The sequence below is a fragment of the Dufourea novaeangliae genome, unplaced genomic scaffold (assembly GCF_001272555.1).
Source record: "Dufourea novaeangliae isolate 0120121106 unplaced genomic scaffold, ASM127255v1 scaffold172, whole genome shotgun sequence".
In the NCBI taxonomy this organism is placed as follows: Eukaryota; Metazoa; Arthropoda; class Insecta; order Hymenoptera; family Halictidae; genus Dufourea; species Dufourea novaeangliae.
Window position 1 is genome coordinate 1,898,308 of NW_015374058.1, and position 72,089 is coordinate 1,970,396.

The following is a 72,089-nucleotide window of genomic DNA, read 5'->3' on the forward strand; positions in this document are numbered from 1 at the left end:
GGTTATAGAATATCCACGAAGACGGGGCACAGAAGGAAGAGAGCAAAAAGGAACGAACGTATCGCCTAAATATCATACGTTTGCTTTCCCCTCTGTATTGCACTATACAAACGGTAACATCACAAAAGCAAATTTTTTAACGCACAGATACGGGCAACTCATGGCGCGAACACTTTTTACGCTCAAAAAAAAAAAAAAAAGGAAGATAAAAATGTCCGTGGAACGCGCTGGCCAATGGTCAATGTTTCTTACGAGCGTAAATTTAGCGAGGTATCCTTTTCTGGATCATTTTTCTTGCACGGGTGCGACCTTATCGAACGTCACAATTGAACACAGAGACGAGTGTACGATGATGTCCGGGGAATACAGGAACCGTTACCCCCCCATATCCCTAGGCTAGTAGGCCCAAGGTCTGCGAATAGTTCGTGTTGATTTTTCGTGTGTGCGCCGGTGACGACGAGTTCGACGGTACCGATTCCAACGGGGAAAGGCAACGGTTTCTCGGTCGCGACGAAAAAGTCCCTGTGGTGAAAAAACGTTCGCCGAACACTTTGAGCAGAAATTCGATTTCTTTTTTTTTTGTAATATTGTTGACTCGATCCGGAATCGTGAACGATGATGTTCGAAATCGAAGGAAACGAACAAGATAAATGCAACGACCGAAGACATTCAGCAAATGATAAGGATATCCTTAGGATGAAAATGGGTTTGGAGGTGAAAGTGGGACAAAAGAATCGTTGCCGTCGTACTCGTGGTCGCTCGCGTACCGGTGATTTAGCGCATAGTTTACGATAACTTCTATGGAGGCAAGATGAAACAATCACGTTGCGATAGAACGTGTGCCGATTAACCATTACATGCGTATACAAGGAGCATTATTCTTTTTATTCCAAGGACACGAACGACGTTTTTTCGACTGGCGTCAGCCACCGGTTTTGCTTGTTTCTTGCGTTTCACTTTGTTTTCTTTCGTTTTTCTTTTTGTTCCTAGAATGCGTTTCGCTATCTTAAATAATTGAGCCAATCCGGAGAACCTGGTATTTCCGGGTCGCGAAGAAACCAAATATCACACGTGTCGATGACACACATACATATACACATATGTATATCTACATTTGCTAAATGTGGGAATCGTTAGTCGAACATTTTGTTTTTTGTTTCCTTGCATATATGTATATACATATAGTATATACGCTTCCCCGCAAGAGAGAAATACCAAGTCTCTTGCATAGTTCGTGTTTCAATCGTAATTCATTATTATACGTTTTATCTTTCGTTTCTTTTTCCCATTATTATAATACTATGAAATTATCGCAGTCGTTTCAGCGAGGAATCATAAAAAAACAATCTTTCGCCGTGGATTAATGATGAACACCCGGTGTTTTTTTTTTTTTTATTCTTTGAGAACGAGAAACGAAGTGACCGCGCGCTCGTTCGGTACGATCCAACCCTCGTCTCAATTCTTTTTACAAATTATCTCTAGAAATTCATTAGAACTATATAAAAGGCTCCGGAAGGATTTCAAAACACTCGCAAAGTCGACAAACTTAGCGTTTAAAAGTCGATTAAAAAATTTTGTAAAACATTTACACGGTCAACAAGTAAAATTTATCAAAAGTCATCGAACTTCCTTAATCTGTAAAGCAGTGCTGTCTGATAGAAAAGCTATCGGATCTTATTCCGCTACGCGCAAATTAGTTCTCCCCCATCCCCTAAACGTTTCCGCGAGTTTTCTAACTTCACCCAGAGTAGTTTTCTTCTCCACTACACCTTCGTCAGTCGGCACATCGAGGGAGGAGATCGAACATGTATTATATCCCCCAACAGTAGACAGCACTGTAAGCTCTATAAACGCGTGCCATGATCTGAGATGAGGATCGGACCGTTCGAGGGACATAAAAAGAGTGGTTACGAACAAGGACATATGTCTTCGACCGGTGAATGATGCACGTTACAGGTAGAGGTTTACGTCGATGGTGATAAAATGTAAATTAACAAAACGGTGAATATATACATATATATGTATATATGTATATATAATATAGTCTTCTGTGTTGCGCGCTTGGACCATGATTCGGAGTGTGGATCGATGACGTGAACGACAATAACAACGAGGACGACAATAAATTCCATCCGAAATCTCTTCGACAGCTTCAGTTCTTTGTTTCTTTTTTGTAAACCATGGACACCGTTAACTTTCTGCACGTACTATATATGCATAGTTCCATTTTCGTTTTCTTTTTCATAACAACGATCACGCGAACGTCATCCATTTTGCCGAGGATACAATTAGAGTTTCTGTTGACGACATTCTACATTGATATTCGAACGTTCGAATGGCTAGTAGGTAATGTTCTGTATTTTCTCTTCTGTCGATTGGTAACTGAAATATCACACTTATGCTTGCAGTACGTGATAACGACGATCGCTGTTTCAGGAGAGGGGAATAGAATCACATGGGTACATAGATGAGATGGGTTGCGAGTATGCAGGCGTTCATAGTTCTGTCTGTTTAAGGGGGATTCGTACTCTAACGTATGCATATGTATGCATTTCTATTTGTGTTAAAGATGATACTTATCGTACATAAAATCACGTGCGTACGTGTCGGTCGATGTTTCGTCGAGCGATCGTTTTCTCTGCCATTGTTCGTAACCTGTCATCGGTCATCATTATCATCATTATCACCATCATCATCATCATTATTATTATGATCACCATCATCATCATCGGTCGACTGATCTTTCGGTCGTTTTGGTAGCCTGCTATTTTAGTCGATAGTGGTGGAGAGTAATAGTATAGTAGCAGTAGTAGTAGTAGTAGCAGTAGTAGTAGTAGTAATAGTAGTAGTAGTAGGTGGTAGTAGATGGCCTACAGTGAGCGTACGTAACGAGAGTCTTATTATCGATCGGATTATGCAACGTGAACACACAATGACGTAGTTGCGCGGTACTGCGTACAGAAATATATTATTATAGTCTTTTAGTTTCGATAAAAAAGTTCAGTTCCCTCCTCGATTGATTTATTTCATCTCGAGGTGGCGCGCTTTCTCTCTCTATTATCACTCGCCCTCTCTTTCTCTCCCGCTCACGTTCAAGCTCTTTCTCTCCCTCCCTTTCGAAACTTTTATATTTTCTTTTATTATTTAATTTCTCATATTTCTTATTTTTAAAGCATTCTCTCCCCTTCCGATATTTTCTTCTCGTTCTCCCATTCCTTATTCCTCGTTTCTCCTTGTCTCCTTGTCTGTTTTATCACGCTTCTCACGGGTTCTCCGTTCCCTCCTTTCAACCCACTTTTTGTTTGTACAACGCAACGAACACACAGATTTATATTATTTATATGTATATATATATATATATATACTTTTATATAATTATCATACATACGCAAACAAAGCTTTTCCCTTTTTTCGTTATCCTCAACGAGCCCGTCTGTTTTGTATACATATTCTGTTTGCTCTTGTTCGTTCGGTTCTATTACGTTTTCTTCTGCTTCGTATTATTTATATATGTATATATTTATATGTTCTGTATGTATAGTATGTATATAGGTATTCAGCTTCGTTTATCGTCAGTTGGGCTTTTTTTTTATTTACTATCTTTGAATTGCTGAGTTCAATAGGAAAGGAACGTAGAACATTTTACTCTCGAGTAGAAGAGCCGCCGCCGATTGTACCTGGAATTCAGCAAGAAAACAGGATCGACTTAAGCCGGACGGTTCTTGATAGTTTCTTTTTTTTTTATTCGATATTTCAAAAATGATTTTAAGACGAAACGTTACTTTCTGGATCGTTCTATTCCCGATACAAATTTATAGAAGTTATCGTGTCTCGTGTATTTTTTTTTATCCATGCGGAATCATTGGTTAACTAATTCTATCGATGATCCTAATATTTTTCCAATTTTCATCGATTATTATAATTTTCTGAAAATTTCGAAACATTTTGCACGCGACAAGAACGTACGACCATCGGATATTTCTGTATTTCTCGAACTTACTTCCGGCAACCTGACGAGAAGATCGTGAAACCGACTCGGCTGTTGGGGCGCGCTGTGCTCGACGAAACTTCGCAGACAGCTCATGTACCGTTCTTGTATTTGTTCTAATTCCATTGTACCTCCACGTGCTAAGAGAAGACAGATACAAGAGAAAAAATTGTGAATCGGTCGACATTTTTACTGATTTCTGGCCTTACTTCTTTCATTTGGTAATTGGTTATTTGTTTCGTATTTGGTTTAGCAACAAGTTTGTTCAGATTTAACGACAATGATTTATTTTGTATTTAAAACATTTCATGAAGTTAATTAAAAAAACCTTAGAATCAGCCAATTATTATTCGAGTTTGCAGCAAACAATTTAAGTTGTAAATGAAATTATTTTTATTATTCTATAATAGAATCATTAAAAAGGCACTAATTACTCAACCCAACATCGAGACAAATGGTTGCATGAAATAATGGAATATGCTTAATTAATAACTACGTTGGATAGAAGAAATTTATGTTTACAACTGCTCACAGTTGTGCAAACTCAAGAATAAAACCAGCAATAATAATAATAATAAACTTTATACAAAGTTTACTTTAAGTTTATTAATCAGGAACAATTACTTCGTTTTGAAGTTCAATTATAAACTTTCAATGAAATCCCTTATTCATTTATATAGCAGAAGTAATTATCTTTTTGTTTCAGTGACAAACTTTGATCATACCGACGTTATGTTTTACTGTCTCTAATAGAATAGCAAAAATAAACAAATGTATTTCATATTAAAAATATCATCTGAACTTTCGAACAATTGCGAGCAGTATTGTTAAAATCAAACTTACATTTTGCATCTCCAATTGCAGCATTATCAGGAAGTAAAAATTTCTTTATATTTTCTATTTCTCGGCAATATAATAAGAGAACGTAGATAGATCGAGGAATTTTGTTTGTCAAACGATCGGTAATTAAAAATACTTACCTTGTGAGAGCATGGTGATTACTTTCAGACAGACGTACTCCTCCATCCGTAGCCTCACCCTCCTGAACATTAACGTAACGTATGTGATCTTTTCTACCATGAGCCCTACGTCTTGCCGTAATTGGTCCATGGTTATCGGCCGGCCCATCATGCTGGTTAGGCACGTTTGTAGCGTATACATGTTATTCGAAACCTGCACGCGAACAAATCCATTAAATCGAACCCTTAATAAAATTGTATATGTATTAAATACACATTTATCTCCTGGTCTGATAAGTGGCCATTTTATGTCTCTATTCGCGACCGATTTTAAAGCAGGGGTTGAAACGGCCTAGCAAATAACTGTTAATGACTGTTACATAAAAGTTCTGTCTAAAACGATTATGAAGAATCGAAATAATACTGTAGCTGTTATGGGTAAAAAAGGTTCTGGTCTGTATCGATTCCGGTTACGGTTCCACAGTCTATTATATCGGTTCTATATCGGTCCAAAACTGTTTTTAGAACGGTTCTATCGTTCTTCTGGTTCGTTTCTTTCTACACGAATTGTAAGAAAGAGTACTCAGCTTCACGTGCCAGTTTGGATTACCGGAGATAGAAACAATCGAAAGGCTTAGCGACAGAGAGTCTCTAGGATTTTTTGTTCCTTTAAAAATTAATATGTTCCTTTATCGTTAGAGTAAACTAAACTGGCACACGACGGTGAGTATCGTTTCTTGCACTTCGTGTAGAAAGTACCGATCTATGAACCGTTTTAAATCGATACAGAATCGACATAGAACCGATACTATATAGAACCGATTTAGAATCTAAATAGAACCGATATAGAACCGATACTATATAGAACCGATTTAGAATCTAAATAGAACCGATATAGAACCGATTTAGAATCTATATAGAACCGATATAGAACCGATTTAGAATCGATATAGAACCGATGTAGAACCGATTTAGAATCGATATAGAATCGATATAGAACCGATTTAGTACTGATATAGAACCGATATAGAACCGATATAGAATCAATATAGAATCGATATAACGTGGTCAGAACCTTCTTCACCCTTAACAGTTTACTATTGCTTTCTTCGTAACTGTTTCGAGAAACGGAATTAATACCATAACCATAACCGTTTTCAATTCCTGTTTTAAAGTGAAAGTTCCGAATCTCTGAATCGGCGATGTCGCGGTGACTTCAACGCGGTAATCGAAAGAGTCGGTAATTACTTCTTGCATAAAGTCCGCTCCCGTCCCGTCGGTACCGGCGTTGGTGAACTTGTGCTGACCATGCATCGCTTGATAGGCGGATGTGGTCAGCACCAGTAGCTCGTGCCACTTGTGGGTGAGCAACCTTGTGTGAACTTCGACCGGTAGCTCAAGGTAAAACGGTAACCTTTTGGTCCACTGCACCAACTTGTACACTATGCTGTCTCCTATCTGACACAGCTTCTCACTTAAGTCTGATTTATGGTCCAGTAGCTCGTCCAAGTTCTGGAATATGAGCGAGAGACGATCGTGAATGGGATGGATGGATGGGTAGTCTTGTGTTCTATAGGTTGTATTCGAAACCAAGACAAGATCTCCTTTTACACACGATACAATAAATTCGACATATTAAGTGTACCAATAAGTAGTTCATACGTTTGTTTGTGAAATTTTTGTTTTTATTATTCTTCAACTTTTGGACTAGCCAGAAGGTTCGGAAAATTATTATAAATTTAAACTGCATTGCCAGTGTATTAAAATCATTGTGGATTGCTTATTGGTGCACCCCATACATGGTTTGTTCATCGAATAGTATATGAAATTGAAGATTAAGTTCGAATCGCGTTTATGAACGCTGTTTATTCACTATTTTGCATTAAGCACTGCTTGAAAATGCGAAGCTTGTGAACGTACCCTCAATGTAGCGATATCTTGGAACTCGTCGCAGTCTATAAGGGTTTGGATCATGGCGAGGGTCGCGTCCAAAGGAAAAGCTCGATCCCTCGAACTGCTCACAGCGTTGTCTAGCCTCTGCCTTAAATGTACCACCTTGAACATAAAAGATTTCCTTTCTGAGTGATACCCTCATTGTTTATCAAAACTATATTAAATCAAGTATAATTAGCTGGATTATATCAAATACAAACTTAAACAATTCGTACAGTTTACAGGCTATTTGTGTCGTACCATTCACGCCAATAGCAGAGGAATATACATGTAATCATCGTGTATTAAATTTCTACCATAGTTCGTGCTTTTCAGTGACGATACGCCAGTTCAAGGGTATTTATATAAGACAACGTATTGGAAAAAGTATTTGCATATCAAATCTTTCACAATAAACATATTGAACATACAAAACGAAGAAAATACGATGGTATATTAAGCCCGTAGAAAGTAATAGAAAGGAAGCCTATAAAATTATTTTTACAAAACGGTTATGCGCAAATACGTTTTTTTACCTAACCCAATTAGATACCACTGTACTTTCATTGCTACCATTCATTTCATACTCTCACTTTGACGACTTTGCACACGGTCCCCTTGATTCTCGGTCTTGAAAGTACTCGAAATAGAAGTAATTTTTGAACGAAACGAGCAACGATTAATCTCGTGGCACAGTCGATCGATCTCACCTCCTAGTTCGCCTACAAAGTCGTTCGGAATCTTTCGAAACTTCCGCGACCTCATCGTGGTCGTGTCAGAGACCGTCTCGTCGCGGTTCAATAATTTCGATCCGTCGATCGGGAACGGTAGAAGGTAGGGGATATTCGCGCTTCCTACGTAAATCCGATCCGGCCTTTCACTGACCTTTCAGACCTCGAGGTACTTCCTCGAGGTCGGTATTTGTGGAGTACGTGGGGCGAGAGGGAGAGCTGAGCGTCGAATGGGCCGATACCTTCGGCGAAAGCTGCCGATCCTCGCCGTCACCGACGGCTACATACATACATACACTTGTGAAGTTTCGTCCACACGTGTGTATCTACGTCGGGAACCGTGGGACACGTTCGTAACACGTTGAAGGCGATCGCCGATACAGCAGAGAGGTGGAGGGATCGAAGGTGTTGGTAGGAGGAAGAGAAGGTGGTAGGGTGAGGTCAGTGTCCCTTGTGCAGACTTTCACGAGTTACGAAACAACCGGAGAACTGCCCGTCCTTGGCACCGGCTGTCGCTGATTTTCTATTGTCCCGTACCTCACCGTGTCCTCGTCATCGTCGTGCTGTGTATTTCACTCGTGGACGACGCCTCGACGCGACCGTCGACAACGGCTAACGATTTCGACGTTCTAACGATTCCGTATCGGGACCCCGTGAATTTTTCATCTTTTTCCGTTCACTTCCCGTGATGATCGTGTAGACAATTTATCGAATTCAGACCTTCCAGTAATTTCTTGATGGTAACTACGGTTGGTATTGTTCTATTGGGATGTTGGTTTTGTTGGCTACTGCGATTGTTGAGGCGGGGATTGTATAATCTTCTTTTTATGTGCAATAGCATTTGTTAGGTCGTTATTTCATCCATAAGAGGAGAAATGTTGCACTGTGTATATTATTTATTAATACCTTGTTTTATAATAACAGGTTGTATTCATGATGGTGGATGTTAGACTGCGAATGATTATATTAGGCTGTTGCACGATAAATGAATACACCAGTAAATGAACATTGTATATAAATACAAATCAATTAAATTATAAAAATAAATAAATAACTAAATATCGATTTCTTTCAATTACTCGTTTCATATTCAAACAATTTTCGCGCCATTGGTTAGAAATATTCATTTATATAACATCTTTAATTTAATTAATCACATTTTTCCAATTTGTCAAACTCAAATCTATACGTTATAAAAAGGTATAGATATTAAAAAATATACTTTTCATATGCCAAGTATTTAGTAACATCGTTATCATTTAAAATTCAAATTTAATAGTTACAAAATCTCTTAAGTGTTCATTCATCGATGTGTTAAAAAAATAGTTAAAAATATATTATTTTCATGAAACATCACGTTTTCTTTATACAGACCCAGGTGTTCTAACACTATTGGAACAGCAGTGTAACTTCTAAAAATTCTGGATCGTCCGGGTGTTGCATCGAACGCGCAACGACTCGGCCCGGAGATGGAAAGTGACCTCCTTAATGCCGGTACACGGGCAATATTTATCCGGTGTTCGAGTCATCGATTTCACTTTTGGCAATGGCCTCTACCGGGCCGAATGTTCCCGGTGTAATTCTTGTCGTTGTTTGCATACCTCTGTACGTCCGCCGTTCGTAAACTACGTTCGAATATTCCCGATAAACCTGTCGAAGTTCGCCCGTCCACGCGGATCAATCCTTTTACACCGTGTTCCCATACTCTCAACCATCATCGGCGAATTAGAACAATCTGATTATCGTCTTTCGTTTCTGTGTTACATGAACGAACGCTCTCCCATCGCGAGCGATCGTTAAACCGTTGCATCAGCCCAATGGCGGTAGCGATTTGCATATGTGTTCATAAATACCGATCGATTCACGTTCGAAGATTTGTTTCGCGAAGTTCGATCAGCACTTAGAACGACGAGTAACGTTGTTTCATCTGTTTGCGAAGTGTAAATGTCAGTTAGCTGTTCTCGAAATTTGTAACGAGGAGATACACAAGGTTCAGAACTGTAATTAGGCGAAAATTATGGCACAAGCGGACATAAGGTGAATCTTTATGCAAAAACATGTTAAAAGTGCAGAATAGAATTTTTTCATGCGAGGCTTTGTTTCTGAGATAATCGATTTTTAAAATATGCTGGACACGAGTGCAGCTACTGGACGCGTCTGTTCATTGCATTCCGTTTCTACTTACTGCCAGCACGAGTTTTAGATGATGTTTCAAAATCGATTTTCTCGAAAATAAAGTGTCGGATGAACAAATTTTATTTTGTACTTTTGATTTATTTTTGCAGAAGGAATCACCACTTGCCCGCTTAGCCATCCTTTCGGTCGCGTTCTGTATAGTTACTACAAAATTATATTCGTAGTTCTAGTATTTACTAGGTGAGCGCAAATTTGTTGATCGAGTTGGCTCGAAAACAATACACTAGTTATAATTTGAACTATAATTTAATGAAATACATAATACTTCCTTTATAACATATGTATTTTCAATAGAAATGTTTATTATGATAAACAAATTTTCACAATCTTATTATTGAATTCATATAATTAAATCATATTAGTAAGTTTATAGTTTACCGCAGAGTGGGATTGATACAACAGTTTCCCTAAACAAGTCACAAATTTTATTTACAATGTTCGTAATGTTTATCCCTTTTATCTCCAATTTATCTCCTAAAAGCTCAATTCCAATTTTATTTTAAACAATAATACACATTTCGAATCGTATAAATTTCTGTTCCAATCATCAATTTACCCTGTTACATTGACATCGACACGTAATATCTTAAAATTCGCTATTATTTTCACAAAAATGCGACGATTGTATCATCTGCAGAAAATCCATCAAAAGTTTTGCAATGAATTATACTTGGTCTCACCAATCTACTATTACAGTTGCATCATGCAGAGAAAATTCAATTATCAGCGACGAGGAATATTCTGTTGCGACGGCTCGACTCACGGGAGGGATTAATTTTCGTCGTCGAACGACTTATCGCGGCTCGAGCCAGTGGGGTTTCACCACCTAATAGGAAACACTTTCACGATGTAAAAGATAATGCTGCGTTTAGACGAGTACGAAAAGGCATGCGAGACGACGAGGACCGACCAACCGACGACCGACGACCAGCTCTCGAGCCGGCTTGCCCGTTGTATCTATCGGCTTTCGTAATGTGGGAAACCTTGAGGCTTGCGCAAGCAAAGTCGTAAGAAAGTGAAATTGCAACGGAGAGTTCATTCATTTCAGGATCAGGCCGTGTTGAAGACCGATCGAAATCCTATGAATTCGATGCTCTTCTCAACCGCCTCGATCTATTGTTTCTTTTTCGATTTTTGTCGTGAAAATTGAGTCTTGGTGTCGTCTTTGTCGGTTAATTAACCTCTTTCGGAGACGAATTTATTAACACTAGAACTAGCAAAGCAATCAAGATGACTGATTAGTAAAATTATTACTGATATTATTGTAAAAGTAGCCAAAGCTCTTAAATTCGGTAACTCGCAGCAGAAATGATTTAAGTCTTATTTATTGAACTTATAATGTAGTTAATGTCCAAAAACTGCGAAAGTACATGTCTTTTTTTGAGCTCCCTGGTAGGCATAACCCCTTAATACACAGTACTACCTAGTTCTACCCTAAACACTCCGCCAGGCCAGAACTTTTGTAACATCACCGTAACGACAAAACAAACGAAAAAAAAAAAAAAAAAAAAAGAAAAGGAAAATCCTCTCCGTCCGAATACATTTGTCCGGTTACAGTATCGATCAATTTCTTTTCGAATCATTCCGATACCAGTTCGACGAGAACTACCAAACACCGTCCATTAATCAACTCGACGCGCGTTCAACAAACGTTGCAACGATCTCCTTTCCTTCGCGACCGCAGATCCAAGAATATCCATGATGTAATTCTGACCAACGTGACATCGGTACCACACGATTTCGCGAATCGTTGGATCGACGATAGGTGAACGTTCGAAAATTTCTCTCCCCTGGTTCTGTCGTTGATCACATACAAGGCGAGATTTAGCCGTTCATATTCACGCATCTCTTTCCCGTCGCACGTTTATCGCACGATCTTTCGAGTTCTGCAACTGGGTAAGATAAAAAAAAAAAGGAAAAAATAAGAAAACCGTCCACCTTAAGCAGGAAAGATTTCGAGTCGAGTGCATGTGACTCCGATCGCGTGCAGCTGCCTCGAAAGTGAAAGTGAGGATGATGCCTTCGGGACGTTCTCATCAGCCGCCGTGGATTCTCTCTCGCGGGGGATCAACTTTTGTCGACCTGCATTCGATTTCTAACGAGCCACGTCGGAATAAATCACTCTCGAATCGCTCTGAACGCGGCAGACGCGGACGTTGATCTATATCAGAGGCTACCAACGGCGCCCCGAGAACGTATCAACAAAAGGCTAATTAATGTTTCGCACGTATAGAATCGAGATTGGGTTAGATAATCGACCCGAATGCCGTTGATAGAGAAATCCCCGAGGAATCGGTTACAACGCGCCCCCGCGCTGTTCAATCAGCCATCACGCAGATGAGAAGATCGCGTGAAAACGAACGTCGTTGCGCCACACGAGACTATGGTCTCGTGTAGAAATTGCCTCGAGGTGTATACACACACAAAAAAAAAAAAAGAACCAGTGAAAATTACCATACTCGATGGACTCTCGAGTGGTCGTCGTTTTTGTTGTCTACATTGGTGATTCCTTTTGTTCGTCGAGTGAAAACTTTTGTTCCGTTCACTTTTGACAGGTGCGATCAACCCCACTGTTCCTATAACTGTCACTTCAGAAATTCAAGTAATTCTTATATACTTTCAATTATTTCGGCTCTTACTATCTAAACACATTAAGAGCTGCTAAACAGTGCCGAAATGGAGAATTAGGGAATCGCTATTATCGTCTTATCTCCTGGCACGTTCGGATAAAAGGAATTCTACTGTATTACATATATTGCATTATAACGTAATATTGTATTACAGTGTATTATAATAATTATTCTTATAAGGAGATATAAATATTGGGTACTTACTTCGGAGGGGTTGGTGAGCGCCGTCTTCAGTATCGTCCCGTTGACGAGGTGACCCGAATGCGCGGGGTGACTCGGATGACTGGGGGTAGGTTGTGAGTTGAGCGGATCGCCCGACGAAATTTTGTGATGATGTAGGTAACCAACAGCCAGCTGAGCGTGTTGCTGTTGGCTATGGTGTGCGGCCGCAGCCATGTGCCTGTCCAACATCGTCGAGCCCATGGTGGTTTTGGTACCACCGAGGGATCCCGATCCGTTCACACCGCCAACGTTACCGCCGCCACCCATGCCACCCATATTTCCGCCCACTGCGCTCGCTTTATTACTTTTCTTGTGCTTTTTGTACTTCACCTGAGATTGATAATTGACCTGATTGAAATTTAACACGCCGTCTACTCCTATTGTTGATGACGAATGATTTTAAATCGTTTAATTTCATGATAAGCTTCACTATGTTTCAATAGCTTCGAATTTCGTTTAGAAGTTTCGCAACTGTGAGAGTTGCAGATTTTATGCAACTGAAGTGCTAATGTTTTAGTTTATATACTGTTATCTATTCGATTTTCGTTTGAATACATTTTATTTTAGTGTCTTCATCGGTGTTATATTTATTGTTCAGATATATACCAGCGTTTGAAAATTTGGAAGCAGTTAAGTAAAATCTTAAACAGTCAAGTTACAGATTTTTTGTTAAAATCGCAGGCTTATATGCTATAACGTCTTTGCGTTAACAATACCGAATAAACGTATCTTCATCAAAATATGTGCCTCATCAAAATGATCACCTTTATTTTTAACAACTTCCAAACATATTTTGGGCCTTCTGTTTATTAATTTCTAAAAATATTTTTTTTTTAAATATTTTTTATCGGGGACAATGTAATTTAAATCGGGGGATAAATGTACATATTTACAATTCGAGATGACAAATGATATCTATACAAACCTTGTAAAGGTTATACACAGCACCAGAATTTCTGCCACCAGGCATCCGATCTTCTCGAACAGCCTGAAGGACCATACCCTGTTCAATGCACTTTTTGAAGCGACAGTATTGACACCTGTTTCTTTGGGCTTTCGTTATTTCGCAGCCGCCTACTGCCACGCACGTGTACACCCGCCTATTTTGTACGGTTCTCTTGAAGAACCCTTTACATCTGCACAGAAACAAATTATATTATTTTCACCTTTGGCACGAACTTTATTATTCAAACATTTAATATCGTGTGATCAATAATTCGTGGATTCTACATGTTTTCTGATAACTGTACTAAAATCAGCCCAAAATCAGAATCTCATTCTTTATTTTGCAACGTGCAAATTAGGTTAATCTTTTCAGGACACGAGAATGTCACAGCTACACGAAAAACATTTTTGCGAATTGGAGTTACTTTAAGTGGCTCAATATTAATGATTTTTACAAAATGTACTTTCTGAAATCTGTTAATCATGTTTTTACTCTTGGATTTTATGCGTTTACGCAAGACACAGGATGGTGAAAAATTGTTGATAGATTAGAAAAGTTATTGCATTATTTTTATCATCATTAAACTATTGATAGAGGAAGAGAATGTTTATTTACTTCTTTTCTTGCTAAATTATTCTACACAGATATGAAGATGCATGAATATTCGCAGTTCAAATATTACCGAATTTTCGTACAAAATATTAACTTTTTGATATATATGTACTTCTCATCCGTTGAAAGTGTTTTTACTGCTTTAACCTAGGAACAGATTAAAAATTCATGCCCACTGAATTACGGTTATACCGGGATGCATAGGGAGACACGTGGAGGACTTTTACCAACTAATTTTGTCGTGTTCGTCCGACAGGACAATAGACATAGGATAAACAAGAATGAGAACGTGTAACGATACCCTGTAGTAACTTTAGGGACTAATTAGCTCCGTTGCTGGATATAGTAGTATGGAAAGTACCTTGAAGTACAGTTTTCATTTTACCTTGAAAACGTTGGATGATCCTATTCTCCATTGTCTTTGAAAGAAAAGTTATGAACCGCCTGACAAAATAAAATGTAAAAAAAATGGTCACCTCAAATCAGGAACAAAGAAATTAACTTTGAAGATTCAATGTTGTGTCTCTCTTCTCTTTATCTATATTATCTCGATTTGTTTGTGTAAATTCCACTTTGAAGGAAGAAAATGCAGAGTTCATTGACGATGTTTCAGTTAAACATCAAATATCGTGAAGTAGATGCTTTAATGATATCATTAATCGCTAATAATTGCATCTAATAGAAAATCCAAATCGTCATTTGTACTTCATACATTTAAAATTTCGTCAATTAAATAATTTCTCCGAAGAAAAAATTTCTAAATCCTCGAAAGAAACGACAGCACATTCAACAAACTTTCTATCTGGCTCAAAAAGTTGAGAATTTATAGATCGAACGTCGCAATTAGGTTCGACGTAACATGTAAAGGTCAATCGAAAAACGAAATTGGAAAACGGAGAACGGTGTCACGTAAAGGTATAGGATGAAAAACACGATGGCATAGACTATGGATTTCCGCTATATAGAAGGATCTTCGCCGCTATGTATGTTCCCACTTGGACAGTGACGTAGTGTCTTCGAAGACACTAGCAATCGAGTGTATTTCCGAGAGTTGCTAGGACGCACGTGTAGGCTTGGGACCTCTAAAGGTCAGAGTGCGTCGTGGGACACCCTTAGGACCATGAGTAGCGCAAGTCCTAGCTTTCCGTGCATAGTTCTCTGTAATTATCTCTAATTAAGCAGATCGTCGAAACCACCTAGCGTGTACAATGTCGCCGAAAGGCATCCGAACTGAAGCGTTTCGAGATATGCAGGTGTATTACAATTTCATTAGACATTTCATTTGATTATTGCAATTCAGTTCCGAGACGCTTTAAGATCTTCCTAATAATCTTGACAGAATTTGTTAAATATATCTGTAAATTGAATTCCTAAACACGTGTATACTTTTATTTGGGAAGCATTGTAATGGTTCCAAGTTGCATTTAAGAGAGTTAAAAAATAGTAGAGGTAAGGATTTTACTGACAATTCGAATCGTGTCTGTTTACTCCTTTTTACATGTATTAGATCGATGCACATGAAATGGGGGATTTAGTGATGTGTATATTTGACGTTACTTTTATGATAAGCGAGTCATTTAAATCGATCCCAGTGAATATTTTCGAAACTATCGATGATACCGAAAAATATCACAGATAAAAGTCGAATGGTTTTGAGAGGGAAATTTTAAGTGTACAAATTAATTCGTGGCCTTCTTTTCATAGATTTAAAAACTTCCAAAGAACTTAAGCGCAATAAAATATGGTATTAAATGTATTTTAAAAGATCAAGAACTGTGTAATGTACACAGTAGTTACTTCGTGGTATATAGTCGCCTGTAGTATCGAAAGGGTTAAATGACTCACCCTATATAGATTGATCTCAAACGTCTATACCTCATTCAACGAGTCAAGTCAGTAACTATAAACAAGGTAAGACGCTGACCATTTAGGTGAGACAGGGTTCTCAGCCAATAGCTTGGTTTAGCACACGAGTGTTTCGTTTATTTTTACTGACTCGTCGGATAAGGTATAGCTGACGTGCTCACAAGACAGACGACTGTCACTCACCCTTCGCATGTGATGATCCCGTAGTGAAGACCGGTCGCCTTGTCCTCGCAGATCATACATATCATACGCGTCTCGTCCTCCTCGTGTTCCTGGGGCGGCATCGGTGGCGCAGGAGGCGCCACAGACATCGATTGCGACGCGGACTCGCATTTCACGACCCCACCGTTTCTTACCCAGGTCTGACCGGAACTGGAGGCCGTCAGGTTCAGTGCCTGCATCTGTTGCGCGGCCGGTAATTGCGTCAGATCACCGGCCCATAACCTCTCCATGTTAAGCGGTGGACCGGACGCATAGGAAACGCAGGGTGGTTTGCCCCTGGACTCCTGACCCAGGTTCAGGAGTAACTGGGCGGCCGATTCTTCCGAGGAAGAACAGGATGCCGCAGCGGCGGTGGTCGTCCACGACGCCGCTGGCGGTGGTACGGGATCCAATGGGGGCGCGGACCATATCATCGTCCTGACGCCCCCCATCTCACCCATGATGACCGTGGGCGGCGGTCTTGGGGGTGCCGGCGCCGGTCTTTGCGCCGGTGGTTTCATTTCACCTGGAACAGATCAGAAGTCGTGTTTATAAGATGTTCTGCGGTATGATTTTTTAGAAGATACAGTAAATCTTTAACGAGTGTTCGAAGGATCCGCTGCACTGAACATTAAATATTTCAGAAAAAGTCACATGTGACTGAAACAAATGTCATTGGTTTCAGAATTCCAAAGCTGTGCTAAACTTCGTTAAAAAGTCAGGCTTTCACCCGGGGATATGACGTTGTCTGTGTTGAGGAGACATGAAACACTCATCGAGGATTTACTGTATGGTGTTCTGTCTCTATAAACGCGTTTTGGAAATATTTTTAATACCGGTGTCTCTGTTTCCTTCAAATCGTGACTTTCTTTAGCCTTGACAATAATGGGGGAGAGATGTCGGGGGTAGTAATGATAGGTGGACAGTAGATAAAAAGTAAATAAAAAAGTCTTGAGGTTATTCATTCGGTATACAGCTAAAACTATTACCGTTCGCGAATATACTACTCCCAAAGTTCACTTACACGTGGATGTGGTGGTAGTCGCGCCCGTGTTCATGGAGGTGACCCCATTACCGCCGTTCCCCGTGCTGCTCAGGTTCGTGTTGTTACTGCTGGTGGACACGACCGCGACATTTTGCCCGTAGTTGACGGCGCTGCTGATAACTCCGTTCAGTAGCCTTTGCGTGGCGAATCCCTGTACGCCGGAGTTTTGCGACCAAAATTGGTGATGAGCGAGAAGATGGGGCGGCACCGATGGGGCTCGGGGTCTGGGTGGCGTGGGCGGAGTCTGCGGCTGTTGTTGATGTTGTTGTTGAACACTGTGCTGGGTGCTTGCGCTGGGACTCATGCTCTGGTTGGAATTGTATTGCGAGGATGGGCTGCTCCGATGGCTCGGCTGACTGGAGGTCTCGGAGCGTCCTCCGCTACCGCCACCGCCACCGCTACCGGTGCTACCACCACCCCCTCCGTCGAACACCGAGTTATCGAACTCCTCTTTAGTTTGGACGGAGGACAGGTCACTTTTGTCGGGGCTGTCGCTCCTTGAGGTTGCTTCTTGGGGCATGGGAGTCGTGGAAACCGCCTGTATAGGCGAGTAAGGCGACGATCTGGTCGGTAACGGTGTACCAGAACGTTGCTGTTGGTGCTGCTGTTGTTGTTGGTGCTGCTGCTGCTGCTGCTGTTGCTGCTGCTGCTGTTGCTGCTGCTGCTGCTGCTGTTGCTGCTGCTGCTGCTGCTGCTGCTGCTGCTGCTGCTGTTGTTGTTGTTGTTGCTGCTGCTGCTGCTGCTGCTGTTGTTGATGGTGCTGTTGGTGATGGTGCTGCTGTTGCTCCTCAACGACTCGGAAGCCCACCATCGTAGTGGCGTCCGGGAAGACTGAGTCGGGCGACGCACGGTCCGAGCAACTTGTGTCGCGAGCGTCCAGGCCACCAGCCCCGCCACCGCCCCGTAGTGGATCTCGCGGTGTCCCAGGACTCGGGATGCCTAGCAGATACTCGCTTTTCACTTTGACCACAGGGCAGCCCGGCGAGCCCGGCATGTTAGCCTCCGGCGACAGGGTCGAGGTGTCGGCCATGCTCTCCCCTGGAGCAGGAAAGTTTATGGGTGAAGGAGCATCCGCCGGCTGGATCCCGAGCGGCGAGCCTGCTGATCCGAGGGATACCGGGGAGTCTGAGAAATAAGGCGTTGATCTCACGTTTATACTCGATCGAACATAAGGACAGGTGTTTACCTCGGGATGGCTGCACGATAATGGGCGTGGGATGAGCCGCGGTTTGATTCTTGATTATCGGAACTGACCCTTTTGTGTTTTTCGTGAGAATGATGGTGGTGATGGCGGGCTCTGCTCGGTTTTTATATGATGGAATTTCTACGATCTTACGACGGATGGGCGAGATACGGTGGCAATGACGATGAGAGTCGAATGAATTCGTGATAAACGTTGAATGACGCGAAAGGCGTACCTCGCGAATGTTTCGTGATATTGGTGTAGAACGTTTTATTCCCGGGTAATTCGAGAAGCTTTGCGTGTTTGGTAGATGGACAGAGAATTGGAAAATGTCCCTTCCTCTTTGGTATTTATGCAAATGTTCGATTAATTGGGATAATTTTTTTATCATTGTGATCCATTGTGCTTGCAACAACTGTTTAAACCGAAGCGACATTAGAAGTTTCTACTTAAAAACTGTTTGAAGTACAACGAAGTTTTTAAAGAAATTTTACATGGTCTTTAGCAAAGGAAACTATTCGTATGTGTCATTAAGATGCTAATGAAGAAACGAAAGACGCATTAGTCGTCTTCATTTTCTGTTTTCGTAGAGATAACTCCAAAGCTATATCTTCCTCAATTCGCAAGTAGTCATTAGTAGACTGTGGATTCTATGCACTTATAGTCTATAACGCTTAGTGAAATACAATAAAAATCAAAACTTTCATTAGATGCAACGAGTTTTCTATTTTATTCTGAACCCAATAAGATACTTAGGAGAAGAAAGAAATTCTTATATTTGCTCTTGTACTTACTATATGTTTTACTGACTTGTCTTTATAAATTACTTTAGAAAATGTCATTTTGCATAAAAATCCACAGTCTAGTCGTAAGTGTCTCTGACGCTTTAACTGCATACGTACTCAGACTGATAAAAATACTAATCACAGTCTCATAAAATAAAAGTATCATCAAACTTAATCCATTCCTTTAATTCTTCAATACACACAAATCTGTAGCTTATATATTAACCGATAATCCTCCACAAGTTATCGGATGTCCACATAAATAACCAAATAATAGTAAAAAAATATTTTTCAATTCTCTATCCACATAACAATTTTTATTGAAAACAATGCATAACGCTTCCTTCTCAACCGTAACATTCTAAGATATAGATCCTACCTTTTTGCTAACTAACCGACTCTTCCATAGTGGAAGCAACAAGGTATAAATCACTGAACCGTGGATTCGTTTCAACAAATAATCCCTACCGATCCGAGGCCTGGCCTGATGAACACGTTATCTGCATTCCACTCCGACGTTTTGCAGCATAGCATGTAACCTATTGTCCGTCTAGATTCCCGTTGCGCAACCGCGTTTTACCGCGCATCAATAACAATTAACTCTCCCGGCGCAAGATTATGAAAGTTTACGCGAGACGAAATTGTTCGTTCGCCGTTTAAAACGGTCCGGTTCAACGATCGCGTAACCATCTTCAACGGCGATGTTCACCGTTTCGTTCTACGGTGGTTTTCAGGCGTTTTGCAAATGTTATTAATCACCGTGCGCATAAGTACACGCCGTGCTGGTCTATCACAATGATTAATGACGTTTATCGCGAACCCGCTGCCAATCCGACGTTTTATAACGTTGACAGCCGTATTTCGAAAGGAGCACCAGATATTTCGCTGTTCGTTGATCGAATAGGGCTCAACGCATCGATAAACTTTAATTTTTATGCATTGGTCTCTCTCTGAGTGGGGCATATTACGATAGTTTCATTTGTTTAGTTTGGCGTTTCGGCTGAGCCATTACTGGTCTTCGGTTGTTTATTGCAAATTTAGATCTATTAAAGGTGTGGAGAAATTGTAAGTTTATTAAGCAGTCAGTAATAGGTTTTTTGCAATAAATTTTGTATGTTTCCATTTATCTACAAATGCATAAGGATCCGCGGATTCAGATGTTTTTTGACTATTTCTTCTTGCTTACTTTTTTTCTTATTAATAGTTTATTTGGATAATGCCACAGCCTGCAAGCAGTGTTGGGCAACATTTTATTTATCTATTAAATAATAAACGGTAAATAAAAATAAAATTTCATTTGTAAATAAGACTTAATTTATTGATTCAAACTAAAGCCATTTAAACGTTGCTAGGAATAAATTATTTATTATTTCTTATTTGAAAATAAAATTTGATTTTTGATTTAGATATCATTAAGAATTAAAATACTTATCATTTTGTCTTTTCTATTTAATTTTATGCAATGAAGAAATTGTAAAGTTCCTATTTTTATTCACTTATCAAACAAGTTATCCGAAAGTGTATTTGATTTTACCGTATCCATTATAATTGCCAAAGAAAAAGTTCGCTCTACTGTCTTCCGACGACGGTGAAGGTGATTTCATTACTTTAAATCATGTATTTAAATTTGTTCAAACAACAAACAATTTATTTCCGTTTGTTATTTGAACTGTCAAATAACAAATAAACTTCTACTTAAATAAACATTTATTCAATAATGCCCAAAATTTCCTGCAAGAGCTGTACACACTATCACTGTATACTGGCCCCTTATTGCCCGTTAACGGAGACGATCCGTGGGTCTTTAAAGTTCCTATAGTTTTCTGCGAAACTTAGCGGGAAACGGTAACTGCGCGTCTTGTGGTGTTACTTCAAGACTGCTCAGACGTGGATTCTCCCGCGTTTTCGCCCGTTCGTATTGTCCCCCCGAGGGTGTACGGCCGAAACGTTTCTGGATTGCACGTGTACCCCGTTAGAATATCTCCCTCGTAGCCGAGCACCTGAGAGCAATTTACGCGACCGACACGAAAGTGTAATACTCGCTCGGTAAGGTTGGATCGTGCAAAAGGATGTGAGACCCACGGTCTGTTCGTGTAGGTCAAGGAAGGAATGCAGTTGACAAGGCCGCGTTGTGATTGTAGGTACACTAGGTTCCAGTTTCCATGCTATTAATAGCCACGATCACCGTGAATATCGGTTCCCGCGGATTATTCGTTCAACGTCTCTCCTAGCCTTCTTCGTCGGATCTATTAGACGGATGGGATCGATCCCTGTTGTTGCTTCTAATAATCTACTTTTCATTGCAATCGCGATCGAGGGATATCGAACGCTGTTCATTCGTCGATCGATGATTGACTAATAAGTGACAGTGTCATCGTCGAATGTGTTCAACGAGATAATGGTGATGACGATTAGTAAGCCGATTATGAGGATGATCTGTGTCATTGTACCGACTGTCATATTTCCTTGATGTAGTGATGATTTATTGTTTTCAATGTAAGATGTACCTATTATTGTTGTTTGGTTTCTAGATGATTTTTTAATCTTCTAAAATGTTGCAGGGAAATGTGTGTAGTTTTAGTTACATTAAGATAAAATGAAAATATACTTGGTGTATATTTGTATCAATACGTTTAAAGTCGAAGTGAACGTATTTCCTTATTTTTGCATTTTCATCTTTTTATTTACGTCATTAGTTGAATTTTTGTTTGACTGTATTATTCTTACAGTTTCAGATATTAATATTTACAAAGTAAATTGGAACAGTATTCTGAATTCTCTGCTAGAGGTTTTACTACGTTAATGGCAACACACAATAATAGTAATCTTTATTAAAACCTTTATTTTATTGCATTTTCCAAGATAAAACATGCTATAAATGTATAAACTTCCACAGTCTAGTTACTATTTGTACGATTCCAAATTTTCTTTTATTTCCCACTTCGTAATGATTTGAATTACTATTGTAGACGTGTTCTGCTGCGTATAAAAACTACAACACCAACAAAACCTAAAGCAATTAAGGTGAAACTGAAAATAAAATAATAAACGGTGGACGTACTCGATGTTTAATATTCATTCAACATCAGGAATTTTTCCTTTGTAATCATTGTTACAGGTTTTCATCTACTACATAAACGATAAAACGTTATTCAATCCAGTTTGGTTTTCCTTGACAATGCAATTTCTGCCTGTAGTTGATACAATTTACGACACTTTTACGATCTATAATATATAGACACAAATATGCTTTTGACGAAAACATAAATAAGATGCTTCACATTTTTGTCCCGCGCTAAATATATCCGCAATAAGTAAATAAATAGAAGGCACTGACAAATAAATGCAAAAGTTATGTCGACAAAATTATTCTGACGCAAGGGAATCAGAAGATAATTTCTGCCAGAAGATGTTGCATCGATTACTTTTTATTGCCTGAATTTTTCTGACAACGCAAGTGTAGTAGGAATAAAACCTCGTAGACCCCATCTCTCGTGGCTTTATCGTCGATAAAAGAAAAGCTGAGCATTATCGAACATGATCTTGCTATAAGCTAAGTACAGCGAGGTCGGACTGTATTAGGTAAAATTGTTTACCGAATAAAGACGTGCCCATGTTCTTCTGATGATAGCAGCAGTACTGATGACCGAATGATCCGTTCGGGTTGATCATCAGTCGTGATCTGATGTAATGATGGAAATCGAGATAGTTCTGATACGGTGACACTGAGAAACAGTTGTACGGATGATACAGGAACGAAAAGTTCTCGAAATTAGTCGATGGTTCCAACATCCTTAAATCCATGTTTCTCAAGCGCCAGTTCTCCATCCAATGGAAGTTGTTCGCGGTGAACACACTGTTTTTCAGTGGAAAATTCATTGTTTCTGCCTTAGTATCATCAATATTCTTTACATCGATCTATTTCTTCTACATTTGTTGCTAGTGTATCACAAGTTCTTCGTTAAGCTCGTTATTAGTCCTCATCGATTGTCTCAGGTATCGTTGTACTTATTCCGTCCTCAGTCTCTTCTACTCCATTAATTGGTTACAGAAATCACCAAAAAATATTTTCTCTGTTGCGCTGACACGCGAACGTAAAGATATAAAAAATCCTTCCTCTTTACACTAACTTTACAAATATACGATTTACTGTGATGTCTCAAAAAATTTCGTCCCGTTTGAGCTTCATTTTCAACAAAATCGTATAGTTTCAGTAAACAAAATATCATTTATTTACGTTAGTTCTACCATAACTAAATTCTTCTTATACGAACAGTTTCAACTTTTTAAACAAGTTCATTAAGTACCGTTGAATCATTTACTATAGCGCAGATACTGCTAAGTAGTATAACCCGTCACTAGTCAGACGCGCCGAAAATACAGCATTCCTCTTTAAGTACGCACCATAAAACAACAACATTTCACATTTTCGATAACGTCAAGCATCAGTGGAAATCCCTATCGACAATTCGCCAACGATATCATGCACCGATCTTTTCCATCGTTAATCACGACGCAAACCAAACGAAACCGTCCGACGTCAATAAAACCCGAACAGAAACCACCGAGCACGACCAACGCTTACACCGTGTTGCAGCAACAAGTCGCGATACGACCGGATACTCCCGAGCATAATGGGGAACCGATCAATTAAGGGCTCCCGTCGAGGCGTTAAACGGAATCTAATTGGGCCTTTGTTGTCCCCCGCGTGCGAACCAAATATCACTTATCCGTGGCTGGAACCTCAACCCTGGAACGATCCCGTCTCTACCCGCACGATCCTTCCATATTGTCGCATTTATGTGGATCGCCGCACGGTACTCCGACCGGGCGGCACTGTTGTCATCGAACAAATTGCGTCGTGCACACGCTTCTCAAACTGTGACGTTGCTCGTATACCGGCCCCAAAAGGGGGGGAGAAAGATCAATGATTCTCGGTGCTGCTGCTCCTCGATCCCGGAACACGCGTTCCTCGACAATAATTGAAAGAACAAAAACTGAATTCATTCATGTTCGCGGAGAGTTTCGCGCGTGTGTCTTCCGCCAACGATACGAAGACGGTTCCACGAACATCGTCGAGGGAAACTGCTGACAATCTCCTGTCGTCGTGATGGTGTCGTAGATTATAGAAATTGCGCGCGTGCTCCTTCCCCAGTTCTCGCCAGGTAGACGTCGCCTTCGACACAACAACAATTCAGGTTCACCGTCGTTGCCATCGATTCGGCTTCCCGCCAACGCCAGTCTCTGACCTTTAATCGCGAGTAGGTCGAGGGTCATTGGTATCGGCTGCGTTCTCGTATGCAACCACCTCGAAAAATCAATGCAGCTCTCAACATCCGGTTACTGTCTCTTTCATGATGATTAATACCACTGTATCGAGTGTCGTGTTATCCAAAAGAGATCTCTCTTGGGTCGCTGATGCAATTGAACGATCCTGAGTGAAATGACGGGATAACGCGTCCAGCGTGCTCACGCGAATTCAGACGAAACCGAACTAGCAAGGGTTTACGTCCGGGAGACCGCGTGGGTTGATATTCTACCCTGCACCGTTGCCACCAACCACCAACCACCCCCTACTCTTCCACTTACCTACCCCTGTTCGAGCTACAACGTCGTCTCTCAACCACCCCCGCGGTAACCAATCCTTCCGAACCGATCCAGCCTCGGAACAACGGCTCAAGACACAATAAACGTGTGTGTGTGTGGGGGGAGGGGGGAGGGGCGCAGAATGCTACCAGTGAAGTGGCTCCTAGGTCGCTTCAGGCGATGTGGGTTGTGTGAAACACACCCGATCCTTGGATCAGGATCTTCACGATGGGGTAAAGCTTAAGGTACACAGTTTTATCGGTGGACGACGGCTGCTTAAGGTGTTACGATCAGAGAGTTTTAGAGAGAACCCAGGAGGTTCGAGGATGCCTCGAGTGCTTAGGGGTGAAGATGGGCTTTAAGTAGAACGGGCACGCGATAATGGAGACGTGTGACGTTGCTGTATCATTGTTTTCGTGGAATTGACTATTGTACGCCGTAGTTGCTTGTTTTTAATTCAGGATTGTTTTTATTATTAACTCTCCATAACCGGACTTCTCAGATTTTAAATACAGTGAGAGTTAAAATTAAGTATACACATTACAAAGGTGAGGTTCGTGTAACACTTTTGTAGCATGCTAATATTGTAAGATCATGGCAGTAATACAGGTGGACACGATTTTTTTAACATTTTCGGGATCAATAGGCAGGCAAAAAATTTGGGAAAGGAAATTCGAAACTATAACCACAATATTTTTGAAATATCGTTGTACACAGTAAATGTACTATTATGGTTTGGGGTAGCATAGCAACCTCTGGTGGGAGTATACTCACTTTTCACTCTCACTGTATTGTGTTATTGCAAGAGGGTGCTTTTGTAATTCATTCTATTTAATGATGAGTATATAAGGGGTAATAGACTTATAGTGATATAAATTCTAAATATTATTTTACATACTATACTTTGAAAATCTTACGGAAACTTTCTATTTAAAAAAAAAAATGAATTTAACTAAGGTTCTACTGAAACTAGAATTATCATAGTTCTGGAACTGGAATTATCATATTTCTAGTTTCAGACACACCGTTTTCAATTAATAAAGCTCTGTTACTATTTTTATTTCCAAATGGATTTAAATTACGTAATAGTGCTGCTTATTATCAACCATGCTACTCTAAGAAATCGGCACAAGTACCCAGAATTCCGTTTTGGCTATGTCTCCATACTTTTTGTCAGTGTACAGGAGCTGACAGACGTTCCAATTGGCCATATGCGTTCGATTTAACGTGTCTTATTGATCTTCTATCGATCAATAGCATGACAGCAATGCGATCTGAACGACGGGAATATTTCACGCGGTAGAATTAGATGTCTTGTAGACCGCGCTAAAAACTACTTTGTTGACACCGTTATCTAAATAAACTCCCATCAATTTCGTTGCAAAAGTCGGCGAACTAAGTACCATTGGAGACGATTCAAGAATCTCGGCCCGCTGTAGACGCGTAGAACGCGCGGGAAGACGCGGGGCAATAAATTCGCATCCACGTAACCGGTCGCTTCTAAAAGTCGCGGCTCCCTCTAATGGTACGGTCCAATCGTTTCGTGGTTTTCAAAGCGGAACGGATGAACGGATATGATTGATGCAGCAATGCGTTTCACGTCGGTTCTACCTAGGTCTAATACACGGGGCTTATGAAAATCCGGGGCAATAAGGGTATCAAATACAGCATTATGGGCGGTAACTATTCATTACGGTTGCGCTGACCACATTCATGACTCGTTCTGGGTATTCCGAGCAAGAAAAGATTTGCCTATATGCTATGCTGCAGCCAGACAATGATATATGATATACGATCCCTCTCGAAGACATGATTACGCCTGCCGGTGAACCTCTATACGTATTGTTTTCTCTCCTTTAGCGTTAATGATTAGGCTGTGGATGTTTGTGCATCGTTTTAGACGCTAATCCATTAAAATGAAAATCGTTGGACATTACGATTATTTCATACGTGAAGGATTTTGTTAAAATCAATAATTTAAGGAGGATAGGATTTTCTAGAAATGCATAAACATCCGTAGATTGTTAACCCTTAGGGACACAGGAGGTGTATATACCGTACGGAGAAGTTTTCTATTTATCTACATTTTTTACTCGAAAAATGTTTCTTTAAGCCTAATTATTTACCATTTAAAATAGAAAATTATTAAATTAAATGATAAACGAATATTCTGCTGCTGTCTTCTAAAATTAGGAAAAAAAGGAATGGTGTATTCACGGTCCGTGTGTTTAAGGGTTAATGATGATGTAGATATATACTTGTGAGAAAATGCTGCAAACTTGGAGATCGAGGATCTTTAAAGTGATTCTTAATAACGAATGGAAGGTATGAACCTAAGTGCGTATTTTTATGGGTGGTGTAATATATGAAAACGATTTTTTTTGGGAAGCACATTTTTGAGGACATGAATCGTAAATCATAAGTGATGAACGTGGAACGCACGAAATATGTTTACCAAAAGGATTCGTAAGTGAAAAATTATAGATTCTTACCGTCACTACCACATCGGGAGTCGACCTTTCTCCTTTTCAACTTGAGGTCTTGAAACAAGCTCATGTTGTCTAGCTCACACGGGCTGCTCGTAAGGGTCATAATTCCTGCAAACAAGATTATATAAAAGTTAGTTTCTTTGAATTGACAATACATTAAAAACATCGTGAATAATGACGCGAAAATTATTTGTACATAAATTTTTGTTCATGGATAGTAAAACAATTATCGAATGTGAGGTAAATTTGAAAAAAAGGTTACGAATTCATTGGAGGTCTGGGTTAGGTATTCTTGTCCCGTTTAGGTATTTAATTGTTATAAATATTACATTTTAAAAGCAGATGAATAATATTAAATTTAATGCAGTATGGATAATAGTAAATTCACTGAAAATGGAGTTATGTGCATCGATCAGTAGGAAATTGGCCCAAAGTGACGTTACTGACACGTGTTACAATAGTTCTTCGAAACAATAAAGCACACTTCTATTAACTAGTCTTCAATCCAGTTGCATAAACTCGAATAAAGCTCCATTTCATTTAGACGAGTGTCACTTCGAAAATGTGTTATTTACGTGAAAATTAGCAGTGCGAACAAAGTTCTGAAGGAAAGTCGATATATACACGGTTTCTATGAGAACTTTAAATACTTTCAATGTAATTAATTTTTATCGTCTCTCTACCTTCGCAAGAAGAAATGGTCACTGATTAGTAGACTGTGGATGTTTATGCAAATTCACAGATTCAGACTTAATATTTAAAAATCAATGTTGAATGGAATTTTGTCTCCTGTATTGAGGATTTTAATATGTTAACAATAACATAAAAATGGCGTTGAACTTCCTTAACTTTCCTGTTCTCCTCACATATTCCTCACGTTTGTATCCCTTCGAATAAAATTATTTCAAACTTTGAAATGATTTGTTTTCCAGAAATGGGAAATAAACAAAAAAGTAGATATAAAATTTAAATAATATAAACCCGAAGAGGGCAGCAGGTTTAAAATGTTTATTTCACTACATTTCACAAGTCAGGAAACGCTGTAAAAGGAAAAACATCCGCAATCCATTGATTAGTAATCCATCATTGCCATTAGGAAAATAGAAAACTCCAGACTGTTTTCACGAAATCTATCGCTACTCTTGTCGGAAATATTTCCAAAAATCTCCAAACAAGTTCCTGCAATAACAAGTGGCTTCGCGGATAATGGTGGAAGTCATCTCGCTAGGCCGAGGATATCGGCTATCGCAAAAGAGAACGGACTGAATGTGAAAGTACGTGTGTCGGACGCACGCGTTCGCGATTACGGCGAACGCATAGTTCGCCATTAACCCCTCTTTAGCCAATAGCATACAATTGGATCGTTGCGTGGCCGTATCTTTCAGCGTTGGACCGCGCGAAACCATCCGATTCGATGGGGCACGAGCTCGTCTTGGGATCACGATCTGGTATGAGAGCTTCACGGAATCTTCCTGTATTGCGTTATAATAGGATAATTAGAGGCGTCGTCCACGCGGAGCCGTTCCTTCACGAGCGAAATCGTCTTTAGACGTCTTGCACCAGCGGCTCGAGGACAGAGGAGGCCTCCAGGTCCCGGACGATTGGCGGACCAGGTCAGTTTAATAACCGGCCAGACCACTCATCCGGGTGTTCTGATAATGACAAATCGCGTCTTATCGTTGGACACCCGACCGTCTGTAATTAACAACGAAAGAAGACGACGTAAGAGCAGAAACCGCTGGTTTAACGATCGTCCCCGGCGAAACGATCTATGACACACCATGGGTCGTTTTAATAAACCGCGATGTCGTGGATAATACAGGCCAATCGCGCACGATCGCTGGGACGCGACTATATTTGCATGTCGCGCGTGTTTGGCTTGTGCTCGTTTCGAGACCTGTGATCGATAGATCGCGATATCCACTTTGTTGCTGCGCGTTCTCTTCTGCTGCACGCGAAATCTACGGAAGAAATGCTTTGTAGACTAAGAATGTAATTTAAAGTCGTCCTTTCGTCTGTCAATCGAGGAAGACGAGATTAGTTCTTGGTTGTTTCATCGTTTTGATACTTCTGAGCGGTATACCATTTTGTTGGTTAATTTTTCCTTCCAGAGGAGGCTAGAACTATAGAATAAATGTTTCAAAAACCAACAGTTTAATTTAGATTCGACATTTCGTCTTAGATTACCGTGTGTGTTACGTTCTTCGTTAATTTTTTCTTCTTGCGTACATAAGAATCAGAACGAGAGAAATGTTTTAAAAATTGAGAATATACATTAGATTGAGCCTTTACTTTATTAATCATGGTAGACGAGTTAATCCCTGTATTGTTCGTTTCATCATTTGGATACTGATGGGCGGTAGGATTATCCATGACGTTTAAGCATCATTCCAAAAATATGTTTATGGGACGACTAGGAACTTTGATCGAGCACAAAGACAGGATGATTTCGTTCATCCTAAACATTGTAGATGTTTCAATTCAAAGGCTACCACTTGGTGCCAATTAATTCTGGATATTGGCATGTCACCAGCTTTTGAGTCTTCCCGCGCTTAAATTGATGAAAATATTCACGAATCAGAAAATCGTGGCAAAACTTTCTCAGTTACGTCGAGTGCTTTTAATTCACAGATTTCTCTTTAACGCGGCTAGCAACATTAAACGACTTTCTTCGCGTTCTGCACTCGCCTCATCTATTATCTAATCGAGTAGTTTCCTTCTAACGTTACATAAAGTCATCTCAAGCTTTTACCTAGGTTTCTATTCTTTTTATGAAAACATTTTGTATTGTATTTGCTTACGTGTTCTATACTGGGTGGGTTCGTTATTGATGACACATTTGAGAAAAGGCAAGATTCTTCATGAAAAATAATAAATGTCCTTTAAACGTTTCTGTGATAGGCGCGCATTTGTCCTTAGAGGCAGTAGATACGGCAAGTAATGAACAGACGTGTCGGCCAAGTCTTATTCGATAACTCACGAACCCGACAAATTTTCGAAGTTCATTTCGATTGTTTTCGTATATGTTTGTCGAAAATATGTTACATAATGATTACAATTAACACTTATAATTCATCAATTATATATGCTATTAATCAAATTACAACATTATAAGTTTCAGTTTGTAACTTATAACATTATAGATTGCATTTTTCTGAACTATACAAATCAACGGTAGTTGCATCCATTTATTCTACCCAACTCATAGAATGAAGTGCTTCCCTGTGACCATACATGGATACCATCAGAAAATCCTCTATAGAGTCCAGTTGCGTACTCATTTTGGTACACACGCGCAATAGGTAAAGTGTTAAAAATCCTCGAAACACTAACGGACGAACACCACTGCGTCCCATCGACACTCTCGTTCTCAGTCAAGTGCATATTGCCGCGCGCGTCTCCACGCGTGAAAGCGGCTTAACCCCGTCGGGGCTCTCTCAGTGGCCCACGTGGGCCGAGTGTGCGCATTGGTGATCGCTATCACCGCCAGATGGCGGTTACATGGGTCACACAGTCGCGCGCGGCGCATCAGACGGCATGGAGAGGAGTGGGGGGAAGGGGGCGGGGACGCGCGTGCGCATGACCGTGTGCACACTCGCGCACACAGCTCTCGTTGGCGCATGGCGGTGGCGGCACGGGGAGCCGAGTACATATATATATACATATATATACGTGGTGTGTGCACCGGGGTCCTTGCTCCCTGGCGTATGTGGGTCACCAGTCTCACACACACCACCGTTCTTGCGTAACCAACGCATGCACACGGCCGAGCGGTGCCGGCGGCGTGCACATGCACACACCGAGACGGAAAGTGCAGCCAATGCACTAACCTACGGTCTCTTCTTGAGAGGCCGCCGGCGATCCCCGTATTTACGTACCAGTGTGAATACACGAACACGCGCGCGTGCACACACAGCGTGTGCAGCTCAAAGCGGACTTTCCGCTATCTTCGCCTAGGCTTTTTCGAGGCTCCGCGCGCGCGCGCGCGCGCGCGATTCACTCCCTATACCCCGTGTTATTTGCTTCATTAAAGAGGCGCTTCCGCACGAGGCGTTTCACGGCAATTTTCCGGCGATCCGGGCTGCCTGAATATTTCAAGTGCAGCTGAACTGTAGATCGTTGGAAGGTTTTCGAGGAATTATGATGGAACTTAGTTTGGATTTGAATTTATCGGCTGACGCGTGTTTGTTTGCGGGGATAAATGAAGTTTTCGATAATGGAATATACTCATTTTTCTTATATTGAGCTGGTGTATGTTTGTAAGGGGCTGGATATAAGGGATTGTTGTAGCGGTAAAAATTAATATTTTATTTAACAAGTCGCGCAGAAATGCACTCTCGTCTAGCTGGCAATGCAATGCCATCTGCGCGAACGACGCTACGTCGCTTCATGGCGGCATCGTCGATGGTATTTGTTTCCTTACCGCGCGCTCTCTCGAAGGTTTCAATATATCTTAATGATCCACATATGCCCTCATGGAATAATTATGTGTAATTCATAATTATGCAGGAACTATGTGGTTATTATACTGCAGATGTTGTGTATTCATATCATACGCAGGTGTACAGCCACGATAAAATAGAAAAATTAATTGTACTTAATAATATTTTTATTTTAATTTCCACCTAATCAAATTTTGCATAATCAGTAGCTGTTCACTGTCTATATGAATTTCTATCTAATGTTATTTCCTGTAAATTAGTATATTCAAATGTGAATTTATATAAACATTCGCTTTGCATTCACATTAATTAATCAAACATAAATATGTATTAATGTAGTAAACGCTAAAGTAAACCAAAATATATACCTAATTTCATCTTCTGTACAACTACTCTACATAAATGTGAATTTGCATAAACACCAACAGTTCAACCTTCGGTGAATCACTTCACCGAATAATTACGTAATGTATCGTGACAACGATAAATGTGATTGATTCGACCTAATAAAATTTCATGGAAGTCTAATAAAAAAGGGGAAATCGATTTTTTCATAGTCGTGATACACCCATAAGTGTGACGGCAGTGCGAGGAGGAAGAGGAATCGTAATCCCTCTTCTTTTCCGTCAGTGTTACGTTGCCCCCGTGTTTGTAATCGAACCTCGGACGTCGGCGCGATAATTCTGACGTTGTGTAACTAGTTGTTACCGTGTTTCAGACGCGTCGCGAACGCTGCGAGAGCGAAATTAACAGACGCATTTCTACGGTTATTACCGGCCTGAGAAATAGATGTTCATTAATCTCTAAACGCAATGGAATCCTTTCGGGGATTGAATATTATGTACAGTGGATTAGCACTGTTTCCTACGGGCAATAGCACACTAGACAAGTAGAATAGGAACTGCCAGTGATCAGACAAGTAGAATAGGAACTACCAGTGATCAGACAAGTAGAATAGGAACCGTCCACGATCAGACAAGTAGAATAAGAACGGCCCCTGATCAGACAAGTAGAATACAGGGATATCTTGAAGCATTTTTAATAGAAGAAATTATAAAAGACGCGAAATTAAATATTAACAGTTATTATATATAATAATTTCTTTTATTTTTATTTTTCGAAAATCATATCAAGGCTTTCGCGATGAGTCAATATTCTATTACCGGAAGAAAAATGTTTCCTCGTAAATATTAGTCACGCGGAAAATGTCAACAAAGAGTACATTGATATTTGCAACTTTCAGTTTCACGTGTATATTGATTGCATAATAAAACGAAAGGTTAGACACTTAATTTTATATAACAAGAAAGTAGAATGTTCTATGATCGGCGATTGGTTTGAACAAGCGGCTATTGCAATATTTTCAGTCGAATTAAAATGTTTTTTTTCGCACCGTTCAAACAACGTATTTATTTCTGCAAATCTATTTTCAGACTGTCCGGCTGGTATTATAATCAACGGAACAAGAAGGAGGTTACGGAATTCATCGAAGAGTGAGTGAAAAGCATCAATAATCGTTTTGAACACCGCGCAACTTTTAAAACACATAACAGTTTTTCCATTATTAATATCTTAAAGTGAAAAACTTGTATTGAAAAAATGAAAACCTTCAAGATTGACAATTTAAATTCCACGTGTTTAACTGATCAGCAGTAAGAAATATATGCACGTAAACAACATTTTGAACAATATGTAAAAATTAATTTGATATATAGAAGGTTGGACTCTCATGATTTCGTTAATCAACATTCATAAAAATCTTGTGGCTATTTTATTTTCATTTGTGACTATTTTTGTTTCCCATTGAAATCATCTAATAGCTCTACCTATTACCAGTCACACTGTCAATATCAATTTCTGTCGCATTAACACGTTGACTGCCACAGTAAAAAGGGCCGTACGTTGTCAGACCCACTTTATTTCGTTTTCAAAGTCACAAATTGTCCAAAATATGCGTTTAGTTAATAGACGTTATTGATCTTGTTTTAAATTATACTACCCTATTAATTTCACGCAAAACTTTGTAACAGTATCTAAATAATCCAGGCTTCTTTGCACTATACGTATCACCCATACTTAGGTGACGTGGTAATTAAAGTGTTAAGGAAAAGAAATAGATAAATGTTTCAAATTAAACATGTTCCGAACCTGATCCCGCCATTTTTCTCGTGTGCGCGAGAACCACGACGAAAAAAACATCTCGTAAATCCACCGTGACATATTTCCGTCAGCTCGGGTACCATCATCGGGGAATCTATCGGCACGGAACGCGTAATTTTTTGTGTCGTGTAGATTTTACCGTTATAGGGGCCGACGATGGTGAAAGTGACTCTCCCACGCCATGACATCCTAGGTCTACTTTCCCCCACCCCACTACCTCACGGTCTGACTCTAGGCTCTCCGTTTCTCCTGGGCCCTCCCGCTATTTTTTTTTCTTCCTCTATTCCACGGCTCCCGGTTTGAGCGCTCGCGATCCGATCTCGCCTCGCGCAAGAGGAAACGAATTCTTGACAATGGTAATGAGCCGGGGATAAAATAATGCCCCCCACGGCCGACCAGGAAACTTCACGGCATAATTTAAAGGCTGCCTCGCGAGATCGTGCCCCTCCCCCCCACACACGCCATACGAAAAAAGGTAGCTCGAGGCTCGAGCGTCAAAATTACTAACCGCGGAGAAAGCGAATTAACGGGGATTAATCTGCTGCGGTGATCGCGAGCTCGACACGACGCGGTCCATGAATTACAATTTTTTTATGTCGAATACTCCGAATTCAGTGTTCCTGGAGGTAACGGAATCGTTGGAGTTTCCATTGGAGGATCTTTTTTAATGGATATTTTTGGATTGGTAAGGATCATCGGGTGAAAATTGTGAAAGAAACAAACAAATTTTTAATTAGGTTAGTGGATAATAGTAAGACACATTTATCGTAAATTTGAGTATTCAGAACAAAATAAAGTAAGAATTTTCATGTAGATCAGTATGGACTTTAGGCTACTTTGGACCCAAAAGAAACTTTAATAAACGAAATAAATCTCAGACATAATTTCAGTTCTTTAAATTGATTTACTAAAATCTGAATTTGTGTCAAGACACGCAGTCTACTAATAAGTGACTGTTTGAACAAGATGAGGGTAAAATAATTTCTACAATTTCTTGAGTTCTGTGTGTAGCTTGATCAAAGATTAGACTTTATCTGATTAAAATAGACTGTGGTAGAGAGTGATTTTATCCAGTATGTTAATTATGCAGATTTGTAACATTGTAAGAATCAGTGACAGTCAGTTATTAGTTTCCCAACAATCTAATGTAAAAAGCAGATACTTTGTATCGCACTTTTTACCTCGTACTATTATGTACATAGTCAGGTACACAACTCGGAATCAGATAATAATTTCCATATTTAATTATTAGGTGAATGAACAAATGTGCGAGTCACTGTATTATTTGAAATTTCAAAATGTCTTTAAAGAATGGAATGCTTATTATTAGACTGTGGACTTTATGAAATTATAGCCAATAGTGCTGAATGAAATAGAATAAAAAAAACTTACATCTGATGCAACTAGTTTTTTATTGTATTCCGAAACCAAAGAAATTTCTACATTAGCTCTTGTTTTTATAAATTATTTTAGAAAATTTACTTTCGTATAAAAATCTGTCATCTCCTTATTATCTTCACCGAAAACGGTGAATTGTGTTTACATTAATCTGAGACATCCTCCAATGTTTTTGGGTTTATCAACGTAGTTAACATAGTTGGCAATTCGTCCTATCGTCAATGTGTGACGTCGAACCGAGCTTCGCACGCTTTATCTCGCCTCCCGTGGTACCGTTACTTGAAAAACCGAGTTATCGCTTATCTAGGCAAGTCTTCGCGGATGTGTAACAGCCCCGTTTTTCATGTCTCCACCTTCGAATTGACTTATCAGCGGAAACGACGAATAGTTTGCTCGCTGATGAATGTTAATCAAGCTACAAAGTAGTCGACTCAACGAGCTCTTCAGGATATCTCTTTTTTACAGTGGAACAAGTTGTAAAAAGAAAGAACAAAAATTGCAAATACATATAAGCAGGAATCAGTAATCATTTACGAATGAATCATCTTTCTTCGTTGCATTATTCCCGTTGGCTTTGCTATTTTAATTTTGTTGTTTTCCTCTGCAGTCAGGGATTTATTGTCGCGTCAACCACCTGTGGTGGTTATTATTGGATGTTTATGTTTATGTTCCTATCTCGACCATGATGTACAGTGTATAAAACTAGTATTTGCACAGATAAATCTGTTATAATGAAAAAATTTCTATTAACAAGTGGATGTTTGTAAATATTTTTTTTTACATGAATATAGAAAATATAGTGAAATAAAAATTTTCACGTTATTTAATAGTTTTTATTATGTTTCTATTTAAACAGAACCGTTAACAAAGGAAATGCGTATTCATTTGAAGCCAGTTCTTCTGAAGTAATTTACAATAATGTGAATATTTGAACAACCATTCGCAGTTTCCCAATAACTGAGTTTGATGACCGTACATTTTCTGAACCATTGTCAAAAATTCCCTTTCGCGGCTGAATTTCTCGCTTCCGGTCGAGTCTTTCCCTCGAACAGTGGCAAAAACGAGGATTCCTGATCGGCACATTCACCGAACTTTCTTTTTTGCGCGAGGCAAATGGTGGTGGAAGAGCAGACGGAACATGAGAAACTCCAGTTCCTGGAGTGTATCGCGTTATCTCAGCTGGTCGCAATCGTTCACGGGAGCAAACAAAATAAATCATTGTTATAATAATAATAGACAGCAGATTCTATGGGCTGGTGATACATATGGACATATAAAGCAAGATAAAATAAATACTGTGATAAAAAATCGTAAACTTGTTAGATGAAGAATTCTTGATAATGGAAAGAAGTTTCTTTTCTCGACGTCGATTTTTGAAGCTTTCTTTATAAAAATGTAAATTTGCACGAATATTCGTAGTTTAGTAATATGATCTGTAGGATCGAGGGAGAATATTTTTATAGTAATTTCTACTTCTAAGAGGCGATTAAAAGGAAAACTCTGCACTATGGGATACGCGTGCAATTAAATAGGACTTTGCTACCGCGTCTGTAGATCACTTTCTGTTTCTACTTATTGCCACTACGAATACACATGCGTTCCATGAATTTTGAAAGTTGATTATCTTGGAAACGAAGCATCGTACGAAAAAAACGTTACACTACATTTATGTTTTATTTTCTTGCATATAGAATCACATTCTTTCAGGTCGTGGCACCATTTCGGAAACAAAATGTATAAATGTGATATTAATTTCCCAACACTAAACCATAAAAGAAGTTAATATTATTCGCATAAAAATTAGCACTCGCAGGCATACGAATAGTATCCCACGAATCATTTCCGCTCCATAAGACTACACATAAAATATCGATCTATCCTTCTATAAAAAAAGATAATTAAAAACCACGAGTCTCTATAAAACCTTACAAAATCTTTTTCCATAATATTGTATGAAATATGCGCACTATATTAGCGCAATTTCCATCTACTTCAATGACGAACTGCATCGCCGTTCAGACGCTTTCGTGTTAACCGTTTATCCGGTAGGAAAGTCCTCTCGAGCGCGTGTCAACGACAATAGGTCGCCGTTAGCGTTCGTCGTTTACCGTCTGTTACGTGGACGGAAAAGAGAGGCACCCGGCTGTAGAGGCTAGGCAGGCAGGAAGGAAGGAAGAGGGTCGGCTTACCCACGCACCGCGAGAAATTTCTCCGCGTCTCGTTCTGCAACGACAATGGGGCAACGTTATAAATATTCCCCCTTAATTCGTCTTACGTGTCGGCACGCGGCAACGAAAGAAGGGAAAAGGCTTCCTCGAGAAGGCACGGAACAGAAACACACGTATACGTACACGAGGTGGATCGTGTCTTTTCGGATGCTTGACCGAGCGCCGCTACGGCGAACCAGTGAGAACAGCGGCCAGTGAGAGTCAGGCCTGCTCGGTACGTTGAACCTCCGCGGTGAAAGTTTCTATTATACCACTCTGGCCTTACCTTACTTTTCCTACGGCAAGCTCTGCCGTGTTGTGTCATAAGCCGACGAGCGGCGCGGAAACATCGAATTTCGTGACGAGACCGATCTACGGGGTGCGTCCGAAATGACCGGACGGAATCAGAGTCGACGAAGATGTCAACAGTTTAACGGCCACTGTCAAGTATACGTGATTTTGTTTGCCACCGGTTATTGACCAGCGTCACGTAAATGTGATTGCACTGCTGTCTACTGATTTCATACGGCACTATACAGAAATGGGAGACTCGTGAGGTGATTTGAAATAAGTTTTTCCTTAACAAAAATGTTATCCAAGGCTTTGTTAACGAGATATTAATGAAAAACCCCGACCAATGGGAGTGCGAGTCTGCTGGCCGAGTTTCCGCGGTAACGATGCCTACGCGTTGCGATTGGTAGGTAATATACCTTTTTATAACGTATACATTTCAATTTGAAAAATCGGAAAGGTGTGATTAATTGAATTAAAAAGAAAAAAATACCGATTTCGTAATTTTTAAGAAAACTAGAAAATTTATCACATTTATTGATGATACTGTGACACAGGAAGACATTCATGACCGTATCCTTATCGGCATCAACGAAGCTTTTGGAGTCTACTGTACTTGAAAAAAACGCATAGATGAATAAATTCTTCAAAATACACAAATTGATGAGAATAACCTATGGAATTCGAATTTTACGTTAAACCAAGAACAACGGATAAAATAGCATGCACCAATTGTTAAAATATGATTAAGTAATGCTGACAAAATATCTTGAAATAATGAAACGATAGTATGTACCGATGTTTGCACTTCCATAGTAATTTTCAACGATCATATTTAGGAGCGAAACCATTTCGCCGGATCAGCGCATAGCTGGTTCAAAACATTGCGACAGAAACGCGTGACGAAATTTCGCGAAGCCCGTAGGAACAATCCTCGTTCGCGTTTTGTAAAAATATTCTGATATTTCGAATGGAAGAATAACCCGTGCGAACTACGACCGTGATGATAAGCGGGCGTGCAACGAAGTTTCTGGTACAGCCTCGAACTGTTGCAATCTGGAGCAAAAGTCCGTGTTGTTGCGAAGCAACGAAGAACCCCGTGGTTCCAGGTTTCTATTCCTTTACGCAATCGACCATGCTATGCCTACAGTGATCGTTCGTAGTCTGACGAGATGTATTGTAGGGAACGACGCTTGTTGCTTCCGTGTGACAAAAACAATAGAGTCTCTTCGAGTTGTATTCCACAATGCAAACATAATCGAGGAAATCCTATGGGATTAACGCATTTATCGTTCCTAAATCAATCTTCCTTGTAAATTTTTGATAAGATAAGTACTTAAGATTTTTTAAAGCTTCAGACAGTAAAAATATTAGACTTGCAAAAGAAATATGAAATTAGACTATGCACACAGAAAAACAATATGAATTCTTGTACAGTTTCCTAACATCTAAGATCTTACTATTATAATTACCTATTTTGTCTGTTGTGCTTCCGAAATGTTTCACTAACTGATATGCAATTTTGTTAATTCAGTATAATTAGTCACCTTCTTATTACCTAAAACAATTGGTTCTCATTATCTTCTAGAAATTCATTTCTTTATCACATGAAATCAAAATCATAAGTTTATCAAGATTATAGTCCTGATAATCGGTCGTTTGCCTTCCGTGAACAATTTCTATTTCTCGTCTCCGATACTAGTTAGATACAGAGCTACTCCAGGAATATTTCTATCTGAGAGCCGCGTTCGGTCGCTGTCGCGTAGTCGCAATTGTGATTTGCAATTAGCGAACCGTGCAATTGTGAAATCGCGACTCGGTGTTATTGACCCGGGGGACACTGACAAACTGACACCTCGTTGCACCACGGAAACCAATTCTTCGGGTTGCGTCATCAGATCGCGAATTTCCGCAAATCCGGATCGCCAAAACGGAAAGACGAGAAATTTCGTTAAGCGAAGTTGAAGGTTTTTTCTTTAAAGATTCACGATAAATTTGTCGGGGCTGTTGTCCATTCGGTAAAATTGAAATTATTCATATTTTTTCATTATGTTTTTTTTCAACATTTTTTTCATTTCTGTGTTCTTCGAATCAATATTTCTAATTACAATTTTTAGACTCTTTTCTGTTTACAGTTATTTGAAAAGAGAACTGGTATAATTGTTAATATAACTTTCTATTCAGTACTAGACAATAAAAAGGGTGGAAGAATATGAATTATTACACTTGCGCTTTTTCTGAACCGTTTCATTTTTGGCTTGCTCCCATGATTTTTTAATTTACACTCTCGAAGATTAACTTTTCATCATTACCTCCCTCTTCTTTTGGTATACTTCCTTTTTTCGTTCAATCAAAACCAATAAAAAGTTATTTCTGAAAATATGATATACATATCGTACGGCTCTTAAAAAATAGAAACTTTCCTACAAGTACACAAAACAAGTGTACTTTCACTTATGACTGATTACTCGAAACTTAAAAAAATCCGTACCACAAACCTAATTTACCGATTACGAATTGCATGCTACCAGCGTATCCACGGACGCATCCTATATTCTATTTCTCCCCAACATCGGCCAACGCCAGGCACAATTTTATATTTATCACTCGGGTTGTTAGCACCTGCTAGATCGAGTTTAAAATAGACCTCCTACCTATGTGGCGACCTTGCAGCACACTCATCTTCGCGCACATGGTATGTCACAGTTACGATGTCTTCGAACCAAATGATAATATCCAAGAAAATCCCAGCTCTCAATCCCGATCCAAGTCGATCGAATCGAACGTTTCACAAGGAATGTCACGTTGGATCACACAAGTGGTCCATATAACTAAACGCACGATTCCTTTCTGGATCACCAATGATTGCACGCAAACTGGATCCCAGAGGATTCTCGATCGATCATCACGACCGAACACTGGGCCTGGTCACAAGAATAAGAGATTCTGCCGTCACTGCACGATCCATTTCTCGAGCGTCGACAGTCTGGATAAACTGCAAAAATCTATCCAGGCTCACGGACGGTTCACTTCCGCGATTCGTCGCGGGTAGCTGACGAGGCGGCGACGGCAAACGGACCCGCTGGAGGCCCGGAAGAGGCGACGACGAGACAGACGGTCGTCGGGTATCCGCGCGCGCGGAGCAGCCGATGTGAACGGTTCGCACAGCCCAAAGTTTTTGGGGGCAGCAGCCAGTTGTGCGGGCCACACGCGATCGTACCGATGTCGTGGATCCACCGTGGTGGTGGCACCAGTGACCTCGATACCAGCCGAGGCCCTCCAATCCCAACGCCCAATGCCAAAAACTCGACACGCGTGTGTAACACCGCCAGCGGGAACTTTCACTCTCTCTCTCTCTCTCTCTCTGTCTGGTGCGTTCTCCGTGATAGCGGAGACACCGAAAGTCCAAGAGTCGCGAAGGTTCGGGCGGCAAAACCTGGACACCAACGGCTCGTAACGCGTTCAAAACACCGAAATAAAAGAGGGGGGCCAGAATCTTCGCAGGATATAACGATACACCTTGAACGGAAATCCACACCGGCAAGCAGGCTGGCCTCATCGATGCAGAGGAAAACATTACCGTGTTGTATTCCAGGGGAACTTTCACTGGATGACACGGAACGCGAAGATCGATGAAAGGGAACGGGAGGACACGTTCGGAATGTTCGGAGTGGGATTGCCCGTGAATCGGTAGGATTAGAGATCGGTTCCTGGAGAAGGAAATGAAAGTACATAATAGGATCACGACGATTAGGTACATCCACTCGATGGAGGGTTTCCATTAGCCAGGTCTAATAGGAATCTTGGAAAAATTGTAGCTTTGGATATATAGGGTGAATCTTTCTATGCTAGGGTATAAAGGTAAGACAAAATGTGTTAAACACACAGTCGGTACGGATGGGAAATGTAGTTTCTAACATGGGCGAATCTTATGGCAGCCTTGGGAACTATAGTGCCTGAGACCTTTCAATCAAATGCTCGCGTTTGGGGCATTGTGGATGGGATTCATACGTCTTGTATAGCTACAAATGAGTTTGTTTATGTCAGTGACGTATTAAAGAACAGTTTGCTGCTAGTTGGTCACGGTTTCAAATATTTTAAGGATTTACATAAACAATAAATTCCACGACCGGGTGGGCAACATAGTTCCCATTAAAAAATGTGACTAAAAAAACATTTTCTGTTATTAACTCTCTTAGTACTTAATAGTACTAACTTCGTATGTCTGTTAAACAGTCAAAAATAAGGAATACGTATTCTTTTTTATCCTCTGAGACGCGACTTTAAGGGGTGAAACCACTTCTCGAAGTTTCGACCCGAAAGTACTACCTCGAAAATCAAAGAAGATACATGAAAACTTTTAATGGACGAGGTTTGCGGTTTTATTATGCAGAATAATATGATCTAACAAATTGTCCAAAATATAATTTGTATATAACAAAAAAATTTCTGATCGAAACTTCGAGGGGTGATTTCATCCATTAAAGTCGCGTCTCAGCCGATAAAAAAAGATACGTATTATTTTTGACTGCTTAACAGGCATACGAAGTTCCATTAAAATCTGAGGGGGACACATCCGTGCCTTCCCTTGTTAGTGGTGGGTCCAGCTTCGCCTCATACACCTAGGCTTTTCAACAGAGGTAGCTAGGGGCTCATAAACGACGCAACAAGCGGCTTACCTTTATACCCTAGCAGCGAGAGATTCACCCTCTACATCAGGGGGCGTTAATGTCTACGCGGAAGAAGCTCCTCGTGAAATCGTCGATTGACCCCCGGGGCTGGTTACGTGGGCACCGAATGTGTGTTTGTCTGTACGTGCATAAAATGATGAAAAAGCCGAGCGCCATATAAGGAACGGGAGAAGGCGACGCGTCACCTTTTCTTCGCGTCCGCGATTTCACTTTCGATGCTCGGTTCGGTTCAAGACGGATCGTCCCCGGCCAGCCTCATCCACCCGAACTGGAGTGAAAGAGCCAAAGAGGGGGTGGGGGGACCTGCTGTATGTGTGTGTATTGCCGATAAGAAAGCGAGAAAAGCAGCCGGATGAAAGTTTTTCGGCGGCGTGTGTGCACTGACCGGTCGATTTCGATCGCCCCCCTGGGGGAGATCGTTTCGGCTGTGTTTGTGCGACGCGACGGCCGCGTGTGTTCGTCGAACGAAAGTAAAAGTAGCGGCGGACCTTGCGGCGAAACGTCGTCACCGTGTATGACATCGAATCCTCGTTCTGCGTCTTCTTTCCCTCCGGTTCGATCCTTCCCCCTCCCTCCACTATCACACTCTCACCTGTCCATTTCGCCTTCACAGGTAATACCGGTTTTTTGTTTCGGGTGAAACGATACCATCTTACAGGAAGATCGAACCTGGAGAAAACCGTGTCCTTCGTCGAACAGGGTTACGGTTACGTCACACGTGTCACGGGATCGGTGGCCATTCTCAGCTGCGCATACGTGGGTACGCAGTTTCGGTACCGGCGGCCCTGAGACTCGAGAAGTTTCGCTGATCTGTACGGGAGTGGATCGAATAGGAACGATAGTTTCGTTTTGTATTAAGTGGACTGTGGATTGTCTCGGGTAGTCACGTTTTTGTAGATTAATTTTCGGGTGACAGGTGTAATGAATGTACGGTGATTTTTTTTTTTAATATAGAGGGTTAGTAGTTTAAGTTGATCCTTGGGAATATCTTTGAAATCGTTGATGGTATCGAAAATTGTTTGAGATGATAGTTGAATGGTTTCGAGGGGGAAATAATTTGGTCCGATCCTTGTAGGTGGACACATGGAGGACATTGAGGTGAAATTGATTATTTTAAATGGAATCGTGTAGTTTTTAATGGATTTATTCATGCAGCTCGTTATTCCTTATAAAAAAGCTATTTCTCGAAACCATTCAACTTTTATCTGAAACATTTGACGGTATTATCGCTTTCGAAGATATTCGTGGTGATCGATTTAAATCAGTCACTTTGTATATTATTTACATATTAAATATTTCTTTCAATAAGTAACAAACAGTAGTATATAAAGGGACGTACTCGTTTTCTGGAATCAAAAGTAGATCATATGTCTGATTTTTTTAAAGAATCTAAGAATCACTTTGATGAGTAATTTTGACCATAAATTCAAATATGGTTAAGGAAAATTCGTGCACTCTTACATTAAATAACGTTCCTGCAGAAACTCGAATCTTTTGTCGGTTTACGGTTTCTATTACGTCTCATAATGAATGCTAATAATTGCTTGTAATATGCCAGATCACAGAAGGCTGATGATTTCCTGGAAATTAATAATGAGATCCCGGAAACGTCGAAATTCGTCAATTTATGCATCATTATAAACAGTCGGTAGAAACGTACGTTTGTTATGTAACAATATGCATGATGAACTTTTACATTTAACGGTGTAGCAGTTTTATGCTTAGGAGTGCCGAGTGCGTAAACCGGCTTACGGCGCACGTAAGGGAATTTAAATTTCTCACAATGTTGCTTTGTGTCAGGTGAACACGATGTTGAGAATGCTTCTGGGAAGTGTTGCTTATCCAAAGAAATTTATTCTAAACCTTGTATTAATGTCATTCGACAAAGTTTCTGACAGAAACATGCACTGTGCAATGTTTCGATTTCAAGTTTGTATAATAATTAAAAGAATCCATGACATGAAAAAATTTTCTTGTAATCTAATTAATTATATTTTCCCAATTTTTCAAATTGAAACCTATACGTCATAAAAAGGTATAGATATTAAAAAATTTAATTTTCATGTGCTAGATATTTATTAATATTATCATCATTTCAAATTCGAATTAATCGTTTTAATAGTTACAAAATCTGTTAAGTGTTCATTCATTCGTACGTGTACTCTACTTTAATAATATATATAAAATGTTCCTTCGTGTAATTTAATGGCGCCTCTTATAAGTAACCATCACGTCCCTCAACGTGTTAATGAAAAGTAATCTATTGTCTTCCCGAGTTTCAGTAAATGATATTGTACTAAACATTTTAACAGTATCTGCCACCATTATCACCTATTAGTTGAATCTGTTTAAATCTACTCCTCAGAGTTCAAGAAGGATCAATCCAGGATCCTTCTCAACCTAAGAACGGAGAATCCTTTAACCCCAAATCCAGTATTTCGTACAAAAAACGAACAACTTTTCCCTATTCTAAAAACATATTTGGAGGTTTACGTTTACCATGCATACCATAGACCAATCTCCTAAGTCAATACCAGAGTTGGGCAGAATTTTATTCGAATAATACACAGTGAAAAGCAGCAGTATCTAAGAATGTCGTCCTGAGCTTTAAACAGTTAATGAGATTAAATAACTGTTCGACAAATGTCGATTCATTCATAAAGCAGTATTATTTTACTATAAAAATTGAAATTTCCACGTTTAAACAATTAAAAATGACTTTATCTAAATAATGAGTTTGCCCATCTCTGGTCAATACACCAAGAAAGTCACTAAGTTCGCTCCACCTAGGCTACAAATCCACCAGCACCTCTTACACTCTTCGCCGAATGCACAATCGATCGGTTGTTCCAGCGCGGATCGTTTCACGGTAGTTGGTTCTTGACGCCCACCCCCAAAAAGGAAGAAAGCAGTAAAGCAGAAACGAACTAAAAACACACACAAAAAAGAAGAAATCAAAATCGATTAGGAGTCCTCGAATGGTTTCCCCTAGTCGGCCAGCTCGACAAATCTCGAGGATCGTTCGGCCGGACGGAAACGCGTTTGCAGCAGGATTTTCTCAGCTGGTTTTTCTAGCCAGCCTAGACGGACGGCGTTCTTGCTAGCGCGGCGAGTAGTCCGCGCGATGTGTGCTCGTTGTGTATGTGACACAGTGTGGGCAGTGCTGCAGTCGTTCGTACCAGCACGTTGTGAGCGGTCGGCCATGGCATACTTACCGATGTCAATCACACCGGCAGGCATGCACCGTTTCGTTTGTGTCGGTGCACACGCACGGGACCGGTGGACGACGTTGCTAGTCGCGCACACACGCCTCGAAGACGCTTCGTCGCGCATCGAATCTCGCGTAGCCTTTTGCCCTTTAACCCATGCAATTTCCTCGACCATTGATATCGGGTCGCAGCTACCGCGGGACGACGATCTAGGCCTGAACTTCGCGATCCTTACGGACTATCTGTCTAATTATTAATTTCCAGTAAAACCGTTGATCGACGGACGATGATCATCGGTATTGGGGTTGATCGAACGAGGCGGTTTAGCTCGATCAATCTGGTTCTAGATTGGGGAAAATTTGGAAGGACATCTGGGACTGAGAGTCTGGAATGGAAGGTAGCAGCTGTGCTAGGACCGATACCTGTTTAGGGTATTGATTAGTTCGATATCTACCATCCGTTGTCATACGTTTTTCAAACGTAGTTGTCACATTGGGTCAGTTTGACTGAAGTCAGCTTTCAACCTGCTGTTGTTTAAAAACTATTTCGTTGCTCTAGTCGTTAATTGTTCTATCTCCACTGGTTTTTAAACTGTCAAATTGGGTTTTGAAGTTTTTGAGGTTTAATATTATAGAAGCAGGAGAGTAGTGAAATAATCAAGCAGATTATAAGTTCATCTACTGAATAGCTGTTTATTACAACGTTTAACAAAATTCTATTTTATTATGAATATAAATTCTTAATTGTTAGTATTTAGAAATACAACCATTAAGAAAAATAACGTTGAACGTTTCGTTATTAGGACTTAAAAGAATATTTGTTGTTTTCTAGTCGGAATTGTCTTTACATTATGGTGAATTTGTATTATTTCAGCCAATGAGACGCACCTAGTTTGATTAACTAAATATGTACAGCAACGAGAATAAATATAGTACTACACTGCGTGGCATAATTATAAAATCATCCTAAAATTTTCAATCCTGATGTATTGTTGTTAAATGAAATACCAACTGTTTTCTTTAAAGAATATAATCTATCCTTTTCTGGAGAAATATTATTTCTCAACACGATTTCACACATGGCATATTTGGTTCGTTTTTATTTTAATCAAGATACATAAGAATTGAACATTTTAAGGTGGTTTTATAGTTATGCCAGGCAGTGTATTTCGAAGTTATAACGGCGATATTCCCGTTTCACTATCGCGTTCGATCGCATTATAGGTATCGTTTCCAGAGGTATCACCAATAATAGTCGCTTCTTATCTGAGAGCCTGAAAACTGCGACTGCTTGCGTCCCGATATCATATCGTAGTGCAAGCGTTTGTAGCCTATTTGGTTAGTAATTCTGTATTAATTGAACTGGCCAAATCATCGCAAATGCGGTAGCGACGATACACTGGGTGTCTCCAATTTCTAAATATTTGTTTCCAGCCTAAGAAAATCTGAATTTGTATCGCTTCGTAGAATTGTCTTTATAAGGAGTCAATTTGTAATTTTATTAATTCAAGGCATCGGTAAGCGTAGGTAAAAAAAAAAACTCGTAGTGATACCTAGAGATGTTCTCATTCAGACGCGGCAGACGAGCCTCATTAAAATCCCTCATTAAACGACGATCCGGAGTCCGTGATCTTGATGGAATTTCCTTTGATCGAAGACGATCCGTCGCCCTCGATCGTGCCTTCTATCGCGAGATGTTGGAACGTCGGCTTTTCGCGAGCTATAACAAGTTTGAAGCTATAAGGCCAGCTAACGTCCATGAGCGACGACCTCAGGCTAGTCGCGCCGTGTATCCTCGCGATCGTTCTGCGTGTACGTTATTTCTGACGTACGATTTCGCTACCAAGAAAAGTTGTTTTGACGTGGACACCAGCTAGTGGTCGATTCTCATGTATTTTCGTACAATGTAATCAAAGTGGCCTCTGAATTCTCTTCATTTAATACAGTGAACAAACGTAAACAAGGTCTAATCAACATGGATCCTAAAGGTTAATCCTTTCAAAGTATGATACAAAAGTTTATTTTTACATTCATTACATGTCCCATACTTTCCTTCTGTGTCAATAAAAAACTCACATCTGCAGATCCTAGACCGACGTAAATTTTCAAATATTCCATTCGTATATTACCTCTTCTCATACAGCCGTGAATCAATGTACTTTCAAACAAGTTTGTCTGTTTACATTTAATTTGTTGCGAAAAGATACACACGAGATTGAACGCTCGAAAATATGAAAGTTAATTTTATACCGAAAGGATGAATTTTAAGGCTTACGTTGATTAAACATTTTTTACTGCTCTCGGTGAATACTATACGCCCTCGATGACTTTTAGCCCCATTTTTTTGTATCACCCTGTATATTTCTGACAATCCATTTTAGCGTTTCTCGTCGTCAGTCACGAACAGCGCAGTGTCATGCACCTTTCGAGCGCGTTTTCTCTCCCGACGAATGGGAACCGGGTACTCGCGCGCTCGAATACCGGTACTCGTTGACTGCGCGTGTCAGGGTCAAATGACATCATTTCGACGCAAGGATATTCGCGGCGGTGCGCTTTGTCGATGCTCGACGCCTCGCCGTAACTCATCCCCGTCGATCGTTCATGCTTCTGGCAATGTCGTGGAAGATACAAGCGGTGGCCACGGGAGTCTCCTCGATTAACGAACGCAATCGTGAAAGGATTCCATGGAATGTTGTTCGTGTCCTTATTTCAGCGCGTTTTCCCCCTTTATTTATCGCCAGAATGGTTATTCTTTGGCTGGCGAATGGGAGACGCGAGAAACGCGGAATGGTACTGGGTGACTTCCGGTTGCCATGGACGAGGAGATTCGGCATGTGGGACGCTGAAGAAAATGCTGGCCTGGTAATATTATATTGATTTTTAATTTGATTATTCGTTTGTTATAATGATACAACCCAAATTCCCAGTATTTCCATCGTATAATTAAACACATATTTTAATAAAAGCACGATCTACACCTGAAAGATTTAATGAGCTTGCAACGTACATATTTCTAGGTGCCTTTGTATGCTGCACGTTGTTCAGTTTTATGTTGAAAAATGCTTGTAATTATCCACCTGTTTGATGCATTTTCGTCCCCGTGTTGGATTAAGTTTCAAAGACTTCTTTTCCAATCCGTCGCGCCAGTACCGTTGCGTTCGTTAATGAGTCACAATAAGGTCGACCACTCGTACGGCTCGTATTCTTTTTTTCTACGCGCAAAAGCGGCATTATCATCAAGATCGTAGTACGTATACATCATTCATATTACATTTTTCTCCCACGATGTATCAATCGTAATTGCCGTCGTATGTTACAGATTTTTTTTCTTCTATCTCGCGTCGAGTTACTTTGTCCACGGACTTACATATATAGTTTCACGCGGTACGCGAATCCTGTAGATGATGAAATACCAGTCGTGTTCGTCGTAAGACGATTTTTCACAAAACCACGGAGGTTTATTACCATGAGCCGTCGAACGATGGAGAACGTTGGAGAACGATTGGAGAACATTGCAGGACGTTGGTAGATTCAGAAAGCGGAAATACAGAGTGATTTAAAAATAACCGGTTAAACATATTCTCGAAAAGCATGGAAAATATTATATTGTCGTTTCTTAGTCTTGATGAATATTTTGTATGCTTCAGGTAGTTTAATGATACTTGAATTGCTTTTGTATTCTTTAAATTGTCCTTAATGGTGGGTTCGATGTTACATTGCTGTCTATAGGTCGAATATTTTAGTAGATTAATTTTTATTTATTAGTAGACTGTAAATTCTGTGCACCTATTGCATAAGTGTAATGTGCGAAACAAGATATAATAAGTATCCTAATGAAATTTCGTACAATTTTTCGGCTCTTCCAGTGTTATATTAGATCTTAAATCAATTTTCTGCGAATATTGTACATTGAAAAAAAGAAATTAGGCTGTGGATGTTTGTGCAAATATAGAATTTTGTCGCTTAACTTCTTGAAAATCAACGAGAAGTAAAATTTACTTACTCTGTTACTATTTCTAGCAGATTCCAAATACAAAGAAAAGCTGAATGAAGCTTTTGGAATTTTATAATGCACTGAATTGTAGAAGATTGGATATTCCATAAATGTATAAATTCCGTAGGCTAAAAATAATAGAAGATTGCACGTGTTCTCCACTTCCAACATTTAAGTCCTCCATAAATATGCTCATTTCGTATGGAAAGTAATTTTAACATTTCAACAAAATTCTCCGCGAACGGGTTAATTTACTTAGACATTCAAAAATGACGCTAACGAGAAAGCAATTACTCGTGATCATTACTACGAGTACACTAATGCATTTACTGAATGCAGGAAAAGAAAACGCTAATTCGCAAAACCGACACAGCGAATGAATTTATAATTAGGAAGATCGATCGAGGTAATAACGAACGTGTCAAAGTCCTTCTACTTTCGGGACATCCTGTATAATAACTTCCATTACGGGTATCGTTGGCCACAGTAACATCGATTTTTCTATTAGCCATCAATTACAACAACGCAAGTCCACTTGTGTCTGCAATTCCGTTTGAGTTACGATCGCGATAATTTCTGGGAGCGTGTTAATGAGTTTAAACATCGTACAAAACAACGCTGATTCGCAAAAACGGCACAGCGAATGAATTCGTGTTTTGGAAGATCGATTGTGGCGATGGTGGTTATGAAATCTACTGGAGTTACTACTCGGAGTTACTGAAATCTATGCGAAATCAACATTCGGTTTAACATTTATTTCAGTATTTAAAATAATTTTTTCAAATGGTAGGTTTACCTCTACATTCTTTTTTCCCTTAAAGGAAGCCGAGTTTGATCGCGAGGCCACTGGCGTCTGCTATTCCGGCCGAGTTGTGTTCAACGTGGTCGTCCAACAGCGTTAGACTACGTCAGATCGCGTTAGAGGCAACCGAGATACCCGAGTGTCACGAACGCAATGCCGCGATTACTGGCGGGGTATATTTAGTTTGAGATTGGCATAGGTCGCGAGAAGTCTGCTAGTTGTTATCTGTTTTCTACGCACGTGGCCTCTACAAGCAGAAATCTAGTCTGATATACTCGGTGACACTTGATGTCCCTAGAAGCTTGGTTGCGTATTCGGGGATCGGTATTTGAGAGTGACTATCCTCTAGGTCTCATGATGGGCACAATTTTATTTGAAGAATTGAAAACAAAATTTTTGTGTATAAAATAGGTAATCTACTAGATTTTGTCAAATTCTATACTTATTTTTGGGGAAGTCAGAAGCTTATGCTGTTTCAGTGATATCTGGCCTTGGAAGTCAGAAGCCTATGCCTTTTCAGTGATATTTGGTCTTGTTCTACAATGTTCGTTGTTATTTTGACCGAAGAATAGGGTGAAAAGATGTTCAGATTTTTTCGAACCGTGTTACCAGTTTATTCGATGTGTCGCGATCAGCCACTAGCAATGAACGATCGCCTTTTACGATTTTCTTTTGTTCCTACCAAATCCCTCATCCATTAATTCGTTACAAATCAGTTATAGGTGCAACAGTAACAAAATAAAAGAAATGCAATCAGATGTGCATGATTACGATTAGATTGTAAAAAGGAATGCATCTTCTGCAATATAAAAAAAAACATACTTTCTATATAAACAACATTTTCAGTAATTTCTCCCCAGGTCTCGATTATCCGCTGGACCTTAATTTATCCGAACTGCTTCTCACCCGATTAAGCCAGCCAACACTACCGACCATAAATGTATATCTATTTCAATCGGATCAATAAACATGGCAAACTTTCGAGAATGCATAAATTTATGAACTACCCAGTTTTTTCACATTCATATTACAATAAAAGTTGTAAAACATCTGAGAAAATGTATTACAGTTTAATTATCATTATAAGAGTATCCTACTGTTATTCTAACTACTTTGCTAGTGCTAGTGTTTATCAAGGTCCTACTGTATACCGGATTACTTATTGGTACACTTAATAAATGAATGACCGTTAAACTGAATGAAAAGTATGATCGTGAACGATAATAAAAAGAAACCGAAAAGAAACAGAGAAAAAGAGAGAGGGGGGAGGAAGGACGAACGATCAGCTGGAAACGGCGATGAATAATTGCCGTGGTGGTGGCAGCGGATCGTAGTACGGTCGTCGGTTCGATTATAGTGGAGCACCCGGCCACTCCACGTAACGTGCATTTGTACCCGACCTATCTCAAGCTTCGTCATCGGGAGAGGGCGCGCGTCGGGTACAGCCGTGAGTGGTTAGGCTAGGTTAGGGACGTCACCGGCTACTGCGCTCATCCGCCAGAATAACTCCAAGCGGGGTTGCACAACTCTAGGTTTCCCGCGACGTGTTGCCCCGCGTGCTCCTTACTTAGCGTGCCTTTAACGCGGCTAACAGCCGCTTCGCATAAATACACCTTTTGGATGGTTATTAATAGTAAGCTCCGAAGTAGGGTGAAGGGGTGGCCCTCGAAAATTACGATCGATCGCGGTCACGATTGCTTCCATCGTCGAGTTATCATTGCGTCCACTATCTTTTCGCGTTTCTCCTAACGGAGTCACGAATTTTTGTGATTGTTCGAAAGATTTTTAACCCTCGTGCACTAGTCAATGTGATCCCGATTTAGACAACTTAGGGTGAGTCATTTAAAGTCGATCCCTTTAAAAACTTACAAAACTGTTAATGATACTGGCAAATGTTTCGAATAAAAGTTCAATGGTTTCGGGCGGTGGAATATGTAATTTGACGTGAGTAGCTTTTTTTGGAGGTGGATGCGTAGAGGTCATATGAAGGTTAGATAAAAAATTCATATAAAAAAGGGTGTCGAGCGACGTCATCGAACGTACATATAGCCCAAGATGAAAACGTCATCGGTTAACGTCTTCGATCGACGAACTAACTTCTGGTATATTTACACGCGCCCAGACTTTGTTAACTTCAGAACCGTATCGTGCAGATTATCAAGACAACCGAGCTCAAAAGTGGGGCAATTGGATTTCACACAAATTGTTAAAGACACGAATGTCGATTAACTTTCGTTTTCCACCTAAGGATCCGTGTTTTATCTACTACCAAGCTTTCACGGATCAAATTATTTATTTTCTGTTATATGAACTTATTTACTGTTTCTAAGAACGAAGGTACTGTACAACTGAATAAAAAATTCATTCTTCTAATTTCATTCCTTATAATACGATGTGATCATAACAAGTTATATTTTCGAAGTATATAGATTATTTTGTAATTAGTAAATGCTACCGAAAAGAATATTAAAATGGTTTTTAATAATCATATCACTTTCTTTGCAAGGGGACGAATTTGAAGAATTATCGACCAACTCACGTGTATGTCTATATAATTATTAAGAAACATTTTATAATACATTTCCTATTTGTTTCTACGCGGTAAATCTTCTAATTTAATGGCTGTTTCTATTTTTGCTACTGTTTTTACTCAATCACTGTGATAACACATAGCAATTAGATGTAATCTAACAATTGGAATATATTTGATGGCTGCAAAACAGGTTGACACAGTGTCATAATAAGTGTTTGTCACAAGTGGAGACAGTAAGTGATAGACAGACACATTATCCAGCCCTATTCAAAAGCAGGTGTGCCCAATGAATTCTCAAATACAATCTCCTCAGTAAAGAAGCCTCATATAAACACATTTTATTCTAGACTTCCAACTCGTGTTTGCATGTAATGTTGCATGAATATATTGCATATTTTCTCCGTCTAAACAAACCTTTCTTTTAACAATCCGCACAGAGTGCACAGTGGTAATGCATAACGCCTCTAATTCCGCTGCGAACGTCACAAACGCACCCGTTTACGCAACGTTGTCGTTTGAAAAGTAATTTATTGAAGGGCAGAGTATTTCGCGCTTGTTTTCGTTACGCAATTGACACCGTTGAATCTTTACGTAATTACATATAGGAAAAGGCCCGAACGTGCCGTACCCGATCTACTGGCTAACCACTCGTATCCATATGTACACACGGAGAACCGTGCGAATCAGTAGACTCAAGTGGGAAGACAAAGTAAGCAATAACGACAACGTTTCCTTTAAGGGCATGCTTGCGTAAAAGAATAATGAAACAATCAAATTTTTAAGATAAAATCATAGCATTTTATTTCACACAATTCAGGAAACTATAAATTTATTTCGAAGTAATATATTGTGTGTGTAAATTCTTTTTTTTTTTAATACTACCACGTATATTGGTGTATGTGTACATAAGTTTCACTATCTTAGCAACGACGGACACTCGAGCAACGTATCGGCTCGTCTCGCGTATTTATAGATTGCCGAGAAACCGTTTCGCCCTATCGTAAACGAGCGATCGTGCAAATTGATCTATGATGATCCTGAGAATAGATAGTGGCCAATTAAACAGAAACAATAGGCGAGGAGAACGTGAACGTTGCGTCGGCGGATCATGATAGTCGAACGGAAAAGATCATGTACGTGTAGATTTTCTCTGACTTGTAAACGTAATCGTGGCACGAGGAATGAAATCCCTCCGATTCAGGATATTAGATCGTCCCATATACGAGGAGATCCTTTATTAGTGGGACAATACAGAGGGCAATTCTTCGAAAAAAGAATAAATCAAAAGTCTGGAATACAACTTTTCTTACGTAAGGCCCTGTTTTCGAGAAGGGATCGGGATACTGTTACATGTGAACGTTAAATCAGTAGAAACGGTATATATCGATCAGACGCCGTCACCGGGTCCACTTCAATTGCATATGCACTCAATGTATTTTCAAAGTAATTTTTTTTCGAAGATAAACCTCTCATAAAAAAAAAATAAAACTGTACCACTGGATTGTATAATGGATATTTGAATATATGTATAGTGCAGTGATTAACTACTGTTTATTATAATCTTACTAAACTGTTCTGTGTTTAATTTTCAATTCATCTGAAAAATGGTGAAACTTAAGCATTGGTACAGTCTACCTTTCATTTTATCCTAAGCTCGTCTCCTTTTGAGGGCTGTAGGACAGTGATCTCCATTATGCTCCATGTTAAACAGAATTTTCCCAAGAAAATTACCGAAACTATAATAAACAATGTCGATGCCTGACCTGAGAGTTCCTCTCATTATTAAAGAAGCAACGAATCTAACTCGTAATTTATTGTAATATTTATTATAGATATTGGATTTATTTTTCCACGATAAATTATCCTCTTGTCGATTATGTTAACAATAATGGGCCACCATGTTCCGATTTGTTTCGATTAGTGATACAACCACGTTCAATAGGTGCTCAGGAATATCAATCGATTCAATAATTGTGATTCGTTTCGTTGGATTCGATTAATATTTATAAAAACGAGTGGTTCATTATAGGATTTTCGCGAAGTATTTCGTAACAGATAGTTGTTCTCGATGTTCGTAACAAATATATGCAAGATTTGAAAATGTACATACGAGAATTTTAAAATATACGATTGCAAAATGAACGCCCCTAAGTTATGTTCGTAATACAGTGAGTAATGTATGTATTTGAACGGTAACATTAGTGATAACAATGAGATTTTTTACCTCTTTTTTAACAACCTTCAAGGTTGTAGGAATACGTTGAAAAAAAATTTATTTTTACCTCTTTGACACTTGCATCAGCGTTCATCATTCTATGGCAGGCATAACGCTTTGCCTTCGAAGAGTTTCTTCCGGATTCAACATGAAGTCTACAGGGTGTCCTACAGTTTATAACACGAACACAAAAGAGGTGATTCTACACGGAAAAATAAATCGAGAAAATAGAATAGAATTTCCATTGAGGTAATCAACATTAAAAAATCAAAGACGAATGGCTCACGTGTCTGTCTGTTAGATACTACTTCTACTAGTAGTATAAATAATTATTACCTATTTTATAATGATTATTAATCTATGTCGATATGTATAAATATCAACAAATATAATGCTCGAATCCGTAAACCAAATGAACTTTGAAATTCGATTTTCTGAAAAACAATACGACCATAGATGAAAAGTTTCTGTAACAATTTCAATGTGTAATTGTATGTAGAATCACGGTTTCGATTGTACTACTAATTGTGTGACACCCTGTATCTAGGCAGGGGAAACCAGTCCTTCAACGAGGTTTGACCAAGAAATTCTCACCGATTTCGATGAACAGGAAGACCAACACCTTGTGGTAACACCTGCCGAACGACCTAGACCTTTCGACTTGCTCGAAACCTGTACGCTGGATTTGCATCAATTACCGATTATTGTCCCTTTCTTTCTGTTTCTCTTTTTTTTCGACTGATTTCGCTTTTGAGATAACAGACGCGTTGCTAATTGGACAAGCTCTATTCAGTATGCATTTCCAGCTACGTTTTGTAACCAAGAAGTGTTAGTGAACCCGCAATAAAACATAATTACAAATTTTCAATATCATATTAAAACTTGATAGATAACTTCTAATACCACTTTATTTTTAAAATCCACACATACGATTGTTTTGATATATTCCTGAAACTAAATAATTTTTACACTTGAAGGTTTTCATTTTCAATATTTCTTTCGAGTAGAGTCAATAAAGAAAAGGAGAAGTCAGAATGCATACTTCAAAATTATATAGGGTGAGACACGTAAAATCCTCCAAGTAGAAAACAGAGGACATCAAGTAATAATTTTTATATTGCAGTAATTATTAACTGTATACAGGACTCGATAACACCTTGAAATTTTTGAAATGTTAAGAAAGTATGTAACGTAACAATGTTATATACCACATAACAATTGTTTCCTTGAGTCAAAGGGAAATACTAGTTTGCTGATATTAATATTTAACTTTTAGAGTAAATATACAATTGCGATAAGTCCACGAATTCCTTTTGTTTCCGAGGAATTATTGATGATAAAGTAATTCTGGAGACTGCAGACATCAAGAAAATCATAGAACAAGGCATTAATTTTAAGCACCATCCTACCGTGCATTGAACTGTTAAAATTATCATGCTTCCTCTCGCAAGAAAACGAACACGACGTATCCTAGAAACAAAAACCAATCAGGAGGTGTTCACTTACATCTTTTTCCGTTTAAGACATCCAAAATACGAAAATCGGCAGCGGATGTGCGAGGTCGTCCCGAAACTCAGCCGACAAGTGGTCGGGGGACCGCAGTATTGAACAAGGTCACCGTCGTACCGACGATGTGGATTGTCGATCAGGTGTCAAGGGGAGGTTCGTCGTATTACGTCAGCGTTTATACACTGGTCTCGCGCGCGCTCGCGCGCACACACTGCATCCACACGCGTGTACATCCGTATGTATATATATATAAACCGACACAGGGTCACAAACATATACATACACAACACGTGCGCACAGAGAAACACCGAACTGGTCACTGGTTCCGCCTAGCTTCCAATCGAAAACCCGTGGTGTCTCCGACGTCTCGTCCGTTTTCTTAAGCACTTGCAGGTGCACTTGTTCCTCATTTGTTCGTCGCCTTCGAATATACACAAGTCTCTCGGTCGCGATCACTGGCAATCGAACGAAAGTAGATCGACGACCGTTCTCGTTGGGATCGAAGCGACTTAGCCAGTCGAGTCCTCGGGGAACGTTAAAAGACTACGACTGTTCGTTTAATCGATCGGCAATATTATATCAGTCGTGTCGATCGATCGATAAGAAAATACCACGTTTTCCCAAAGTGGCTTCGGGGGGTTGAAAACGTGATCCCCTTTTGGAAATCGTCTGAATATCGATCGCCGTTTAAGTATCAGACCGGCCGAAACGCACGGTATTCCGAGACGTATTGCACGACCCAGTTGCACGTGGTAAGATCGCCTTTGGAACGGGGTTATCCTTTTGTCCTAACACAAAACCGTCGGTTGCACGTCCTCCTAGTCTTTCCGGTTACCACCGCGCCACGACCAATAACGGTTCACCCTACTGGGTTCGCTCACCCATTTGTATGTTTCTTGGTAGCCACGCGAAGAGTCCTTTACTACCACGGCGCCTATAACCGTGTCCTTTTATCCTTTTGTTATTCGTCACGAGAGTCCGATTCTGATCTCGATTACATAACGTTTCACCGTTTAAACGACACAGTAGCCTGTCTCGAGGAACGTAGATCGATGTCTTGTCACACGTTTCTGGATAGTTCAACGAAGTCACAGTCTGACTACAACTTGGAGAGTTCAACGCTACTATCACTGTCCATTTCACTGCGCACCGTTTCACTGCCTTCAGAAAGTCCTCATCGTTTGTTTCTCATATATACATATAATTTCTTCGCATGTCCAGTGAAAAAGGTCCCCAAACGAATTTCACCGAACGTGCTTATTACCACCCCCACTGATACGTACTTTCGAGAATAGGTGCCACACACGGCGAGCGTTTGTTATATCACACAAAATTCCCCGGCCGAGTTCGTTGCACCTTCGTTCGCGCCGCTGCTCCGTGTGTATTTACGACTCGGTTTGCCCGACCATAGCCGTGTGCGCCCTGGCCGTTGTAACACTATCACAGCCGGGAGTTCGTTCTTATCGCGGCCACGTTGGTCGCCGCGCTACCATTCATGCGTCGGTTTTCGCCACGGAGAGAGAGAGACCGTGTAACGCGGGCACGCCGTGGAACCGCCGCGACACGCGTATACGTGCACTTGCTGCCTGCGCGCGTGTCCGTGGTCCAAAATGGCAGCCACGCACTGGTTACGTAACACCACCGCTTGCTTCTTTTTCTTTTTTTTTTTTTTCTTTCTTCTCTCCCCCTTGTACGACTCGTTTAGCAGGAAGTACGTACGTTCGGGAGGTTTTCGCTCTTTAACTTCGCGGGTTCTTGCCCCTTTTCGTTTCTGGATCGTTGATTTTCGGAATAAACCTGATCGTGACGTGACATTTATCACACCTCCCTCAAAACAGGGGAAAGTTGTGATACTGTTTCCTAGGAAATAGGGAACGATGATCGGGGAATTTGTGTGTCCAATTAGATCGGCTAGGATGTCGTCGAAGATTTGTGCTGATTAAAAACGATGGCAGTATCGTTTCCCTACGTTCCCGTTTCCACGGTTGACTATCGATCGGCAGTTTCAAGTCGCGATTTCGGATCGTTGGGAATAATGCATGAAGAGCGTCGTCGTCGGGGCTGTACCAATTTCGGCTGACCTGGCCCGGCTGGATTTCCCTCCGACTGGCAGTGGCGATAGAGGCCGCGGTGAGGAGGTGGGGAGCTAATTCTAAAGGTCTCCCGGTTGTCCGGCGAGGCTGGCAGTGAGTCCGAAATGAAAACGAACACGATCGATTGCGGTGGCCCCGCGGATCCTTTCGAAGAGTTCGAGGGTCGCGCGGTTTCGACCGGCTGTACCGCTGGTGCCTTTTTCCGGGCGCATGCTCTGGCCCCTCCACGTTCACGCGGTGACTTTGGCCGTGGACGACGACTACGATGGATCGCGGGACGAATAAAAATCACAGGCAGAGATGGTTGAGATGTGTTTAGACGACTATGGAGCGATCAGTCGATATTGGCAGTGGCGTCTTTTCGAGATCAACTAGCGAAAGCTCTTATTCGGTGTTGCTGGATGCGAAGCTTTTTTGGGAACACATATACACCGGACGCCGTGTTCACGTGTAGTAAGATGATCGTTAAACGTTTCCTTTAACGCGGACACACACGTTCGATGGTAGAGACACTGGTGGAATAGGAAGCGCGAGTGTTTCGCGCTAGATCGACACGAACGGCGTGCATAGAATGGAAGATAGAGAGAGAGAGAGAGAGAGTGAGAAAGGGACCGGGGGAGATACGATGATGCTGAATATTCTCGCTCGATGGCTCTTCCGGTACGCGCGCTAGAGCCTATGCACTTTCTCCTGAACGCCGGCGGGTTAACGATCGTTTTCTTTCCCGCGATGGCTTCCCAGCTGCGTCTAGCCGATCTGTTCCTCGACTACGGTATTCAAAGATCCTGCGATTGATAAACTGTGTAACGAGGAAACGTATAGGTTCACGGTAGAAACTTCTCTATTCGATTCTAGTCCTACTGCAGGCCAACGTCCGACACTTATCATTCTAGAAATTCCAACCCCCGTGCGTTACAACCTTTTCTCCACTGGTACGAAACTTCTCGTTAATTCTCCCTGTGTGTCTCTCTCTCTCTGGTGTCGATTCTACGTAACACCAGCCATCGACATTCGCCGCGAACGAATCAAACAGGGTGACGTCGAACGACGTACGGTCGGCGGGTTGTCGTAGGTCGCGGCACGGTATCCACCGTCTGTCTTTGTTCCATCGAGTGGCAGCTACGAGAATGTTGGAACCATTCCTTGCACTTCCGGTCTGGGCACGTGGTTCCTCGGTCCGGGCCGTGTTAAGGGAGCAGGTACGAGGTGTTCGATTCTCGCGCGGGACACTTCCGGTTTCTGGCAAAACGACCACGTCCATCACCATCACCAACACACTCGGCCGTCGCACCAACCACTACCACCACCACTACCACAAACAGCAGCAGCAGGACACACTGTCGGTTACGTTTCGCGACGACCACGTTCCTTCTTGTCGAGTTGCGATGCACATACACACACACGCATGTGTTCCCGCCTGCGTACGTAATCCCGTGTGCGTGCACGTGCTCCACGCATATGTGGGTGTCTCTTATTTCTCTCCCTCCCTTTTATCACTAGTGTATACGTGTGTGTATGTGGTACGTGTGCGCGTGTACGTGCGCGCGTGGAACGTGTGTTACTCTCTCTCGGCGTACCGAGGTGTAAACCGAGTGTCGAGCTGAGTTTGCTTCGACAAAGTAGGGCGACGACTGGGACAGCGGCCACGGGCACCAGCGCTCACCGACGAGGAACCCGTGCGCGCCGTGCGGTGGAGGAACTGTGGAAGTGGAAGAGAGAACCCTGCCTCGTAAAACGGCAGCGTTGCTGTACTACGGTGGTTCTCCAGTAGGGGAACCTCTAACAGAACCGCTGCAACAAGCCTAGTCGATTGCTTAGCGGCTCCTCTTAGCGAGCCGCGGAAAAACTGTATCTGCATGCCAGACGGTTTGCGTGTGTGTCTGTGTGTGTGTGTGTGTGTGTATGACACAAGGGGCATTGGGATGCCGGATCGAAACGTCGTTGTTCGTCGTTTGGATGTCTTTTTTTTGCGGGCATGGTTATAGGACCATGGGATACCGATCACTCATGAATTGTCGTCTGACGAGTTTTCTGCGTGTCACGGTTAAATCGCCGATTTTATGTATTCGTAGAGGAGTATGGAGACTGGGTCGAGTATTACCCCTGGCGACAAGGATTTGATCGGGTTAACTAAACGTTTGATGTAAATAAACGAGATGTTTATAGAGGCCAACGTGGCTGATTACAGTTTTGGAATTTTTTGAAATTTGAACGACGAAGTTCTTGATTGGTGCTTAACTTTTTTTATTTGAAATAAATTATATTGATTATTTTGGCGTGGTTGAACATTTATAACATTTTTTAATGGTTTTTTATTTTATAAACAGTGTGTTTGCTCACGATAAGTAACGAACTACAGTAATGTCTCGATGAGTGCGATGTACTCGTGTCCGCTTCGGAGCATTCATGGCAAGGCGGAAAGGTTTTCAGCCCCTTATGAATTTGTTTTTTATCCGAAGCCTCTGCTCAGTTTCTTTTTGATTGACTTTAACTGATTCCAGAGGGGGGCCACCAGTGCTCGTGTCGCATTCATCGAGGAATCACTGTAGTGGTCAGAGTAACACGATTTTTCTAATGTTTGGATGTCATTTAAAGAAGTATTGCTGATCAGTAAGAAATGTTACAGATTTTATCACTGTAGTGATAAATGCAGTTAGCCGGTTAATATATGCATAATTATATTTCCTATTTTCATAAATCTCTAAATAATTCTTACAATGATCACCTCAGATGTGTAGTTAGTAACGAAAGTATTGCTTTGAGAATACTTAAGGGGGCTGATTTCATTTGTAACTTATTAGGCTACGGTTTTTAGGGTATAAATAATTTCATTTCAGTCTTAAGTGTATGATTTTGCAATAAACATCTATAGTCTGATCATGGTACATAATATTCGTGTATAAAATATTTTAAAAGCGTCAAGGAAAAGCTCGTCAGATTAGAAATTTCTTTATTTACTATCAGATCAAGTATTGCAGACCAAACAGGACAAGTTGCAATTTTGTGACTCTGACTTAAAAAACTAGTTGTACTCGCACTTTCTTACGCTCGATTTCTATTTCAGATTTGACTTGAAATAAATTTTTATCGATTTTAGACGTCGTAAATTCACCTTCGACGAAATAATGGCGATAATCTATGCAACGGGATATAGAATGACTGGAGGCGCTTGAATAGTCTTGTAAACGAGTGACTAATGTATTGTATTGTTTATAAATGAGAACTTGGTTATTTAACGTAGGTCACATTGCTGACGGTAGACTACTTTTTCTACTGACACGAACCAAAAAACGTGAGCCGATTCTTTATTGCAATTTAATACGACTGGTAATGATTTTAATGCTGCTCGTTATCGAATCGATCGATAATTTGATTGAAAGTTTCAAGCATTGATTCGCACGTCATATAATACGAAATAGTGCGATATGGTTACTTTTATCTTGGCAAGTAAAGGTCGTCGTTAATCAAATGTTACGTTAAATGGATTGATTTTTATATCAGAAATTCTATTAAAGTGTCGCGTACGAATGGAACGGTGCAATGTTTATAGGATAGACCAGACGTTATTAAACACGTATGTATTTTAGTCTGTCGTTGCAATATACAGATATTTTTAGAAACAGGATCGATCGATTGATCTTACGCGATTCAGGTGTGGTCGTGTGTGAATAAAAAGTTGCATCGTATTCACGAATAAATTGTCCTCGAAGACATAGTTCACATCATAGATATTATTTTTCGATTATGTAATAATCGATATGTAGTAATGATCTATTTGACGAAATGTGCGTGTCCATCCCAAGGAAAACTACAATTCCTCGTGTCTGGGAACTTAAAAGTTTGGAACATCTTTCATTCTTTAGACAAATAAAGGTTTTCTATATACATTTCACAGCATTTCATTAAAATTTTCTTATATTAAAACGAAAATTCCTTAAGTATAAGTTAGAATGAAAACTGTAATCGTATTTTAAAGGTTGTTTTAGAAAAGTAAGCTTTTTAATGATTGCAGGGTCATTTTGACCAAGTTACAGAAATCGTATTCCTTGTCCAAAAGATTTCCATCGGCTTTGGTAAAACTTCGACAGTTTGCAACCTTTTTAACAAACAGTCGGTCGAATATCAATGGAAACATGGCTGCGGGAAGTATTTAGAATGAGAAGAGAAAGCAGGGAGACGTGAAATGGCCTGCGAGGGACGCTCCTTGGCCCCGTGCACGTGTTCTTGTTATTCTTTTACGGTCTAGGCCATGATGATTCGATAACCGAAAAACTTTCACCTTCCGGACCGCGTTACAATCCGCGGTCAGTCCATGATCAAGGATCGCCGTGCTGTTTGTTTCGTGTCCGAGAGCCCGGCGATCGCTGCCCCGCGACTCTCTTGATCTTGATCTTTTAATCGGGCCACGTTACATAAAGACCAGTAACCACTGTCCGAAATATCTCGGGCAACCGGGTCCTTGGAATGCTTTCGCGTGATTTCCTCATTTTTTTTTAGCATCTGTGACATTCGATGAATGATGCAGGGTGTTTGATAAAATTAGTCCTCCATTGGGAGATGTTAACCCTCAGATAACAGACTAGTGCGAATTTTCACCAGGGAAATATTGTTTCGTCTGTAACATTCTATCTGGTTTGTATAACAATTTCAATTGTTTATAGTTAAAAAATTAAAGTAAGAATGAATACAATTTACTTACACAATTCTTAGGTGAAATAATGGAGAGTTACTGAAAAATTCACGATTAAAATCAAATATTAAATAAAACAGATCTAGTTAAATTTCATGAGATTCTTCTATAAGCTCAAAGCAGTGAGTGCTGTAACAAATCTTAGATTATATAGTTTTTAACTTGTTAAGAAAAGATGAATTTTACCCTCGTGAAAATCTGAGGTGAATAGGGAACACAGATGGTGTGAAATTTTTCATTGTTGAATAGTCTATCTGTAGTTCAAATAGCAATTACTAAAAAAAAATATACAGATCAATAGTCAGCAGACATCTCAATAGTAGTACATATTAAAAGGAAGGGAAACGCAAGAACTTTGTATCTGTCGAACGGAATTATAGGAAACATTTGCTCTTGGGAGATCAGTGACGCAGTATACTGCGCCAGGAAGAATAATCCTGCAAAAAAGCACGATCGCGAGTAGGTGATCGTTCAGGTCGAAGGCCAGCCGGAGTGTTCCTTGGAGCACTATACGTCACAAGGATCCTCCGCGTCGTTGCCCTGACCTCAAAACTAGCTGACTCTCGCTATCGCCGCTACAATTGCGATCTTGCTCTACTCCTCTGGATAAACCTCTCGACGGCCACAATAATCGTGCTTCCTGAACTCCAAGAAGTTATTTAAGGACTAATCTACTACACTGTTCTTTCCCAATACAAATAAAAAATCGCCTTCGATTGGTTTTTCAAACAAATAAAAAACCATCCCCGATTGAATTTTAAAATCAATGGAAAAACGCCTTCGATTATAGTCATGTTTTCAAAAGATGTATTCTTTTTCCAAGGAAGACAAATTTACCGTGTTTCAATTCTAAAACGAAGCCATACTGCCAGTGTCTCCACTTTTTAAAAATGTCCAAACCTTGAACGGTCGAAGACTTCATAACATTGAAACTAACACGGAAACTTCGTGAAGTTCTGGTACAATTTTTATCTCGTTGTCACGAACGGATAAAACCGGCGATCCACTAGCCATGATTAAGTGCACGAGTATCAGAGAAATGTGTGAAATGGTTTTCCAAGAAAACAAAGCTCTGTATAGTTCGATAGATGCAATCTCCGTCAGCTAAAATCTCGAAAAAAAAACAAATTCGAAGCTATAACCACAAAATTTAGTAAATATCGTTAAACATGAACAAATTTGAATGTTTAAATATTTTAAAATCAAATCCAGCTGCAAGTGAATTCATGGGCTTTTTAGTAAGACCGTGACCCAAAATATATAGCAAAGGTGATTAAAAATTATTCACTAGAAAACTCTTTAATCAGTTAAATCCTCCTGCACAGATCTCAATGTAATAGAGTATCTATGCGAAATATTAGATTCTAAATTCAGAGAAATAAATCCGAATAAATCCCATACTTTCAAAGTGTATATTCACGTTTGACTCTCACCGTATATCATTTGAAACCTGTACACTATCATCCTACCAAGACCCTGTTATAATCAAAGTCCGACAGTTGGGGATCCTTCCCTTGTAAGCGACAGGCTGTTGCGGCCCATTAAGGGCGCGCGATCTTTACCCCCTCCCTTCCCGGAATATTTAAGGGAGAACGTTCCCGGCCGTAATCAGCCCGCGGTTAATGACCTTTCAGCGGTGCAATTGTTCGTAACGAGCGGCTTTCGTCTCATCAGGGTCGGGACTTGTTCTACGTTTCAGCGCGCATATTCGGGTCAACTATTGTTTGCCGTGGTATTAAGCGGGACCGCCCGGCAACGAACAATCTATTTCCGGTGACGTATAGCCTGGGTGTCTCGCCCGCGTGTTCCCTGCGCCGCGCGCAGTTTCTAGGAACCGTTTCGTCGTCCGTTCCGCGGCGATTTCGCGCGGGAAGTGTGTCAGACGTCGTTCCACTGTTACTCTCCGTGCCGTTTCTGACGCGACGATGAGGAGAAAGCAAAAAGTTATACGCTCCCCGGAGCAACTAACGAATCCTTCGTCACGTTCAGCTACGCTGATTAGGATAACCGAGGCCCCTCCACGTGCTGCTTGGTTCACGATCGTATCTTCCATGATGAACGAGAAGTTCAGACCGCGTGGCTGAGCTGTATGATTCATGTGGCAGACTGTGTTGGGTCGTTCGGAAAGTTCGTATCGTTTCCAGCATCGGGTTTCTTCGTTAAGTTTTTACTGGACGAAGGATAAATCTTTTGATCTGGTGATTAGGTACTAGTACAGTAAATCATCGATGAGTGTTCGAAGGCTCCTCTACACTTAGTGTTCAGACGTCATCCCCACCACTAGGGAGTCCCCCGTGGGACCAGTCAAGCGCCCAGTGGAGGGGATGATGTCTGAACACTCAGTGTAGAGGAGTCTTTGAACACGAATAAACTTCGTTCCCATACTTTCGGCCGATAATGTATATTAATGAGAATAACAATATTTTGTTAATAATGAATGATTACTATATTTCCTACTTAATGTATTATTAATTCACCCTCAAAACGTGTCGACCAACCACAGTGAATCTTCCCGAAGTAATTCAAAAAATATTCCAGTTCCATGATAAAACAGTCCCAGGTGAAAATTATTCTGGTTCAAAAAATGGACAATGTGCAATCCACCATCGATTCGAATTCGTCGAGAATCACGCGACAAATAGACAGTAATTACAAGTCGTTCTGCAATCCATTATCAGAAAAAAAATGATAAGGAAAAAACAGTGAGAGAGAAGTTGAAATAAAAGGCCCGAAACGGGAAAGGTTATATACGGTGTGGTTTTTACGTGGGCCGCGAGCAGTCACGTTGTTCCGTGGGAAGGCAGGAGGTTCGGTGTACAGTACAAAACGTTTCACTCTCGACGAACCGGCCGGGATAACGGGGCTCTCTGTGTTCGCCGCGGAGGCAGTAGGAATACCACGTCGAGAAAGAAGGGAAAGTAGTTCTGTGAGTCAGTGGGGCTTGCGGTACCTCGCGACGTTCAACGGTTTAAGCAGCCTCGAGCCTCGGAACGGGAAACGGTAATCCAGATGAGCCGCATCGTTTATCCTGTTGGGGAAGCATTCGCCTTCACCGGGCAACTTCGCTCGAGCGTCTTCAACGGCCCGCGAAGTTTTGCCGTACTTCACGCCCATTCCCATTCTTAATCCCTTGCGTGAGCTATCGAATTTCTATTGTTCCTTTTCTTAGTGAACTGCGAATGCTTGTGTAAACATAAATTTTCATGAAATGATTCATCGATATTGTTTTTTTCTCCTCTATTATTTATAGTCGCATTAATCACTTGTTTGGGTTATTCGTTTCTAAAATCGGTCACTCGTGAGATGATTTGGAACAAGTTTTTCCTTATCAGAAATGTTATCCGAGGTTTTGTTAACGAGATATTAATGAAAATCCCCGACCAATCAGATCATATCGAACGTTTAATATGATTTGAATGAACTTTGATCTCAGTGCCATAGTATCGTATTGACAATTAAATATAAATTACCATCGTGTTTATTAGATCCTGCCTACCAAAGAATTTGCACAATAAATTCATGCAGTATTTTCTAGAGAGTAATACAATTCAAATCACTTCGAGCTTTGCTATGCCGTCACATTGCTACGTTCTTGGTTATTTTAGAATTGAAGTACGGTGAAGTCAACTCTGTTCGAAGTACGAAATCCGATACCCGTGACCATGTGTTTTGTACGACAGTAAATAGAGCGGCAAAAGTTGTTGCACCGCCGCGAAGGTAGCAACCGACTGCTTGTAAAAAGGATATGCCAATTATTTTTCATAAATTGCACCGTCCACTGTGTCAAGAATAAATTGCTACTTCTTTGAAACAATATCTAATATACCATATTTGGTAGGTTCTTTAATATGTTATTGTTTATAAATAATGGGCCTTTATTATAAGTGGTACAATTTTCAGTTGAAACTTCTATAGGATATCGTTTTCCGATTGTCTTTCCATTATTCTATCAAGTAGATACTGTATTTATTAAGTGTTAAGACCACACTGGTTTAATGATTTTAAAATAATTTCTTCAATTCACTTGATTCCAATATACGGGGTGTCACACCAGGAACATGTCAGCTTAATATCTTTCATTGTACCGAAGTTATAAAATGTAGCTATGTTAGCAAAAACCCGTAGTTATAACTAGTATCGATATCGATAACATCAAAGAAAATGATTGTAAAACAAATTTTCTGCTACGTCGTGTTTACCCCTTGTAACCATTGATTTTTTGCTGACATACATTTTTATAACATCGTTACAACAACAGATATTAACGTGGCCGGTTTCTAATGGATCATTTCGTATACATATATCGTAATATCCCAGAAAATCTTTACGTGAATACGATTATGTTTTCGTCACTTGATCATAAATAAAATTTACAATGTTAATTCATACAAATTACCCGGGAAAGTGTGTACAAATAAAAACATAAATGGTCGTATAATCCATGAATGTCCGGTGATTTACTACCTAGAAAATAAAGTCGTCAACAGTCCCATTCGAAAACCCACTAATAGTTACTTGACATTTGTGAATATATCTCTTATAGGATCCAGCCAATAGAGGATACTAACAGCTTTATCTAATACTTAGATACTTATTCATAAATGACATTTACGGAAGACTATGTATCTATATACTATCACTCTAAAACGTTTTCCAATGTGTGTTCTCTAATAAAGATTATCAACGTAGAAACAACCATTACTACCGCACATGAATCGTTAGAAATTATTGACCGAGTACGCTTACATTTTCGTCCCTTATATAACCCAGTCTCTCGTGAAACTGTTACGCGATATTGGCAGCGCAAAACGATCATTAGGTACAGCACGACGATAGCAGGGAAATGAAACTGTCGTTGGAGAAACTGCTTAAACCGTTATCTGTGCGCGGTCATTAAACTTAGTGTGTTGCAATTAGACAGGCTAATTTTTAACCCTTGGAACACGGTCCTATGGAACATGGTGCTGGATTATTTCTGACCCATGACGAAATTCTAAATTAACATTTCATCCGAAATTTTAGCCTGCGTTTTAACGTAGGTTTAAAAGTTGGGGTTTTGAGTGACCCACGTTTGTCATTCTGAGGGTAAAGATCGACGAGCTTAATGTGTTCACGCGATTTTCCAGCTGTTCTCCACCCTTTATCCATTGTTTCAAATATTAGACATACAAAAAGTAAGACCGTCGTTTTAGTATTACGGTTCGATTTCATTTTATAAACGAAGAATTCAATTTTTGGATTTTTCTCGCAACAAACCGTCAATACGCCAACGTTTCTCCAGATGAATTCATTCAGAACTGAAAATACCGGAGGATTCAAACATCTTCAGTCTCGTTCGTTCCATGAAAAGGTCTTTGGACGATTGAATCTCGTCGTTCTGCACGTCGGTACGTATCGTTGGTTAAATGAATGCGAGTACGAAAGGTGCACCGGCAGCCGGTTTCACTGCCAGCCAGCAATAGAGCGTGGGTCGAACGTCGTTGCCATTGTACGTTGCGCGGAGAAACAGCTCGCCTCGGTTACCCTAGACGCGTTTAGACCTAGCCTACGAGCATACGTGGAACCATGGTCGGAACCAGAGAAAGAGAGAAAAAGAAAGAGAGATCGTGTTCCTCGATACGGACGCCGAGGACCGACGCGCGTCCCAGATACGAGCTTTCGAGGAAGCTGCGCGATCTTGCTTACTTAAGGGGTTCCTACTGTTTTTAGATCGAAAGGTCAAAAAATTTTTGGATCAGTTTTATAACACCGCGACTGACACGATACCTGAAGATGTTATAAAAATCAGATTTGGTTAAGCTTCGTGAGGTATACGAATAGACTTATGGGAAATGAGCCTTTTAGAAGTGAATCGACTACATTTTTTATAAGTTTCTTAATTTTTAAACTTTTAGTTTGTTTAGTTTTATGCGATCTGTATATTAGGTGTACCTATAAGTATTTTATTGTAGTTCTAACATGTTGGCTGTACTTTTTAGATTTGCAATATCTCTCCAATTTTCTGTTTAGTCAAAATGGTGGTAGATCATGGGATAAAATAACGAATATTGTTAAAATAGAATGGGTATTTGAATTATTTCGAAACGAATATAGAGTTTCGGTGGACTACTTATCGGTACACATAATATTAATATTAAACTTACATCTTAAATTGTTAAATTAAGGGACACTATTTCCGCACCTAAGAAATTTCAGGCCAAGCCTGGGTAGCTCGTGTTTGTATTTTCCTGGCGGCAAAGATTAAAAGCAATAGTGGAAAGTAAGCAACGTAGAGATCCTTCTGAGCATTTATCAAGAATTTACTTGATTTTCACCTTAGTGCTCATTCCCCTTTAATACTGATCCTCATAAATAAATCCACGTATATTTATTGTTCAGAACAACCATATAGTTCATTTCAATACAATTCTATTCAATTTATCCGAGAAAAAGATCTGAAGCAAATGCTTTCAGCATTTGAACTGTTAATAGAAAGGTATCGCGTAGACACAGCCAGTCGACCGTTTTTGTCGACAGGCCAAGAGAAACGACGAAACCGGTGTAGAACAAATTCAAAGAAGCAACTACGAGCATCGTGAATTTCATTTTCCGTACCGCGAAACGTATTTCGACACGCTTTCCTCTGCGCGCGGCCACCGGATGCAAGAAGTGTGAATTGAACGATCGCCGGTTTAGAGGGAACGGGGCCGTATAAACCGCGGGCGGCTTCGCTTAACGCCGTCACGTTCCATTTAGGGAGAGGGCTGCAGATGCAGCCACGGTTCCTGAGCCCCCTTCTACTCCGACCATCGTAGAAAGTGTTCCTTTGCTTATTATCGCGGGGACCGGGCCACTTCCTCGTCGACGGACTGACCTTTTCCTCCGCATCTCCTGTCTCGGAGCTCGAAAGGGAAGCCTGCCAGCTCGCACCGTTGCATCTACGGTGTTTATGCTGCGTGTCCACGTGAGAACGTTGGAATCCCCGCAAGAGAAGCACTTAACGTGTCTTTATTTGATTTTGGCGCACTTTCTCTTGTTGCTTACGTTCTAACCTCTGTTATTGTGAATGTTTATGCAAATATAGATTCTTGTGGACATATTTATACAGATTGGCGTCTCAGTAAGCTTTATTAAAAATTTACCCTTATTGAGTTTTAGATGAGTTATACATTTGTCTAGACACTTTGTTGCTCGTGAAATAATCGGAGGGGTATCGAATAATTTTCGAAATACTAGTGATTAAAGTTATGTACCGAGGTGATTATATAATAGTGTGTGTACTTTTTTTGAACTCTACACTTAGAGTACATCGGTAGATTTAACTTCTTACGCTGTCGACAGTTAGTTGAGAGCGATGGACATTTACATCCTCAAGTATCAGGACTTTATTGATTTATTCGTTGTCTGTAAAATTATTTAGTACCTGCGCCTAATATTTTTTAAGTAGTAGGAAGGATCGGTACGCTACTATCCTTCAAAATTAGAGGTTGAAAAGTTAAACACTTCACTGACCAGCGTCACGAGATTGAACTTCTGAACATGTTCACCTATTTTCTATTCTCTGAACTACCAGCTAATGACAAGAAGGTCGAAATTTTTTTTCTGCCTGTTCACATGAGAGTCAATTCTTCTGAATTACATTCTCCAGAGCCGAAGCTACTGGAGGATAAATATCAGAAGATTGCTCTCAGATCAGAATACACTAAATTCTACCTTTAGAAACAATCTTCCCGGGTCAACATGCAGCTCTTCTACTCTCAACGTCTTTTCTCAGGAATAGAATTCTTGAGACCAGAGTAAATCTCCAGCGACCATAGTAGTCTCTGTTAGCTTATCCTCCAATAGCCTCAGCTCTGGAGAGTGAAAGTCGCAGGAGTCTAGTCTCGTGTGGACACGCAGCATAAAGCCCGGCTGCTTAGCCGGGCACAATTCTCGTCCCTGTCAGGCCGACGACGGGGTTACAATCGATGCAAACTGGTCGTCGACGCGATGCTCCAGACTCCTGGGCACCAGGGTACCGCGAAAGTTAGGTCAATCCGGCTGAGCCAGGACTGTCCTTCGGCATTGTTTGCTGAGCGTGTATCGTGAAACACGAGGTTAATCGTATACGTCGGAATACTTTTTGCTTAGGGCGTTCAGATACCACGAATACGGCGGCTGGTTTGCATTATCGATCGAAAGTTTGGCTGCGACTTGTCCTGGGCTTGGGGGATGAATCTCGGATGAAGTAGAAACCTTATGTTTATGTAACATAGAACAGAATTATTTGGAGGTGTACTGTTTGTTACAGATCGTTCGTTGAAAGTTAAAGAGAGGTTGTACGAGGTTTCAGAAAATGTCTTTTTTAATTAGAATTCTTTTGGATTTTCGAGACCGTGTTTGCAGATTATTCGCTTATATTAAGTAAGCTTGGTCTTTAACATTCGATAAACATAAAATTAAGAAGTTATAGGGTGTAAACGTTTTTAAGAATAACCATGTAGTACTACTACTACAAATAATAATA

At 40.3% G+C, this 72,089-nt stretch overlaps 1 protein-coding gene across 1 annotated transcript; it reads right to left on the reverse strand.

Annotated features, from left to right (window-relative positions):
• Window positions 1-3,584: 3,584 nt before the first annotated feature.
• Window positions 3,585-40,563, reverse strand: LOC107190081 (hormone receptor 4). The gene is made up of 13 exons (XM_015578808.1): window positions 40,524-40,563; window positions 27,375-27,479; window positions 18,125-18,453; window positions 17,743-17,995; window positions 17,308-17,703; window positions 16,266-16,809; window positions 13,584-13,794; window positions 12,641-12,988; window positions 6,868-7,002; window positions 6,196-6,459; window positions 4,969-5,161; window positions 4,001-4,128; window positions 3,585-3,677 (listed from the first exon to the last, which is right to left on the reverse strand). Exons 1-13 carry the CDS (start codon window positions 40,561-40,563, stop codon window positions 3,597-3,599), a joined length of 3,027 nt encoding a protein of 1,008 aa, XP_015434294.1. The 3' UTR covers window positions 3,585-3,596.
• Window positions 40,564-72,089: the final 31,526 nt, after the last annotated feature.

Bases quoted from the DNA above. Each gene is read 5' to 3' on its own strand.
- LOC107190081 (XM_015578808.1), bottom strand. From the start codon at position 40,563: ATGTGCGCGAAGATGAGTGTGCTGCAAGGTCGCCACATAG. The intron at 18,454-27,374 runs GTAAGAATCTAT...CTTATTTCTCAG, and splicing joins CTCCCGATGTGGTAGTGACG to ACTCCCCGGTATCCCTCGGA. The intron at 6,460-6,867 runs GTACGTTCACAA...CTCATATTCCAG, and splicing joins AAGATATCGCTACATTGAGG to AACTTGGACGAGCTACTGGA.